This window comes from Pseudopipra pipra, chromosome 2 (genome assembly GCF_036250125.1).
Source record: "Pseudopipra pipra isolate bDixPip1 chromosome 2, bDixPip1.hap1, whole genome shotgun sequence".
In the NCBI taxonomy this organism is placed as follows: domain Eukaryota; kingdom Metazoa; phylum Chordata; class Aves; order Passeriformes; family Pipridae; genus Pseudopipra; species Pseudopipra pipra.
Window position 1 is genome coordinate 79,162,015 of NC_087550.1, and position 60,948 is coordinate 79,222,962.

Consider the following 60,948-nt stretch of genomic DNA (forward strand, 5'->3'; position numbering starts at 1 on the left):
CTTCAGGCATTTATATACATTGATGAGCTGCCCCTGAGCCTTCTCTAGGCTGAAGAATCACAGCTCTCTCAATCTTTCTTCTCAGGAGACATGCTCCTGTCCTTTCATCATCTTCAGGTTTCTTTGCTGGACTCTATTCAGTATGTAAAGAGGAGCCCAGAACTGAATGCAGGAGTTGACCAGGGAGTAAAGATCATCTCCCCCAGCCTGATGGCAGTACTTTGACTAATGCACCCCAAGACACCATAGGCCTTCTTTGCTACAAGGGCACATTGGTGGTTCACGTTCAACTTGGTGTCCACCAGGACCCCCAGGTCCTTTTCCGCAGAGCTGCTTCCCAGCTGGCTGGCCCCCAGCCCCTAGTGCCTGGAGTTGTTCTTCTCTATGTGCAGGATTTTGAACTTCCCCTCGCTCAGCTTGATGAGATTCCTATTGGCCCATTTCTCCAGCCTATCAAGGTCCCTCTGGAAGGCAGCACAACCCTCTGGTTCATCAGCCACTCCTCCCAGTTTGGTGTCATCAGCAACCACGCTAGGGGTGCCCTCTGCTCCATGGTCCAGCTCATTAATGAAGATGTTGAACAGGATTGGACCCAGTACTGACCCCTGGGGTACACAACTAGTTACTGGCCTGACCCGACTGACAACCTGTCACTAGTGGGGTTCCACAGGGCTCCATCTTAGGCCCTGGACTCTTCAACATCTTCATAAATGACTTGGATGCAGGACTGGAAGGTATAATTAGCAAGTTTGCAGATGACACAAACCTGGGAGGAGCTGTTGACTCCCTTGAAGGCAGGGAGGCCCTGCGGAGAGACTTCAACAAATTAGAGGACTGGGCAATCACCAACCATATGAAGTTCAACAAGGGAAAGTGCAGGATTCTGCACCTGGGATGGGGCAACCTTGGATGTTTGTACAGACTGGGGAATGAGATGTTGGAAAGCAGTGCCATGGAAGGGAACCTGGGGGTCCTGGTTGATGGTAAGTTGAATATGAGTCAGCAGTGCCCTGGCAGCCAGGAGGGCCAACCGTGTCCTGGGGGGCATCAGGCAAAGCATCACCAGCCAGTTGAAGGAGGGGATTGTCCCACTCTGCTCTGCACTGGTGCAGCCTCACCTTGAATATTGTGTGCAGTTTTGGGTACCACAATATAAGAAAGGTATTAAGGTTAGAGAGCATCCAAAGGAGGGCAACAAAGAAGGTGAAGGGCCTTGAGAGGAAGCCTTATGAGAAGTGTCTGAAGTTACTTGGTCTGTTCAGCCTGGAGAAAGAGAGAGTGAGGGGAGACCTCATTGCAATCTACAAGCTCCTTGTAAGGGGAAGAGGAGGAGCAGGCACTGATCTCTTCTCTGTAGTGACCAGTGACAGGACCTGAGGGAATGGCCTGAAGTGGTATCAGAGGAGGTTTAGGTTGGATATTAGAAAGAGGGTTTTCACCCAGAGGGTGGTTGGGCACTGGAACAGGCTCTCCAGGGAAGTGGTCACAGTACCAAGCCTGACAGAGTTCAAGAAGCGTTTGGATGGTACTCTCAAGCACACGGTGTGACTCTTGAGGATAGTCCTGTGCAAGTCTAAGAGCTGGACTGGATAATCCTGTGCATCCCTTCCAACTCGGTATATTCTGTGATTCTGTGATTCTGTGGCCTCCAACTAGAATCTGTGCTGCTGATCATCACCCTCTGGGCCCGGCTATGCAGGCAGTTTTCAAGCACCTCTGTGCTTCAGCAACCTTTGCTGATTTGTCTCCCCCAGTACTTGCATGCAAGCAAGTAGGGTGCTCTTTGCTTTATTGTGGGAAAGGAAACCTCAGAAAAGTCACAGTGAGCAGTGAATAGCTGGAGACCTTAGCATCTGATTTTTTCTCAGAGCAGCTTGTTCTTGCTTGCTCAAAGGGTGGCTGTAAATGGCTGCAGCACCAGCCCCATGCACTCAGCACCTCTGTGCTTTTCCATAGCCTCAACCCCTAATCCTACAGAATCCGATGGCTTTTGGGAGAGGATAGGACCAGCTCACTGTGGAACAAAAACTTTCCTTAACAAAAGCCTCCCTTGTCAGTGGTGGTCAGGGTGAACTCTAGCTTTTGTGGTTATTGTTGCCTAGACTCAGTGTGGGCAGAGCAAAGAGACAAATCCGTTTGCACCACAACAATGACTTACCCACAGAACGTGGCCCACGTGGCTCCGAGCACGGCACAGTCCTGGGGAGAAAGCCGTCAGCAATCACCCAGCGAAAGGCTGAAACACACCTCTGCACGTGGTGTGTGTGTGCACGGGACGTGAGCTGAGTCGGTACAGACTGTCCTAATGCAGGCAGATCTTAATTTATAGGACCAGGAATGCAATTTTTATGTGGCTTTTTGGTGTTGCTCCCCTCTTCTTTTTATCCTGCTTAGGAGAGCAGGCAGGAGAAGGAAGAGCTGGCACCTCAGAGACACATGATGCTTAGTGGCACCTGCCCCCAGCACAGCCACAGCACAGACCTCTGTGCCCTGCTGTGACACTTGCCATCTCTCTCAGATGAGGAGCACCACAGGCTGGTTGCTTCACAGCTGCTCCCTACACAGCAAGGGAGAGCAGAGGTGTGGGTGCAGACCAGTCGCTGCCAGGACACATGTTTGACTGATTGCTGGCTGCCCTCCTGGAGCTGCCAGCATCTCGCTCCCTGTGAGGGTTTGGCCAGTGCCAGGTCCTCCTAGGGACCCCTCCAGCCCTGCTGCAAGCATTGTGCAGCAGCACATGGATGAGACCTTCAAGGAATTGCGAGCAAACAGTAACATTTCTACTAAGCTGATATTTTGGGAGTACCTGCAGCTTGGCCAGAGAATGTAGGAATTTCATGAAGCAAGTAAAAAGCCCATGGCCACATCCTTGCAAGCACATCCCTCTGTAATGGTTAGCTCTCTTGGGAGGCAAGCACCAATCTGCCAAACCACAGCACTATTTGTTCACATACGAATGGCAATGTCTCTCTTGAATTCTACTTTCAGAAATCATTAAGCCATTTTTTAGGTGGAATTTTCCATCAACACTCACCCCAAAACACTCTTTTGGCAAAAACAGCCCCAATCCAAAACATGCCTGTCTGGCCAAAGCCATACAGACCTGAAAGACTTTGCACAACAGAAAGTGTTGGGGCCATGTAACCACAGTGAGTGCTGTCAGCGCAGCCTTTGTTCTGCTCCCACCCTGCAGACAGCCCATACTGAGCCTCTGCTTGCAGCACGTGGGGACTCTCCCTGCGATCCACTGGGGAACCCCATAGGATGGATGTCTGACATCCACGCGTATTGAATTTGCCATTTAAAAACAGAATTGAGAGCTTAGGACGCAAATGCACGAGCATGTCTAAACATATCTCCACGTACCAGAGGATTTTATCAGAACTTGGGAAACTATGAATGGAGACCACGTGCTTCTGGGGCTAAATAATAAGTAAATAAGGGTAAATCCTCCATATTGCTGTGCAGTTTCCCCATGAAGGACCATGTTCATGCAAGAAAGATGTTGTTGAATGCTGCAAGAAAAGTTGGTTGTTAGATAAAAATACCCTTGAAAAGTTGGGAAGTCATTGGGAGCAGGGAAGGGAGATGTTCTTTCACTATTCAGTTGCATGGTGCAATTCTGGTGAGGGTCTGGGCACCCTTCCCCAGCAAAATGGTACCAAACCCCTGTGCAGGAATTGCATAGGCCCTGGATCCATGTTTGTCTGCAGCTCCCTTCCCTGGCAGATCTTTTCCACTGAAATCCACTTGCAGTGGATAATAGACTTCTCTGAACCCTCCACAACTTCTGCTCATTTTCTCTTCACTGTGTTGCAGCTCTTTGCATCTACATAAGAAAATGTACTGCTTAAACCAGATTGGCTTAAACCCGAAACATTTAAGTAGATTGAATTTTGGTGATGCTTCAAAGGTCTGGATTATATGGAAGAATTTACTTGCAGTCATCAAATTTTAACTTTTAGGGCTTACTTGTAAAACCAGACAGATCCTTTCCACCCTAAATGTCTGTAGTTTTAAAGGTTTGTTGGCTAAATATTGTTTTAATGTGTTTATTACATGCTTTTGCTTCTCTGCTTCACTCCTGAGACCAAGTTGAGGTTGGTCTCCTCCCTTACTTGCATTGGAATATATTTTCCAAATTATTTCTTCATAGAGGAAATTTTGCTTCCTGGGGTTTCACTCACTTTTAACATATTCATGGAGACTGCAGCATTTTAGCTGCTAATGCTTATTGAAAACACTTGAGTCTCTGGGCTCTACTGTAGATGCTTAATGCTTGAAATTGTGATCATGAAAAGTTTCGACTGTCGGAATAAATTGCAAGTGGAGAGACTTCTGAGCACTCCATAAAAACTGGAAAAACAATGTTACAGGCTATTGCATCTTCAGGGGAGTTTCCTATGCACATGGTAGATAGAGAAAATTGGCCTCAAAATAAAACTTTTTTTGAAAAAAGCAGAATCAGAACTTAGTGTAAGGGTAGATCCCCCCGAGAAACAAAAAATACATATCCTTACACATAAAAGTAGAGCGTGCTCAGCATCGCATTCAGCTACCCCACAAAGCCATGAGCCACAGCTCAACCAGGCCAAAAGATGTCCTTGGCTGGCTTCAGCACAGGGGAGAAAAAGTTGGCTTTTAACACCCCATGGCTTTAAGTCCCATCCTACTGGGAAGGTTTGGCACATGTTGGAAGCCCCGGCACTTCCAACAGAGTGACTCACAGAGGCAGGGATAATTCCCTTCCACCAGTTGCTGAGCATCCCCACTGTTTGCCACCGTAGCATTTGCACAGATTTTACCTCTGCCATGATACTCGGAGGAATGGTTTGCATCTCACAGACAAGGATCGGAGACAGGAAATGAGGTTTTCTAGATTACTTCCTTTACAAATTGCAGTTATACGGTTTAGCATCCTGGAGCCAGAAATCCTGTTTGGTTCTTCACCAGCATTAATTTTGTGCAACAACCCAGGCATTTTGGAGCTGTAAAAACGTGTAATCTCGAGATGTGCAGTCAGAGAGAAGCATTTCATTCTTCACACCCACAATCAAAGTCTGAGCTCGAGGATGTCTAAAACCCTGCTACTTAGAAATTGTTTTTGAATGCAGGAACAGGTCTCCTTCCTTACACAGCTATTACAGCATGCTGCTGGTTCTTTAGTACCATCACATATAGCACACAGGGGTATCGCATCATCTACCGCTGACTACCCTCAAGAGAGCAGGAATTTAGCTCTCTTCCTAAATGTGTACCAGCTCCCTATAATCATGTGAATGTCCCTGCTTAGGAGGGGATGTGACCACTGTGGTTGCAAATGGTCAATGTCAGAACGAGTCATAACTTGGCTGATGAAAAATGGGAATAAAGAAGATTTCTAAAAGGGCAAGAAACAAAGGGGTTTTTTGTTCAAGGGCTGGGGGGAATTTGAGGGAGAGCAGTAATTTCCCGTTTCTCCAGCATTGTAGTCATCTGATGACTTCAGTTGACCTTGATCATCATTTACTAAACACACAATTTACATGAACAAATACAGGAACAAACACAGCAAAGGCACCTGTTTGCTGCGGTCTTATTAGTGGATTGAGTTTTCGTTTGTTTTTCTTTAATGCATTCAAGTATTCTGGGACAATAGAGTCATCATTCTGATTTGATTTAAATACCAGCTCCTAGGAGGGGTAAAATTAGTATTTACTAGAAATGGAGACAGTGTAGTTTCACTAGCTTGACTTTGACACTCCTCAGAAGGTGTAGATAAGGATACTCACAGTCTCCCCACCCACACTTGGTTCACAAATTAATAGCTTGGCTCTGGCTGGCGTGCCAAATGCCTCGAAGTGAAAAAGTCTGCTTTCAGCTCTTTCTTGTAATAGGAAACAAAAGGTCTGGTCACAGCCATGCCACCCAAAGGCTGTAGTGATGGGGCTCCTGCTGCTTCCCACCACTCAGGTCCTCGCCACATGTCTCCGCTCAAAGCTGTGCTTCACTTGCAGGCTCTGTGCACACGGATGACCCAGCAGATCTGAAGCTGGACCCACCAACACAGGTGGGTGTTCACCCACTGCCTTCATGCTGCTGGGTCAAGCCCCTGCACCCAAATGATTCTCAGTTTCACTGCCTGAATGGTTTTTATTTTGTGGACAGTTGTTCCAAATATCTGTTTTCCATGGCTGATCTGTGACTTAAAAACCACAGATGCCTTTTCTGGTGTGATGTGTATTGATGATGGGATTAATGTTTGTAATGTTTGTAACTGCAGACTGGGGTGAGGATGTGGGGGAAGGTTGCTTTATGCTTAGAAGCACATTTTCTTCCTGAGATGTGAACATCTTCATTTTATTCTTTGAGGTGAAGCATATCTGTGGGTGGATTCCCTATGCTGGCTGGATCCAAGGGCTTGTGTAACCTCACATGGGTTCTTGTGAAAGACGAAGGTCTTGTAAAATGTACTGAGCTTGACAGGGAAAAGGTACTTACTACTTGGATGACCCAGATTTTCACCAGAAACCAGCCTGAGGTAAAAGAAAGGTACCACACTGGGGCCTTTGAGTAAGGTCCACTGAGCAAATGCTAACTAGATGCAAATTCATGCGTGGGGTGTGGGCTTCTGTGAAAGAAATAACCCTGAGCAGAGAGATCATGCCCTTTGCAGGGCAACTGAACACCAAGTCTGCAGGGCAGGTTAAATGAACGTCTCCTGAGCTGCCCAGCTCTAGAGGTGGCAAACCATGTCCTTAGACCAATCTAAAAGTTTACTTAAGGATTGTTTCCTCCAAGGAAACCTTTCCTAACATGCCTCTATGCTGCTGGGTGAGATGAGTTGTCCACTGGGTGTCATGGGACAATGCCACAGCCCTACTGGAGGAAGGGAGCTTGCCAGGGTGCAAATCCCCCTTTTTCAGGTGGTGCTGAACTTTCTCTCCCCTCCTGAGGCTGCGGGGTGTCTGCAAGGCCTTGGCACTCAGCCCTGAGCAGGGTGATACCGGGGTTGAGCCCTGGCAAAGCAGAGTGATGTGTTAACAACTCCAGGGCTTTCAGGAGGCACAGGAATGAACCACAACCTTCCAAAGCCACAGTGATGTGGCTCCCATTATAAGATGCTCCAGAGACTATATGGGGAAAGTCGCTTTGGTGTCACTCCTGTGTGTGCATGGTGCAGCAGGGGAGAAGTGTTAGGTGACTTTTGAGTTTCTTATGGTGGGAATTTCTCTAGGCTTGAGCCAAGGAGAGTGGTTCAAAGCTGAAAAAGGTCCTGGTGCAGATTCACAGAGATGGTGGAAAGAGGAAGTGGTTGCTCACATCTTTGCATGATTGCTGCTGCAAAAGCCTTGTAGGAGGCCCACGACAGAGCTTGCCCTGCATCAGCAAGGAAGGATGGGGAGCTGGTGAAAAAGAAAACATTTAAGGGAAGAAAAGTGACTTTTGTAAGCAGAGAAAAAACATCATCCCACACTTGTGGGTTTGAGACAAGCTGGCGCAGCCCTGCTTGGGGTAGATTAAGCATGGCAAAGGACAGCTCAGGCACTTCTCCACAGAGCAGCTGTTAGTCCTGGGACCAGAGGGGCTGCTGAGGTGATGGAGAGTTGGCCTGGGCAGTGGGAAGCCTCCTTGCCCTGTGGGGAAGATGTCGATGGGACAGGGGCACATGGGGCTGGAGCACATGGGAGTGCCTTCTCACCCAAGGATGCCCAGATAGGAGATGGGCTGATGAGGCTGAGTACCTCAGCCCATTTTGCCTGAGGGACTTGGTTTTGCCTAGGGGTTTGGTCTTGTGTGAGAGGGCCAGCGGGGTGCAGGAAGGAAGTGAGTAGAAGCGCAGGAGGCCTTCTCTTTCTGGGCCTATCCAGAGCAGGGAGAACACATGGAGGGGCACAGGTGTGCTGAGCTCCAACTCACATCCTCTCCATAGTCGAGGATGCCAAAGAAATGCTGATTTACGGCAAGAAATTAGGAAAAGGGAAAGTTAGCAAAAATAGATTTTTACCCTCAGATGCTGTTTTCAGGATAACTAGAGGTGAAATTTGCTGCTGCCCACTGTTGTGGGGAAGGAGGCTTACTTCACATGCACATGAGACGTGTTGGTTGGGATTGTGATTAAGTGCTGCATAATTGCCACTTACTAAAAGAGTCAGATGTTTTCACAGGAAAGATAGGGGAAAATAGACATACTAAACACCTACCACAAATTACAGGGAACGGGTGTCTGTGCACCTAGATGGGGAAAGTCAAGACCCAGAGTCCGTCTTGCTTAAATCCTCGTTTCCTAACCGGCAGAGGTGAATGGAAGTCGGGAGTCGATTTGGGCGTCGATGTCTGGAAGAGGAGCAGCCCGGAGGGGAGAGGCGGCTCCCTGGTGCCGCTAGAGGTCACCGTCACAACGAGGGACCGGCCCCGAGGCACCGGCGGCGGGGACACCGGACCGTGCCGGGACTGGGGAAAAAGGGCCATCCCTCCCTTACGAACATGGGGTTTTCACTGTTTTAAGGGGCAGGCACCTATGTCCTGCCTTTGCAAACCCTCCGGGAAAGATTCGTTGAAGGGGTTGGAGTTAAAATGGCTGATTAACGTAAAGGAGAGAGGGAGAAATCAAAGGTTTGTGCTTCGAGAGCAAGGGCTTCTTGAATCACTTTGCTATACCTCTACTAGTCATTAGTATAAGAATTAAATATTTTAACGAGATCTAATTCTACTTATTAATTTAGAGAATTTAAAAGCATTTAGATGGGAAAAAAGTTTTGTTGTTTTTTTGGGGGGGGGATTGGGGTTTTTTGGTTTTTGTTTTGGTTTGTTTTATTTTTAGTTTCTGGAACTCCAGGCAGCTTTTGAAGCATACAGTGTCCTATGCAAAACCTTCCCTACCACAGCCCTTGGAAGCTGACTTTTTCTGAAAACTTCAGTGTCAAGTGTCTCCCACACTGCCACCTCCATCAAACACATATTCACATTTCCTTACCTCCACCTGATGGCAAGTATGTGGGCAGAAATCAGGTCCCGGCCATGGTCAGGCTTTATAGGAGCTGATGCACCAAAATCTTTGGCTTAAAACCTTTGCTTCTTACTGTGTATGAATTAAAGACATTTAAGGAAATGAGGTGTTAAACTTGCCTGAGGGAAATACCTATGATTCCCCCAGAGCTACCCCAAACTCCTTTCTTGGATGTTTTCACTCCTGCCTGAAGTTCAGGCCTCAGCCTCTTTGAGCATGGAGGGCTCTCATTTACATGCCTCAAGCGTTCCTGGGTAGGTTAACGCTTACCCTCACGGTTTTAGCCAGGTTTCACTTTGAAATGCTGGCTTACCTCAAAGCAAAACTGAGAAAAAGCTCTGGGCTAACTCAAGTTCTCAGACCTCGGACTGTCGCACATCTTTACTTAATGGGAAATTCTTCAGAACCGATGCCGGCAGCTGTTGCTCCCATTAGAAACCAGACAAAACCCCCTCAATTTCAGCGGTTTCAGGATTTGGTTTTAGTGGCTACCCCCATATTTAGCTGGAGGAAATGCTGGTAGCAATCACCACTGACATCAAGCAAACTCACTCTCACTTTCTACATTCGCACCCTATGCCAAGTCACTGCTCTTGTGGCACTGCTTTTTGGGGAGGACCTGGACCTAAAGCCCTGCATTAGACTGGAAAATGGCACATGGCAAGGAGGACTGAGGGATTTGGGGCCGGTGAAAGGTGATGGGTGTACGGTGCCAGAGAGCAAAACCTGGTCAGTGTGGTGTGGCTACCTATAATATCTTTCTTCATGAAAGCTGACCTCCTGCAGGGCTGTGAGGGGGGAGCCCTCAGGAGCTCTTCCCATTGAATTTCCCATAGAAAAATGTTTTTTCCTTGTGCTGCAAATGTTTGACAGAACTGTTTTGCCTCAATGCTGCCACTGTATGCAGATACCATAATGCTGGTGGGCAGCTTTGGGAAAGGCAAATTCTTCTCCTTTGCAGCTTGTAAAACAGGCACTGCTTCTTTTATAACACCTCAAAGGCCCCAACTTGTTTTGTTTTATAGATAAGACTCATTTTCACTAGGGAAAATTTACTGCACCTGCAGGACCAGGTAGTCATAGAATTGGAGAATGGTTTGGGATGAAAGGAATCTTAAACATCATCTCATTTCAACCCTCCTGCCATAGGCAGGGGAACCTTCTCCTACACCAGGTTGCTCAAAGCCCCACCAAACCTGCCCTTGAACACTTCCAGGGATGGGGCATCCACAACTTCTCTTGGCAATCTGTCCCAGTGTCTCACCACCCTCACAGTGAAGAATTTCTTCCTAATATTTAATCTAAACCTGCCCTCTTTCAGTTTAAAATCGTTGTCCTATCACTACATGCCCTTGTAAAAAGGTCACCAAGTTCCTGGTTACCAGACACTTTCTCAGCTGCCAGGGCTTGCAGAAGAGGGAGGAAGAGGTTCAGGGCCCTGCAGTGTGGAAGGCTCATCTGGGAGGATGCCATTGTAGAGTACTTATGGATCCTTCTGTCCCCCTGCTCTTCCAGTCTGAACCCCAGGGGCCAGCAGGTGTTTCCATGTTCCCAAAGTGTTATCTGCATGTTCATGAGTTTTGCAGGCACATTGTAACAACCTGTGTTTGTACAGGCAGTCCATGGGCTTCTGCTGCCATCCAGCTGCTCGGCACCTCCTTGGTCATGGCATGAGACAGGGGAGTGAATATTGCTTCCTGCTGAACACAAGGGTGCTGGTGTACGTGCTCTGGTTTAATTTGTTCTGTGAGATGGTCCTCATTATACAAGGCCGGGTGTGGAGGGGAGGGAGGAAAGAAGCCAACGGAAGAGGGCATGCTACCCTGAGAGCAGAGGGACTCTGGTTTCTGGAGGACACCTAAGGGTATCACAGTGTTTTTAAAGGTCTCATCTGGCATTAGAGCCCATGTGGCGTGGGAGAGCCCCACATTTCACATCCAGAGTCAATGCTTATGTCTTTCCTAAGGCGTGGAGGAGATCTTCTTGGTAGACAGGGCACATAAAGCCAAGGGAGGTGAAGTTTCCCACCAGTCTCAGCTGGAGCAGGTGCCACCTCAAGCGCGGGACACTGTTTCCCTCACCTTGTAAGGAATAAGAAAACCTCAGTAATAAATAAAAACCTTCAATAAGAAAACCTCAGTAATAAATCCTGTGGTTCATTGGACTGAAATTACCAAAAGCCAGTGCAGCTTTACTGAGGTTTATGTCCATCTAATAAAATCTGCTTTCCATCTCCCCCTGGAAGCACGTGACCCCAGTGATTGAAAGCAGGCCAGGAGAAGTTGGAATGAAAACTCTGCCACAGGTATGGGACAAACTCCAGGCAAGTTAGGTGCTGATTGAAGAACATAAACACTTGAACAGAAATCACAGGGTGAGCCAATGTGCTGGTAAAGCTGTTGCTCGTAGGAATCATAAGAGAAGGTGAACTTCAAACTGATAGAAGGCTCAGTCCAGCACCAGATGTCCATGGAAGGCTCCTTCTCATACTATTTGAGTAGAGGGGGGTCTGGGGACTAGTTCTTTAACCAATATTTAGGCAGAGCATGGATCTCAGTGTATTTCAGCCTTCTGTCATTTCTGGCTGCTCTGTTGACAACTGGCATGGTGAGGTCAAAGCACGGCAGAGACAAAGACAGCTCAGATACTCTTTTTGTTATTCAGGCATTAAGTGAAAATCTGGAAGACGTATGTGTACCCAGAAAGCAGGTACTACGGAAAAACTTTTAACTCACAAGCTAGTTAGAAAAAATGTATAGTAAAATGATTTTGGACATCCAAGAAAAAAATGGTTTCCACAAGTGCTGTCTTTATATGTCAGATAACAAACTCAAGAAATAAAAGCAATGGAACCATGTTATTTTTTAATTTGGTGATCAAATAGTTAATCTTTACTGATATTATCAATGGCATGTTGGAAAAGGCTGCTGTTAAGACTTATTGCAGGCTTGCCTAACTTCTGATAAGAGTTCACAAACAATGTTGATTGACAGAATTCGATTAATTAGAGGCATGTTTTAAAGATCACAGACTTGCTTTCAACAAGGAAGTTAATCTTAGCAAGTTCCTTAACTGCAAAACTAAACAGAAAAAAATCAAAAGCTCCTCTTAGAAATCCCCAAAACACTTTAAATTCTTCTTATTGCAGCAATGTAAATGGCCTCAGTATTTAGGGCTTTTGAATCTACCCAGGAAAATTAAATTTATGGCATTTTGGCAGACTGTAGAATTTTGAAATATTTGATATTTTTGCGGTCTACAACTTCCTCATGAGGGGAAGAGGAGGGGCAGGCACCGATCTCTTCTCTCTGGTGCAGTGATATGACCCAAGGGAATGGCCTGAAGTTGTGTCAGGGGACAACTAGGTTGGATATTAGGAAAAGTTTCTTCACTCAGAGGACGGTTGGACTCACCAGGGAAGTGCTCACAGCTCCAAGCCTGATGGAGTTCAAGAAGTGTTTGGACAATGCTCTCAGGCACATGGTGTGATTCTTGGTGCTGTTGTGTGCAGAGCCGGGAGTTGGACTTTTTAATGATCCTTGTAGGTCCCTTCCAGCCCAGGATATTCTATGATTCTATGAAAAGCATGACACAAATATTTCTTGAATGAAATCACTGGGTTTGTGTGGGTGACATACAGGATCTCTGGACTCACCCACTTTCACTGAGATGTCTGCAAAGCAAGTGTCTTCATGTGAGAAAAAAATTCAACTCTAATATTCAGACTCAGACCCTGGAGCTGAGAAAAGGTAAATCTTCTGGAGCTTCCAGTGGATAAAAAAGTAGTGAAAAGTTACAGTCTGGCAGCCTGGGCAGCGAATTAGAAAACAGTACATCTCTGTTTGCTGTTATTTCTTAGATTTAGGACATAATCCTGCTCTGATTTAAGAGTTTTGCGATTGAATTCAGAGGGACCAGAATCAAGCACTTTGTCTGCTCCAGAGCTGACCGCTTTATTTGGAAATATAACTTTTTAAAGTACACACTTTTCTCTTAAAATGCTACAAAGTAAAGCAAGTAATTACATTAGGCTCTACCTGAAGCTCCAGAGAATTAATACAAAGGCTGCTTGGCTCTTGCCAACTTTCACTATTACATTTTTACTAGCACCATATGCAGCACTACCGTACCTGCTTGTTTCACTTAGTAAAATCATTGGGTTCTGTTTTGGGGTTTTTTTCTGTTTCTAAGGAACATGCAATATCCACAAACAAATGCTCCAGGGAGTGGGGACCAGCTCGGAGGCCCATATGGTCTTAGTATCAAAGTAATCAGAGATGGAGCAAGTCTGTTTGCTCAGCAACCCCGTCCTTTTTGCAAACACAGGAGAGTTGGCTCAGGAAAAGGTGCTCTTTTGGGTGGTTTCTGTTGTTTGCTGTCATGCAAGAAACTGTGAAGTGAGATTTCCAGTGTTATTTTCATCACCCCTGTAACCCAAAAGGAAAGGATCTGTGAGGTAGGGACCTTGCAACTGACTGCATCAGCTTTGAGACAGTGGAAGAGTTGGGGACAATTTTCTAAGCACAGCCAGGAAAGGGTTTCTCTGCAGAGGAAAGTTTTAACCAGAAAAAGCCAATCCTGTGATTCTCATGTGACTAATTCCAATGCAGGAGAAGAACTGAATGCAAATTATACATACAAGGCTTCACATAAAGGGTAAAGTATCTGAGAAGGCAGAGAAAAGTTGATGAGGGATTTTTCATCACTGGACTTGAAAATACAGTGACATCTTGCTGAAACGTGGGTTTTGAAGACCAAAGATTCTGCCAGTATGCCACTTTGTCATGCACAAGTACACTGAGATGTGACTACTACAAGGCACAACTGAGTGGAAGTCAGACATTGGTGACTTTAAGACACCTGCTAGCTAAGGCTGACAGGTTTGTTCGCAAACTTGGGTCTAAGCCCCGGCATAGCCTAATGCACACTTGGAAGTGGTAGGCTGAGACCAGTCCTCATGAGACAGGATCTGGCAGAGGTGTCTTCTCTCTCTCTGAGCAGGTGAACTGTCTGATGCTTTGGGACATGCTTCCCCATTGCTCTGGGAAAAAGAACCACAGAATCACAGAAATGTTGGTTTCATGGGACTACTGGAGGTCACCTAGCCTTATCTCCTCTTGGAGCAGGACTACCACCACCATCATACCATTAAATCAGCCTTTATCCAGCCAAGTCATAAAAAGCCTCCAAGGAAGGAGCCACCATCACTTCTCTGGAGCATCTGACGGAAAAGGCTTTCCTAATGGCCAAACGGTACATCCCCGTCTGACATATGTGGGTTTTTCCTTTGTTAAGTCCTCTGGCACCACCAAGAAGAGTTTGACTCTGTCATCTTTGATCTTCAGGCAGACACAGGCTGCTGTTCTATCACCCTTTGGGCTCCTCTTCACTGGGCAAAACAGACCCAGCTCCCTCCACCTCTCTCACACTGCATCTGCACTCCAGACACTGGGCCATGGTGGCAGCCCTTAGCTGCACCTGTCCAGTTTTCCACAACCCTCTGGAGGCAGGAGTCCCAAAAATGAATGTTGTACTTCAGCTGTGGATGCACCAGTGCTGGTAAGGGGAAGTGCATGGTGCCAGCTCTTTCAGCCACAGCCTCATTTTGTGGGCCAATGCACGGTGCAGACACCACCACACCTCCACTCATGTTCCCACTGCTGACTGTCAAAGGGATCTCAACACTGATATAAACTAGGAGAAACAGAACAATTTTGGTTACAGCTACAGATTCAGCTCACTATCTGCATATAATTTGTCATGCTTGCTCAGCAAATCAGAGCAGCACCCAACTTACATCCTCTTATTCCTTGAGCTCGTCTTTCAGTCTAAGACTTACCAAAACATAGTTTTATATGCTAATTTCCTTATAGTAAACCCCTTGCTGTATGTCATTCATTGATACCAAGCAGTGTACATGTAAGAGTAGGCTAATATTCTGTATATATTACCAACTTTATGAGTTAAAGAATTACAATGTGCTTGCTTTATTTAGGTGGTAAACTTTTTTAATGAGTCTGGAGGGTCCTTTACATAAAAGTAGTGACTCTAGCTTGGAACCTCTTTCCATGTTTATTAGAAATGTGTTTTACTTTACCATGAAAAAAGCCAAGGAAACACACAGCCTTAAAGTCTAATGAAGTAGTTACTCCTGCAGTCAGAGTTCATAAATTTTAAACACATTTAATTTATAAATTGAAAACATAGCTTGCACTGGCTTTTTCAAGATTATTGCTTGCCACAGGGGTTTTAGGATAGTGGCTGGGCCATGCTTCTTACCTCTTTCCTTTCAAGGACAAGAGGATCTTCAGGATTTGCTCACATTCATGGTTTTTTTTGTTTGGTTTGATTTGCTTTTTTAAGTCTTTTCAGAAAGAGAGCTTTTTCAAATATTAAAAATCATAACCCAGCCAGCAGTCTCTTTGTTCTCAACTGAGGTAAAAGTTGGTTTTGAGCTGACACTTTAGTAGAGAGCTCTTTCTTGTGGCAAGAAGCCCTTTCTCCTCCTGGAGACTTCTCTTCTGAGCTAATTGTGAAGAGCAGTCCCTGCAGTGGCAGTCAGAGCTGGATTCCAGTCTCACACCAATAAAACCTCAGTGCCAGTCTGGGTGAGGAGCTCAGCTCCCAGGAAAAGAGAATTTAGGGAAGTGGGGAAAGGAAGATGCCAGCTCCCCACTTTTGCCCTCTGCAGTCCACAGACTGCTCATCCATCTCTCATGAGCAACTCTGGCTGCACAAGCTTTACCATGATTTGTCCTACTTGCAAAGCAGTCATGGGTACAAAAGATGCCATAGGGATGTCTGGCACATGGTGGTGCTCTGCCTATTTCAGGAGGAGCTGAGAGGAGGGTTCCAGCCTTATGCCAGCTGGAATTTCCACCAGACATTCTCAATGGGCACACTGCCTCGTGCTGGTGCCTCCATGAAGTGAGCCAGCAGATAGCTGATGACTGCAGGATTGCTGTTTGTTTACTTGGAGTCACAAGAGGTCAGTTCTGGAGCTTCAGATCACTTCATGTGGATGTCCTTGAAATAGTAATGTGCCTATGATAAGGGAAAACATTGAGCCCACAATACCTAGAATAGTGGTGTTGATATTTAACTATTGTATATTTAGATTTATATGGACAATCCCCCTAAGTTTCTTTTAGCAATATAGCAATGCAGCTAAAGAAAAAAGAGTAGCAGGGCTCACTCTCTCTCTGTTTCCACGCCCCCAAACCAGTCACTTATACCCAAGTCATTTCAGAAAGATATTTGTCTCATTTGGTCTCAATGTCTACATGCCTTGCCCAGGGAACTTCCTGAGTCCCTGTCCTAACACTTGCAAGGGCCACTTCTGCATGGCTCATCCAGATGGCTCCATCTTTAGCCAAACAGGCACTTCCAAGGATTTCTGCAAAAGGTAGCAGTGAGATGATGCCCTCCCAGCAACTGATGCAAGTCCCTGCTCTGCCTCACTGTTTCTTTTGTCTCCTCCCACCTTAAGCCCCACAGTCCCACATCACTGCCAAGCAGGCAGCACACACCAGGCCCAGCCAGCGCTGGGAGCAGGGCCAGTAATTGGAAAGGGGAATTGCAAAGCACCAAAGCTTATCAACAGGCAGAGAGGGAGAGTTCAGCAGCCACCTCAGGGGCCAGCCCAAGGTCTGGAGTAGGTCGGCAGCCTTTTGTTTGGTGGCACAGGGTGGACATGCACGGCTGCTCTGCTCAGAGTGGGCACCGGCTAAAGCAGGGTGATGGCTCGCTGTCTGGTGCAGCCTTCCCTTTCTGGGAAGGGCTGCCAAGGCTGCGAAGGAGAGCACTATGGGAGGAGGGAATAGGCATGGCACAGTGCTCAGGGAGCTTGCACTCACCAGGTGTTTTCAGGGTAGCCTCAGGCATGGTTTCCTGGCCCCCAAAGTGCCACCAAGCACCATCACTGTGCACAGAAGTAACAGCTATGTGCTCATATATCTTTTAGTCATTAACCAAAGCTTCTATATATAGCCTTGACTAGCACTAGTAAGAGATGGTGGGTGCCCTCTGTGGTTGGGTCTTTGCTGCCTGCCTACCTGCAGCACTCACACCTGATCCTTCACTTTGCCAGTGCCAGGTCAGGTGCCCTATGCTCTCAGCCTGGGGCACATCGATAATTTACATTACAGGTTTCTTGATACCACGAACATAGGAAAAGCATGCAGCCCCAGAAATGGAGCCAGCTCTTCCCATGCTCCTGCCAGCCCTCCATGTCTCGTGCAGTCCTCCCCTTCATTCCTATGCTGACTCCTGACCAAAAAATATTGCTCCTGTCTGGGAGAAACCAGGCTCCTGGTACAGCCAACATGGGTAAAACTCCGGCATCCAAAGCCTGACTCCTTTTGCAGGAGCTGGTCTCACTCATTACCTTGGATGGATCCATCAGGAGCTCTCCATTCTCTATGGAGAAGGATATAATCTTATCAGGGAGGTAAAATGGAAATTATTGTCTTTGCCAGGAAACTTTCAGGACATATCTAATATGCTTGTTATGACTATGTTCCATAAGAATTGAAAAAGACAGTCAAGGGACAAAAATTAAAGGACCATTTGCACTTTGTCTGACAAAGAAAAAGGTTATGGATTTTTAAAGGTCTGTTGCTATATTCTAGGTAAAGGAATATGATTATGATATCTTGCTTTTTGAAATATGAAGTCACTTGTCAGCTTAATGTTAATGTAATTCTTTGTCCATTTCTAACAAAATAAGCTTTCCAATGCAGTAAAAAATCTAGGTAGTCTCCAAAACTCCTCCTCAGAGCAGCCTACCATGAAACTTCGTAATCTCTCTCTGTGAATTCCTCAGCTCATCTGTCTCAACACCATTTTCTTGGAATAAATGGATGACCACACTTCTCTAAGCCTGGAATTTGCAGCAGGACAGCATTTTACATAGAGGAAAAAAAGCTTGTAATTGGCATAATAGCCTCATCAGAAGTAATCTGCCTTTTAGTGAATGGCTCCTCATCCATCCTCCCTTAACAACAGATAATTTTTTTTGGTAGCTGGAAATCTAACTATCCATTTCTTCTCTCGGGAAAACAGTATGAGAAAAAAAATATGTCAGTGAACAAATACTTGGTGGCAAAGCCAAAGAAATCATGTCCTTTTGAGACAAAACTCTCTTTACTTACAGCTGAGTAGACAGAGATTAAGTTATAAGGAATCCGGGCTCCTTTCCAATTCAGCCCCATCTGCTTGTCAGGAACAAATGCTTTGTTATTTGGCTCGGTGAGGGAGCAAAGAGCAGGGGAGAGGGCAGTGGGCCATGGCCATGACCTCCTGCAGGTGCTTCCCCACCCACAGGAGCTGCTCTTGCCTGGGGCCTCCGGCACTTACGCTCTATGCTGACAGAGTGACAGAGGGGTCCAGGGCTAGCTAGCCAGCAGAAGAGGGCACCATTCAGAAAAAAAAACATCTGGATAGGAGAGAAACAAATCAAGATGAATGTGTGAGGCTTAAGAAAAACAAAGGTGGGTATGAGAAATCAAGAAAGAAGAGAGATTTGCAGTGCCCCTGTGAGATCAAGGCGCACTGTACCACAAATAGTGGCTGAGAGACTTCTGGGGGCTGTGTACAACTGAAAGAGCTTGGTAGTGCCTGGAGCTGTTAGTGTCACCAGTATACTCTAAAAATGTGAAAAATCATAACAGCAAGACCAAGAACCATGTACCTTTACCACTGCAGTGATTTCAGCAATCCCACGAAGTTCAACAAGGAGACATTGAAAGTTTAGCATGTGGGACTGAATAACTCCAAGATGTGAAGTAACAGCTCTGCTGAAAAGGGTCTATGAGGGGTGCTGGGAGGAGAGTGGCCAGCAGATTAAACTGAACATCTGCATGGCACGGGAAAGTCTGCAGGTGGTTGGGACTCCTGCCTCCAGAGGGTTGTGGAAAACTGGACAGGTGCAGCTAAGGGCTGCCACCATGGCCCAGTGTCTGGAGTGCAGATGCAGTGTGAGAGAGGTGGAGGGAGCTGGGTCTGTTTTGCCCAGTGAAGAGGAGCCCAAAGGGTGATAGAACAGCAGCCTGTGTCTGCCTGAAGATCAAAGATGACAGAGTCAAACTCTTTTTGGTGTGCCAGAGGACATAACAAAGGGCGACAGGCACACATGGCAGATCAGGAAGTTCAGGCTTGCCACTAGGAAAGCCTTCTGTACCAGGTGCTCCAGAGAAGTGGTGGCAGTTCCTGCCTTGGAAGGTTTTCACGACTTAGCTGGATAAAGGCAGAGCTAACTTAACAGTGGTAGCACTACACTGGCAGTAGACCTGCTTTGTGGGGGGTGATCTCCAACATTTCTGTGACTCTATGATCTTATTTCTTCATGTAAAAATTATCAGTGTAGGTACTGCCTACTTCACTGGATGGATGGAATTTCAGAGAAGCTGCAAACAACCAATGCAACTCTACGTAGAGAACTTGCTGCAATCCAAACATGTCATCCAAGTCAGGTCAATGAATGCACAGTTTGCATATTCAACTGCATGTATTTTCCATTCAGCTAGATCACACAAATACAATTGTGTGCTTTATGAAGCTTTTCCCACTGCACCCAAGGTGCTGAGTTACTAGCAGACTCAGATGTTGATTTTCTGTAATTGCTTCCAGATTCATGATTTTTGGCAGGCCAAGTCACCACAGATTGCTCTTTTTTTTTTTTTTTCTTGGCTTGCAAAACTCCTGAAGCAACGTACTTCAAACACAAATACAGTACTAAGAGATCCTACAGTCTATATGAATTCATAGATTGCTCTGTCAGATGCACTGCCAGCCTACCAGCCTACCACTGCACTTACTCATTTTTATGAAGGAGGAACAGTATAGAAACTGATCCTTGCTAAAACAGAGTTGTCAAACATTCAAAATACAATATAGTAGCCAGTGCACCCAGTCTGAGTATCTGTGAACAGAGCTGCAGCATTATGTAACATCAGAATAGTAATTGCCCTTTCCACACTTAGATTTTTTATTTTTAATTTAGGATTATAATTGTTCTGCACATTGCAAAGTCATGCTACTTAGGAGACCATCTAAACTGAAAAGAAAAATAAAAAATCTGACTTGCAAAAATCTTGGTATTGATAGATTTTGGATTGTGTTACATTTCCATTTTCTCAGTGGCACTACACTGTATTCCTGCTCGTCCAAAGCCAAGAATGGCAAACAAACACCTTTTTCTGAGCAGTGCCAAGTAACCTTTTCAGACCTACCCACCACGTAGGAGTGTTTATAGATAATTTTCATTATATGTATACTGAGATTTGCATTGTTAGCGAACTCACACGTCAGGTGAGATTCTTTTCACTACAGCCTCTATTTTCTCCTCTGCCTATTTGCACAGTGATCAATACATAGCATGGCAAGTAAACCTCCCAGGGAACATACTGTACTTTCCAGAGAGAAAAGGTCACTGAGAGAGCCATCATCTTTTCACCGGAACTTCCCAAGCATTTCTGTCTCTTTCTTGTGTAAATGACATGCATGGATTTTTTCACATCTGATCAACCTTCCTCCCACCAATCATAAATTAAAGAGGCAGTTTTGCATTTATCTGTAGTCTATGTGACATATGGAAGATATAAATCAGAATGTAATTCAAAATTTCCCCTAGTTTCCAATGAATTGATAATACAGAATAACAGAGATAATTCTTCTACCTGATGTTTTACATCAACTTTTGACATCCTAATCCCATTTATTGCTAATTTAATTAAGCTTTAGACTAACCTCCATCCTGTTACAGAGTGGGACATATTAAGAAAAAAATGTAAAAGAATGTAGTGCTTTAAAAATTATCTCAGCAGAGATCTTATACAAAAATCAGTAGGAGGACCTCCTGCTCCTGGTGCACTCTTCTGCCTGAATTATCCAAGCACTTCTAACATGTCACTTTGGAAGGGGCAACAGGGGCACCTAAGAAAGAAGTTTATTTGCAAATGGGGACAAATAGACAAATAACCTTATTAAACCAGCTTGTGGGTGGCATCTGGCAAACCCACCTCTTGCAATCTATCCAGTAGAAAAATGTACCTCTTGGTTTGTTTAATCATTCAAATTTGGGTACTTAGAAACCCCACCCTTTAGAATATAAAAGAGAATTCATTATGGGGGGAGTTGCAGTAGGTTGGCTTGCTTTTCTTCCTCATTTGAGAAAACAAAAAGCTTCATGCAAAGGATCTTAATATTTTTCTCAGCATAGGGCAGGTTTGTATTTACTGATCCGGCAAATCCGGTTCTGTTTACAGTCACACACCGTTGCTAAGAAGGCAAAGGCATTTGCATGAAACTACAACACTAGATGTGTAATATTGTGTTCAGGTTTTAGTTTGAATGCTTTTTTTTATTCTAGAGGAAAAAATGTTACCCCATTTTGTGCCACCTTCTCTCTCCACACCTAATTCTTCCTCTTCTGTCTTCCACATGCTTGCCTGATCCCTTGCCTCCTTTCTACCCCACACTGCAGCAGTTTAATGAAGACCACATATCCCTAGTTCACCCATGAGAGTGTTATATGGGACAGCATCGGAACGTTTCCTTGTACTTCCTGCCTGCAAGCCACCTTTTATACCATCTTTTTGACTGTCAGGTCATCTTCCTAGGTGGTCACACTGGCCTCTCCCCACATCTTGCTGAGATGTGGTTTTTCATTGCATCTTTGATGCCTCTTTGAGGAGCTGAGAGTTCTCCAGGGCTCCCTTTCCCATTAAAATTCCTTTCCACAAGACTGCATTTACCAATTCTTTGAGCGAGTTGAAGTCTTCTGGTTTAAGTTCATTAGTCCACTGCTTTTGCTCCCTCCTCTCCTGAAATTCGAGAGCTCTGCTGATTTGTGATCTTTTCCACTCAGATTTCCTTCCTCCAGCAACAGCCTTTCAACCAGTTTTCCCACATTAACCAGCAGCAAACTGCAAGCCACCAGATACAGCTGCACAAGCCTCATGTCACTGGAATAAAAAGCTGCTCTTTATCCACAAAACTTCAGGGATGGGCTACACAGTGTGATTGCCTCCCAAACCCATATCTAGGACAGAGTTTCTGGTGCTGTGAGGTGTATCCTACAGGAGGTATAGGAATCACTTCCCCTTGTCCCCTGCTGCAGGCAGGTATCAGCTGGTTCAAGGTATCAGCTCACTGCGGCTAAAGCAGGATGTTTGCAGTTCTACAATCAGCCTCCTAGTCTCCATGCAAACAATTCCCCTAGGAGCTGGGAACCAGCTCAAATGCTTTGGCTCTGTGCTGCCCCACACTCCCTATAAGCCCCAGGATGTGACTAAGTGGAAAGAGATGGGTCTGGGAGCTTCAAAGCTGTGTCGACATCCCCGTCTCTGAATCAATGCACTTCTTTCCCTAGTAACAGGCAGTCAGACGTTCAGATGCAGATACTGGTTTTGCATGGTTCTCATCTCGGATGCTGAATTTCTCTCAAGGGAAGTGGCATCAAGCACCCAGGAACACTAAAAGTCTTAAGCAGGTTGTCTTAAAGAGGGCAACAAAAAACCCCAACAAAACCCACAAAAACTCAAGGCATATAAATCTGAAATGCAGAATTTAGAAAAACAGGGAAAAAGAATTTTTATCTGGATTTCTCGCAGAAACAACTACTAAAATTCTCTATTAGGCTGAAGATGAAGAAAATTATCTTTTAGCTGTACCCACATCATCTTACATAGTATTTTCAACATAATATTATTCATCATAATTTTTCCCTTCTAATTGTGAAGTCCTTTCACTTCTTTTACTTCCAAGTGCACAGCTTGAAATAGGTAAGCAAAACCTTTTCAGTGTCAAATTCCCCCCAGTTTAGAGGGCTGGCTGCACTGAACTACCATTACCATTTAACATACATCCTGCTTTTCGTGGCTCTCTGTCTTGCTTTTGCTTTTCTCCATTTATTACCTTCTTTCCTTTCTCCACTTTCTATTTCAGGCTGCCAAGGAGAAAGCTGAGTCCAACTCCCGCAATGAAATGCTTCACCTGCGGAGCCTGCTGAGAGTGAAATTGATAAAGGACAGCACCAGCCCAGGCAATTTCACTCACAGCGGGCACTTGCAGGTGAAGCACTACCATAAAATGGAGCAAGGTTACTTGCCCGCTGCCTCCCAGCACAAGTCACCTGCTGATAGCTGCTTCTTTCGTGATCTTTTCACTCATCTCCTGCCAGGCACCTCTTGCTCCGACCCCGGTGCAAGAGGCAGGAATTGGCCACGTAGACCAGCGTTTTTGCTAGTGGGGGTTGAGCCCAAGTAAGTGCTCCAAATGTTGAACATTGGGCTGAAGCGTGGCCTGGCCACAGGATTCCTGAAGGCCTTCTTCAGGCCATCTTCCCACCAGTGGCATCCCAGGGAGGATGCCTGAAGTCCCACCCACCTCACTGGGTAGGACAACTGCAGGGTTGTCACCACTGCAACCAACGGCAACTTGTAGATGTTTCTGTAACATCTGTATAGGTTACCAATCTGATGCTTGATGCAATTTAGGACAATCCATATATCATTTTAGCTGGTGGCTCCCATCGATTTATTTCAGCACAGGTTTGATCACAAAGGGCAGGGACACTATCAGTCCAGCATCACTTTGCCCCAGTCCTACTCTCTCCACTATTTGAAAAACTCATGTATTAGAGGACACTTTTTGTCCCACATCAGGACTTTTTATTTTGATAGGAATATTCCCCAGAGCCTGACTGACACCAGAGCTGAAGTTTTTCCCTAAGATGGGTTAGTATAAGGAGTAGTCCTAAGGGAAATGTGGTGATGCAAGGTAGGGAAACTGGGTTCTGTCATTCACCCCTTTTTTCAATACTAGGAGTAGAGGATGAAGCTTAAAAGCTCCAGATATGAAACAAATTTTAAAAAAAAGTACGTAATTCATCAAGTATTTATTAAGGTAATTACACTATTTCATACCCACGACAAAAATATTTTGAAATCTAAAAGGGCTTAAGCCTTTAAGGGGAACAGTCATAGCTGCAGTTAGATCACATGGATAAAGCAGACTTAAAAGTTATGACAAATAACCTTTCTCATACTTCAGGGCATAAAATTCCAGGAACTGAAGGGATTATTGAGAAACTCTCTTTCTAAACAGTCCTTCTTATGGAGTGCTCTATAGTCCTTCTTAGACACCTAAATACCCGGCAGTGACAGACGTGGTAAAGCAATTTCTGCAGCACTGGATAGGGAAAACATTATACAAATACTCTTTCTACGAGTCAAAAAATACTCAGCATACCATTTATAAAATTCAAGGACTAAAACTAGGACCTAAGGAGCATGGTGCAAACTCAATGTACATGAATATCCAACTCCTAATTTGGCACATAATTCTCAATTGAAATTAGTAGGAAAATAAGTCTCAGAAGAATTTAACTGCCTCGATACTGTCATGTCTAGATTTCCAGCAGACACATCCCAAATGAGCTCTTCAGCCTTTACTGTGTTGTTCCAGCAGGCTTCCCTAAATCTGAATTTCATAAGTGTGTTTTGCTTTACAAACGTGCAAGATTCACCACCAGTAACCGGTCTTGGGTAAAGAACTTTATCAATGTGGCTGATTGCATGTGTTAATATATCATGCCACAGAAGGATACAGGTCTAGGGAAGAACAGTTGAGAAATGTGACCACAGATTAACTGCTAATAACCAAATGTGTCTGTGTGTATGTGTTTCTCTGTGTGTTCACAAGTATGGGCTAGAAGCAGATGATCACACTTGTTTTTTAAATTATTTTTTCCCCAAAAAATCTAGTTTAACTCTTGTCAAAGATCCCGATCAGTCTCTTCTTGAAGGAAAAAAACCCACAACATATTCTTCTTTTCCCAGTTGATAGAAACAGTGACCACTGGGAGTTGTATTTAAGCTTGAAAACTTCAACAAGCTTGGATATTTAAGCTTGCAGTGGAATCATTAATCACCATGCACATTGCTGAACAGATAACCAGCTCAACTGATTTGGGGCTCATATAGCTATAAAAAGAAGCATTCCTCTTTGTTTTATCCACAAACATATTTCTATGTAAAGGTTTGTTTCTTTGCAATCCCTATAACTGGTACCGATGTTAAAAACATTTATATTCTTACACTCTGAGGGCTGAACACTCTAATTGGTGCAGCCTGAACCAGACCCAAACATGGGAGACATGGGCCAGGGAGGCAGCAATCTTCCCACACTTTCTTTTGTGCTGGTTTAAAACCCATCAGGGACCTCACAGAAACCTTACCTATAGCAACTGCTGGAGAGACTCATAAATGTAGCTGCTCCCAAAGCCCTTGGCACTCAGACCTCACTAGCTGGTGCCACGTGTCCCTTCTCCCTCATGGAGGAGTCTGGTTAGTGTTTGCTGCAAGGCATAGCCATGTCCCTCTCAGCACGCTCATTTCTCCAAAGGCTCTGCCCCATCACTCGGGCAAAAGAGTCAGCTGAGCTTAATTTAGCCTTTATACAGTGATAGTCTCAATATTTTCCTTTAAGATGTAGTTCATTAGCTGCTTTTACCTGACAGAGCTCTTTTTTGCCTATTTTATTCAGTAAGTTCCTCTTTTTAATTTGGTGAGTCAGGTATTGGACAGCTGCATATTTCTAGTGCCCTAGGAAACAGAGGGAGAAAAGGGCATAGGCCTCTATAGCATATCAAAAGCCTGAAGGAAGTTATGTTAAACATTAATTTGAAGTTGGTCATAAAGTCACAGGAAGTGCTGGATCTAATGCCTGAACAAAGATTAAAAAAAAAAAAAGGCACAAAACCAGACTTGCAAGTCACAAAAGCCAAACAAAGTCAGCAATGGTACAACCAGATGAATTTCTACACACTCTGTGACTACTCTGAACGCTGCACTGTTTATTTAGGTAGTGAATTGGCTGCTGCACTAAAATATATGCTTTTCCTGAAACACTATAGTTCTACTCTGACCTGAAGGAGAAGCACACCTCACATGCCACCAAGCCCTGCAGAATATTCACAGGTTGCAGTCCTGAGCTGCCAGAGGCCAACAACTACCCACTGGAGGACTGTGCCTTCAGAAAGAGGTAAACCAGCAGGACCTCTGCTCTGGTACCTCACAGATGATGCTGCCATTCATCTTCGTGGGCTGATGATATGATGCCTTCACTCCCCCACGTAACCTGGTCAATCACAAGTTTCTATTGCCATGAAAGCTTTGGATCCACAAAGGACTAGGGCACTCAGTGTGCTCAACTTTAACTTTAGACACAGAACCACAGAACTCCTGTAACTGTGCTCTGCTGTCATCCCACCAAGGAGGAACGCAGACCCCTCTGTTTTCAGGCTCAAAGCTCCCTAAAGGTTGTTGTTCAATCACTTGCAGAAGTACCTTATGCAGGACGTTTTTGTTCAAATGTCCTCAGGCCAAAGCAGAATGAGCCTTCACAAACCATAATCCTTCACCTGTTTAATCTGTGAGAAGTTCTTTGACACACTTGATACTCCTGCTGCGGGAGGAACAGAAATTATTATGAGCAATGATTGTTAGCACTGCCATCAGGGACTTTAATTCAGCTTCCACCTCCAGCTGATGAAGTCTTCATCCTTACTTCTCATTTTATAGAAAAATGGCCAGTCTACCAGTGTAGGGGCTACTTAACAGCAGGGGATTTCCACACAAATATGAAAGACAAATATGAAATTTGTCATTATTATTGCCAGTTGTCTCAGGAGAGAAAAAGACAAAACTTTTTTACAAAACTCTGAATTTTAGTTGGTAGGGGACATTCCGGTTCAAGGCTGCAAATAAATAGTTTATAATAAAAGAAAAAAAACTTGACAATTAGCAGCAACGTGGATGTTAGTTGTATCCAGTTAGCACCCTAAACATTACGCAGCAGACTATTATTTTGCTCTTCTGGTACTAAAATTGTAACTGAATTGTAACCTGTGCCTGTAAAACCTGTAGTGGAGGAAACAACTGTGTGCTTGCAGCTGCCACACCAAGGATTATTGATCTGTTCCACAGCAAGTGGAACAGCCCCACAGCTTGCCTGCTAAGGCGCTATAGTGAGAAAAGCGGGTTACAGCGCCTTCAGGCAGAGGAGGGAATATGCTAGGAGAAGGCATTAGCCCCTGAGCTGTAGGATACAAGGGACTTTTAAGACTTTGAAATGAAGAACCGAACCGTGGGAGCTGTGAATCCTCAAACGAAGGTGGCACCCCTTGGAGACCAGATATGAGCAGCAAAAGGTGGAACCACCGCAAGAACAGCAAAAGTTGTTCACAACAGCTTCTGATAAAAAGAAGGGTAAAACTTTTCAAGGAGTGACACTTACTTTCCCAGCAGTTTCTGGCCACTATATTCTTATCTTTATATTTTCTTATCACAAGAATTTATCAGGAAAAAACCCAGGCTATTCTTTTGCTTTGGCTTCCGTTGGTTCATTAGTGTCTGAAAAAATATTTTTTTGCGTGTTTTATTTCACAGTCTCACATAACCTTGGAATTTCTGATGATAAAAACCTGTGACACTTGTTTTTCTGGTACTAAAACCACACCCCCTTATCTGTAACCTATGGCTATAAAACCCGTAGCAGGGGAATTTAAGAAGAGAAATTACCAAGCAAAGTACCATTGAAGTTCTCATTAAATTAGAGGAGGTTGGTTTTGCCCAGCCTCAAGTTAGATCTCAAGGACCATGGCCATTCCTGGGATTATAACCCACTGTTATAGTTGCTCCAGAATAACACAGCCTACAAATGGTTTTTCCACATCACCTTTGCAGAGTAGAGAGGAGGGAGCATCACAGCATATGGCACCACATCCACTGAAATGCTGTTTGGACCAAGTGGCAGAGCATCCCTTAAAATGGATGTGAGTCAGCAGGTTTGGCAGTCACAAAGGCATAGTAAAAGGAGAGATTTAAGCGGATCACAAAATACACCACAACTCCTACCCATTGTGCAGGTTTTGGAGCGTTCTCAAGGAAGAAGAGGATTAAATGGGCAAATGCTTTTAAATATTCTCTCATGTGAAGGAATGGAATTAGGCCCACAAAAGTAATTTGCTTGGAATATTAACCTGGGAAATGGGAGATATGTTTGAACTCCCTTGTGGCAGAAAAGAAACTGAACCTGGGTCATTTACAACCTGATTATCCTAACCATGAGTAATTTTAAATAAAAAGAGGGAACTGGGATTTCTTCTCCAGCTGTGCTTGTCATAAGGCTTGATCTTATAATTGTGCTCTTAGGATATCTACAGGATGAGACAAGTAGGAATTGGAATGAGAAAGGTAGATGAACAACTTAAATTTTAAATATATGGAGAGTTCAAAAATATCTAATGTATATGCTATAAATTAACATGCATTCATCTCAAACTTGAAGAATGGCTTGTGTAATGTAGAAACTATATGAAAATTTATTACAATTATCTCACCTAAAGACTACATTATGTGGCCTAGGTATTTAAATGCTCAACCCTTTATCTAGTCAGATGCTGTGTGAATTGACCCACCTGAAGCTTCACCCTGCCCTAGACAGGTTGGCCACTGTAGCCTGGTATCTCTCTTCGTGCTTTCTCAGGCACTGGAATATTGTGTTGCAGGACACAGACCTTAGGCAACACCTTAGCTGCCTGAAGACTTTGGCTATGTATAGGACCGTGTGAGCAACAGGTGTGTTCCCCCAACCCTGTAGTAAATAGAAGAAAGGAAATAAAACATGTTCTGAGAATCAAGGAAATTAGTGGAAACGCTGCAACATTTATAAATATAGTTTTTCGTGAGAGGGTGTTTCTGAAGCTGCACAAACTCACACTGATGGAAAATATTAGGAAGCAGGGAAAGGTGAAATGAGAATCTGAGCAATGTCCTTTTCTACCTTATCAAAACAGACTTTTTATGTCTGCCCCTTCTACAGGTTTGTTTCTTTTTTTGGTTGGGATTTTTTTCAGTAGATTGTGCCACAGGACGGCAGCCATTGGTGAAATGGAGGTAACATGGACTCGGATTGTTCTGAACATTCGGTTGACATGGGAGTCAACCACAGCCAACACCTACCTGTCTGTCTGTTTTCTCCCCGGTTCCACTCAGCCAGCTGGTACATCTCACCTGAGAGCTCAGTCTGAAAACAGTGAAGAGTTGTCCATAGCAGAACCCTTGCGAATTAAAAAAAAAGACAGGGATGTTGTTTGCTCCAAGTCTGTTGTGGGCAATAACGTGCCATGGCCACGCACCGCCTGGGTTTGGAGACCATCCTGCCTCCTTGACTACCCAGCCTTCAGGGGCGATTGCTCCCTGCCTAGCTGTGTCAGTCATCATTTTCCCCCAAGGGCCTATGGGAAGAGGAGTGAATAATAGAGACTGGATTATCTATTTGAAAGAGATTGGTTTACATTTTGCATGAAAGTTTTCATATTTTTGTAAAAAATAAGCCTCCTTACCCCTCCCCTTTTCAGACTCCAATCATATTCCGCTGAGGAAGTTTGTGTTTTATTTCAGTGCTGTGAAATTAACTTTATATTCAAATAACCCCTTTCACACTTAGAAACTCTTGGATTGCAAACCGTAGGGAACTCAAGGGTGTTGGCATGAGTGGCTGGGTGCGGCAGATTCCTCCTCCCGGTGAAACCCTTGAGAACTGAAAAAAAAAAAAAACCAAAAAAAAACCAAACCAAAAACAAAAAAACTCCAGACAAAATTTATTTAAAAAAAGACAAAATTTATTTTAGAAAGAGCAAGGACCGCTGGACAGGCACAAAGCCAGTGCAGCCTAACCAGGATCAGTGGGCTCAGGCCTTTCTGGGATCACCCAGGCGAGGAGTCCCAAACAGCTGCTGGATGCTGCTCTTGTCACCTGTGGACATTCACAGAAACAGTGGACAGGTCAGGCTGGAAAGGACCTCAGTGGGTCACCTGGGCCAACCTTCCTGCTCAAGCAGGGTCACCCCAGAACACATGGCACAGGATTGCATCCAGAGGGTTCCTGAGTATCTCCAGTGGGGGAGACTGCACAACCTCTCTGGGCATCTGTTCCAGTGTTCGGTCACCCACACAGTAAAGATGTTCTTCCTCATATTCAGGTAGAACTTCCTGTGTATCAGTTTCTGCCCATTGCCTCTTGTGCTATTGCTTGACACCACTGAGAAGAGCCTGGATCCATCCTCTTGGCATCCTTCAGACACTTATAGTCAGTGTGAGGTCCCCTCTCAGTCGTCTCTTCTCAAGGCTGAACAGGCCCTGGTCTCTCAGCCTATCCCTGTAAAAGAGATGCTCCAGTCTCCTCATCATCTTTGTTGCCCTCCACTGGACCCACTCCAGGGGCTCCACGTCTCTCTTGCACTGAGGAGACCAGAGCTGGACACAGCACTCCAGATGTGGCCTCACCAGGGCTGAGCAGAGGGGGCAAGATCAGCTCCCTCGGCCTGCTGGCAAGCTGTTGCTAACACATTCCCGGTACCCCTGCCTCCAGGGCGCTCCCGGCGGGACGGCGCCGCGCTGCCATGGCAACAGGGGCCGCCACACCCCGGAAGAGACGGCGCGCGCCGGCCCCGCCCCCCCCGCCGCTCCGTCGGGCGGCCCCGCGCGCTGAGGGTGACGACGTGTCTCGCGCGCGCGCGAGGGGGAAGCCGGAAGCGGCGCGGCCGCGTCAGGGCGGGCGCGCGCGGGGGGAGAGACGGAGGCGCGGCCCCGCTGCCGCCCAGCACCGCCGGGCCCGGGCCGCCATGGCCCTGCCGCCGCTCCTCCTCACGGCCGCCGTGCTGGCGGCCGCCGCCGCGCCCGCCGCCGCCTTCTACCTGCCAGGCCTGGCGCCCGTCAACTTCTGCGAGGCCGGCAAGGAGAAGCCCGAGTGCAAGGTGAGCCCGGGAGGCGCCGAGCGGAGGCCCCTGGGGCCGCCCGGGGTGCGGCTCGGCCCCGGTGTTGTTCCCCTGCGCGGGGGCTGCGGGGTGGGTTTTGCCCGGAGCGTTCGCAGCCGCTCCGCGATGCCGCACCGGGGCTCCTGACGGCGCCGGGGCTGCGGGGGCTCGGAGGGTGGTCCAGTTCAGGATAGTTCGGGTTGGGAGAGATCTCTGGAGATCACCCAACCCCTCCGCCAAGGCAGGCTCACCTAGAGCAGGTGACATAGGAACATGTCCAGATGGGCTTGGAATGTCTCCAGAGAGGGCGACTTCACGACCCCCCTGGGCAGTCTGTTCCACTGCTCTGCCACCGTCAATGTAAAGCAGTTCTTCCTCATGTTAAGATGGAACTTCTTGTGTTTTAGTTTATGGCCATTGCTCATTGAAAATGAAACTCATGAGACAGAGGACCCAGGGGAGTGGTAGAGCTGCTGTCCTGACTCCTGGCTCAGCTCCGGCCCTGCTGGAAAGTGCCTGCGGTCCCTCCGAGGGAAGGAGAGAGCTGTCGGCTCACCCCGGGAGTTACGGCCACGTTGGGGAAGTAGGAAGCCCCGGCCGTTCATCTCTCGGGCCCTTTCAAATCCTTATAGGAAAGCTGCAGCGAGTAAGGAAGGTCGTGTCGGGGGGTGTGTGATTCTTGGCAGGAGCGAGCAGCTGGTGGCTGCGAGCAGCTGGCAAACTAGAGTAAGCATCCAGTGACGCTTTCCTTTGCTCTGTCTTCCGGGCAGGCGGAACCTGAACTGTAGGGGCTTCTAGGCCCCAGAGTCTCAAGTGAAGCTTAAACTTGGTTTTATGCTTTCAGAAGTAAGAAGCAAAGTTCACATAACCCGATTACTTGTTTGGTGGATGTCGGTGGGTCAGGGGTCTGTACTTAAAATAGTCTTTGCTGCTTTGGGGCATGTTTTGAAGTTTTTTGCTGCTGCTGTGATGGAGATTACACCAGACTGTTCTTTAATACTTGAACGAGAAAGTTCAAGACCAATCAATTTAATGATCCATGGTCTTACTGCTGTGGAAAGTGACTGTCTTGCACTTTCCGAGCTCTCAGCTCCTGCAGTACATGAAACACTGGTCTGTGATTCTCCAGAATATGAGCCTGTTTAAACTGTATGCTTTTGGTAAATGTGCTTACTTTATCCATTTGCTGTCCTGAATCAACAGATTAGGTAATAAGCCAAACATGTAATGAAGGTGCTTTGGTTGTAGTAGTAAAGCATTCTGTGGACATTCTTTTATAGGACCACAGAAATGGTGAGACCTGAGGAGGTCACATGTTGCAGCCTCATGCTTGAAGCACAACTGTTGTAAACACTAGGTCTGCTCAGCTCTACGTTTGTTTAAGCCAGCCTTGGAAACATCCAAGCATGGAGCATCCATCTCCTCCCTGGGTGACCTATTATGGTGCTGCAGTACCCTCTTAAAGAATGTTTTTTCTTCAAATACAGGCTAAGACTTTCAAGCTGCAGTTTGTATTTTTTCCCAACATCCTCAAAAAAACATTGCTATGTTTGGATTATTCCTGTTTTAAGCTTGTAGAAGAAAGATTTATTTTTTTAAGTCAGGTGAACCAGGGTGCCTACTGTCTTTTGTAACCAACCTGAGTCACATATGGGGTGACCTTTCTCAGATGTCTCTGCATTTTTATTCCTCATATAATATGTACAAATGTTTGTCTCCTCCTGAGAATTTATCATTTAATAAATGTGACGTGAAGTACTTGGGTAATGTAAATGTGCCATCAGTGGGCAACTGAGCACCCCAACAGGTGTAATATTGCAAATATTGGCCACCTCTTATCAGTTTACGTACTAAGTGAAACACAGGCATATGGAGAAGTTTAAATCACTCCTCACATATGGTTCCCTCCATGTAGTCTGCAACAGAATGTAGTCTGGTGAGGAGAAACAATAGATAGTCTCATAATTGCTATATCATAATATTTATATAAGTGAATAAAACTGAGCTTTCCTGGACAGCCATCTTTTTTCACATGTTCTCACGGAGTTCTTGCAGTTGTCACTGTTGATTGCAATGCCAGTAATAGCAGTGAATTTTTCTCTGCCTTGAGGACTTAAATCCACATACCAGATCTCTAAATGATACTCTAGCTATCATGATCCCTGTGGATGTCCTGTCCTGTGTTGGTGAGAAGGGATGGGGTGCTGTTAATGGAGCTTGTAGGTAGCAGCACAAGAGTGATGAGACTCATGACTTTTCTCCCTTCTTTCAAGTTGCCTGCTAATCTGCTTGGGCAAACTCAATTTGGCTACTTTCCGTGGTTTTGGTTGGAATATCATCAGAAATGGAATGTGATCTGTGCAGGCTGAAATAGTAATTCTTGCCTGAAGATTAAGAATCCTTACTTAGTTGAAAAAAATACTGATGACTTCAAAGGATACTTGCTGTTGTATGGGAAATTATCAAATATGCTGATCTGCAGGAATGCATATACTTCTTATGAAAAATTGGAGCATTCAGGTAAATCCTCTCCAATGAAAAACAGCTAATCTGAGGCCATGGTTCTGTGACCAGCTGAGGCAGTCTAATTCCCTGCTGCTGGGAGTGAGAGATTTCATTCCTGTCTTCCCCTGGGCAATGTGTTCCTGCCCTCTGTGCTGACCCAGCTGTGTTACTTGTTATATCCTTTTTTGAGCTTATTAACATGGCAGGAAACTATCCAACTTTTTGCCAGTCCAGCTTTTTGCAGTGTTAGGAAGTTGACGTGGCTCACAGAATTACGCCAAGCGTGCATTACCCAGAGGTGAGCAGCAGGTCTACATGGCTGGGGGGGGAAAGAGGAGCCCTAAGGTGTGTCCTCACTTAGTCAACCTAGGAGCTCACAGCTGCCTGCCTCTCACAGAGCTGCATCCTGACTTGTACAAGAACAGCTAGGGTATATTGGTAAAATACAGTACCTGACTGAAGTATCTGAGCTACACACAGAGGTGAACAATTCCATCTTTTTTTTTTTTTTTCTTGCTTTCCTCCAGAATTTCTTGGTTTGTCTAAACTTGAGTGAATTTTCATAGGGACGAAAAGCTCTTCTGTTGGTGAGAAAATAGATGACTTCTTATTGAAAGGGAGAGGTCTTGTTCTTGAGGGCAGTCATCTTTCTTTTGCTCTTCAGCTCTTGATTACACAGTAAGACAGCTCAACTTCTGTTGTGGTTTAACTCCAGCTGGCAACTAAGAACTTTGCAGCTGCTGTCTCACTCCCCGCTGCCCCTGGTGGGATGAGGAGAATCGGGGGAAAAAAAGTAAACACTTATGGGTTGAAATAAGTAAAGTTTAATAATTGAAACAAAATAAAATATACTGATAATACTAATTATAATAATATCCATAATAATAACAATAATTACTTTAATGAAAAAGTGAAAGGCAGAGGGAGAGGAATAAAACCCAAGAGAAATAAGTGATGCACAGTACAGTTGCTGACCACCCACTGACCGATGCCCAACCTGTCCCTGAGCGGGGAGCAGTGGCTCCTGGTCAACTCCCCCCAGTTTATATACTGAGCATGATGTTCTATGATATGGAAGAGCCCTTTAGCTAGTGCAGGTCAGCTTTTCCTGGCTTCTTGTGCGTTTCCTCGCTGGCAAAGTATGGGAAACTGAAACATCCTTGACTAGGGTAAGCACTACTTAGTCAAAACTAAAACATCAGTGTGTTATCAACATTATGCTCATACTTAATGAAAAACATAGCACTGTAGCAGCTACTAGGAAGAAAATTAACTATCCCAGCTGAAATGAGGACAACTTGCTGTGCTACTAAGAACTGCTCTTTAAAATTTTTTGGGGTAAGTCTTTTGCTTTTTTTGCCAGTTGAACTGGTTTACCGTGCACGCAGATAAGTGCCAAACCCAGTGTAAGATAAACACTTGAAATACATTGGGGCTGTGGGGCTAGAATAAGGGAAGGGATTTTGAGACTAAGAGGGAAGAGTAAAAGACCTCTCCCTTTCCATAGCAGCAGGCTTCCCTGTCTGTAATTAATGTGTATAGACCAAAGTAGTCAGAAACCAGAGCAGACTGAATTTCAGGTTCTTACTCAAGAGTTGGTAGAGTTACTGAAGAACTTTTATAAGAAGTTAAATCTTTGTCTTCTCTTTGGAAAGAGCTTCTGTTGAAATTTAAAGTAGTGTATCAATCTGAAAAAATTGTTTAAATTCTCATAGGTCAGTTTTCAGTTGGAAAACATAGATAAAATTATCTACTACATAGATAAAATTGCAGAGTACCTTAATTATAGGAAGAAGTACTCATCTTATCTGTACTTTTATTCGTGTTCTTTTAAGACTTTTATTACACAAAAGTTATGGTGATGACTAATACAGCTCTAACATGGTACATAAAACTAAAACACTGGCAACTGTGCTAACTGTATTATCTTTGTGCATGATTCCTTGCTGTCTTGTAGTTTGAGTGATTGTTAGCCCTAAAGCGAGTTTGTCATGTGGTCACTGCTTTTGTGATGGTTTTACTTATGTTCTCAGCAGATATAGTTCATTACACTTCCAAGATGTACAATTACATGTCTTACATTTCCAACTTTCCTTTTATCTTATTCAAACAAACCTATTTTTATATATCCGTGAGAATTGAAGGAGTGCTTTAGTATAACTGCTGATTATCTCTACTCTTTCAGTCTGGAATCGAGCTGTTTGTGAACAGGCTTGACTCTGTAGAGTCTGTCCTTCCCTACGAATATACCGCGTAAGTATATTAGTCTGTTTGTGTTGTTTTAGTTGTAAGTTATTGCAAAAAGACGGATTTAATTTATCTAAAAGTCTTATCTGTATCTTGCTACAGTCATTTGCCTCTGAGGAATGCCTATTTATTTTGTTACCATAAGTTTGCAAAAATAGAACTATCAGTGAATAGATAGGTGTTAATAAGATAAACGGAAATTAGAGTTTTTGAAAAAAGTATGATACTGAATTATTAACATCAGTACATTACTTCCTTCTCAGTTGTCTTTGCTCTTAGTTTAGAAGTAGTGCATGGATTCATAGGCCCCTCATGTAGGTTGAATCACTGCTTGAGTGTAATTTAAGATTAAAATGTGTGTGTGTATATATATATTTTTATATATAGTATTCACTTTTCTGCATTAGTTGTCATTTTGTAGATCAAAGTATTACTGCTGTCTTTAGTAGCCTATAGCCAGATGAGTTAAAGTGGTAATGAGGTGTGAACATCCCATCAATTATCTTAATGAGGTGTTAAATGTTTTCTTGGTACACATCATAGGAGCAAACAAAATGTATCAGTGCCTGGTACAACTGTGTAAAGTTTTTGCTTCAAAGAATATTTTGACTGTTAATATTGAAGAGATTAAACACGGATTATATCTATACTTTAGTGAACACAAATGTGATATACTTAAAAATAGACTGGAAAAACTTGGAGGATGTGCTATGAAATGTGTTGGTGAATAAAACTGCAATAACCTGTTTAATAGTGCTTGTTGTAAGGGAGCTGTCTGTGTGTAGGTTTTTTTGGGGTTTTTTTGCTATTATCACGTCCCCTGCCTGCCCCAAGAATCTGGCCTGCATGCTTTTTTCTCACAGTCATCATGACACTCTATGTAAAGGTTTAAATCTTGGCTAAAATTCCTATTGAAATGGGAAACTTGTAATTACTCAAGGAAACTTTTATGCTACACTTTTCTGAAATAGCTGATTATGAGATTTGATTGTTGGTTCTGTTTTGTTTGGTTTATTTTCAAACCGTGCAATTTTCACACTTTGCTTTTACAGTTTAAAGGAGGAAACTGTTGTCTACAAGGAAGGCTGTATAGTTCCTTTACTTGTGATGTAGGTGCTGATTAGGGAACGTTATTTGCAGCTGAGAATATTTTATTAATTTTTGTATCTTTTCTCTAATTCAGGTTTGATTTTTGTCAAGCAGAAGGAAAGAAACGGCCTTCTGAAAACCTTGGCCAAGTATTGTTTGGAGAGAGGATAGAACCGTCTCCTTACAGGGTTTGTTCTCTTGTCAGGGGGTGTTTGGTAATGTGTATGTTCAAACTTAACCAGAGGAGATAAGAATCTTGGAGAACATTTTCAGGAGGGCTTTATCTGAAAGACCTTCAAAATCTGATATTCCACATAATAGAAATCTCTCAGTTTAATCTAATTGTAACTATGTGCTTTGCACCATGGAGTTGTAGGCTGAAATGGTGCAGCGGTTGTCTTTGGAACTGGACAAAACCTTATTATTGCTCCTCAGCACTGCTGTTTCTTGGAACCATATCTGAAAATACTGGATCCATAAAATGGAAGAATTAGAAATGGTGTTAGCCAGCTTGTCTTATCTGGTGACTGAAGCTCTCAGGTTCAGTCGTACGGGTAGTAGGAGAGAAAGTTATCAATTGAAGCTGCCTGTGACAGCATTGCTGCTGTGAGGTCAAATGACTTGTCTGGTAAATCATGGCAGAAAACATGTTTTAGTCGGTAACAAGGAGCTCTTGGTGCAGGGCTCCTACAATGAGCACAGGAGGGGTTTATATACATCAATATAAAAACCTCCTATGCAGGGTTAATATACCTAGTCTTGGTAGTTTGTTAGGTGATTTTATTATAATAGTACAGACAATTAAATGCATATGGGAAATTGTTAAATACTGAAATAAGACAAAATTTGTTACAACCTTATTGCTTATATGTGTTTCATTCTTCTTAGTTCACATTCAACAAGAAGGAGACATGTAAATCTGTTTGTACAAAAACATATGATACCACAAAGCCAGAAGATAAACAGAAATTAGACTTCTTGAAAAAAAGTATGCTACTGAATTATCAACATCATTGGTAAGTTGGTATCAAAATTCATAGATTGGTTAGTCTAGTATGTTGGTGATAAATTTTTTTAGTTTATAATTTTTTATTTGCAAGTTAATACAGATTTAACACTAGGTATTTGCACTGAATATATTTCCCCTTCTGATTTTGCAGATTTTGTTTGTTGCCTTCATAAAAATACTTCCTTTACCTGGAGGATAAACACCAGGCATAATGGAAATTAATCTGTTTCCGAACACAAAGCTTTGTGCTTACTGTAAAATACTATTTCTTTGCACCTGTAAATGTAGAAGTTAGTCCTGCTTTAGCTTGAGAAAAGTCTTAAGGGACTTCTATTCTGTTGCTATGTTGTCTTTGGTTTCCTTGAGAACCATTGCACTCCCCTTCAAATATTGTGTCCAGGAAACAGGATCAGTGGTTCTGAAAGAGTTTTATGCAATGTTTGTTTGTCTTCTAGGATATGAAAGGGAAAGGTGGACAATGAAAATTTAATTAATGAAATCATCTTGAGGAACACATAAACACTTGGTCCTTTCCTATTCTCTGAGTCCCTCTGTAACCATCTGAGTCACCTTGGAGCCTCTTGGGGCTCTGTTTCTGTTTGGACGTGGAGGTCCTCTTCCCATGGTCATTAAGGGTGGGGCAAGGCTGAATGTGTGTGCTGAATCTCATGGAGATTTTCAGTTGGGATGTAGCCATGTGCTCTGCACCCACATCCAAGAGCTGCAAAATGTTTACCAGCAGGCTTGGTCCTGATGTTGGAAATACCCAACCACGCTATCAGTGTTTGTTTAGTGAGTTGCATGTTGGTTTGCTCTGCTAACAGCAGCCTTCAGGTGCAAGGATAAAAGGAATAACCTGGGCATAAGTTCCTGTGGCATGTTTTTGCAAGGAATACATAAGCATCATTAACCAGTGTTGACCATAGGTATGCCCCAATTCCAAATATGTGCTTCCTGCCTCTCTGGAACAAACATTTCACTCTTCATCTAATTAGATTAAAACTGTCTGAATATATTAGTAAAAATGCAGGTGAAATGTTGAATATTGCCACTGTCATTAACTGTTTTTCTGTAATGTCACATTCTATTTCTTCAATTTTGTAACAGCCACCCGTGCTGGAAAGGCAGCAAGTGCATTTTCTACTGCTCTTGGGAACTGATATGGGATATCCCTTTGTGGGGATAAACTGTGGCTCACCAATGTAAATATTTCTGGGAATCTCTTGAAATTAGTCCTGTAGGAAATTGATAGATTAGGTCAGAAGGGTTCACAGGCAATAGCAATATGTTTAGGTAGGTGAGCGAAGAAGTAATAAAAGAAACTCTGAAAGGTACAGCTGCTGTTGCAGGGATTTGAAGTGTAAATGGCTAATGCTAAAATAAATAGAGCTTCAGACATGCTGGGCTTGGTTTTATATTCCTGTTAAATACTGCATATATTTATAATATTTACACCACTTTGAATTTTAGTGATGCATTTGGGGCTTAAAGCTTCAACTTTAAAAGTTTGTGTATGTCTTGGTTTATAAATTAAAAATAATTTCCCAAAGCTATGATACTTGAAATAAATTAATTTTTTTAGGAAAACCCATAGCTTAAGCTGATGGAAACTAAAATAGAACTTTGTAAAACTAATCACACAGAAAATTCTTCAGACTGTTTGGGGTTTTTTCCCCCATAGATTAAATTGTTTTACAGATATATTTAGTGTATTTTAGTAATATTTTTAGCCAGTATAGGTAACTTGATATGACTGTTGAGATTTAAGTAAGATATAGTTCTATTTTTCAGTGTGAAACCTTCCCTTGAAATTTAGGGTATTTCTGGTATTCTTAGTCCTTTTAATGGCATTTCTACTATTTTTTTTTTTTGCTAGGCCCACTGCCCTAAAATTTTAGAACCAGTGGCATGAAAAATCCCTGTTTATGGCTGTTAGTCCTCCTTAGCCTTAGCTTCACAAAGTGGCAGTGGCTGGATTTTGTGAATAATGATGCATGCTCCAGGAGTATGGTACAGAGGTATGTTGAACAGGGATCAACAAGGTAGCATAAGCAAGGATTTAATAGAGGTTTATTATCCAGCTTCAATTTATCATGAAATTCCCAGGGAACACAGATGGTGCAAAGTACTTTTAAGGTTTAAAAGCCACTTAATAAGATTAGGAATTGACAGACTGAATTGGACTCAACAGCTATGCTGATATCTTGGCTGACAATGTTCATCACCAGATGTTCTTGAGAGACATATAAGAGCACTGTTGAATAGCATATTTGCTCCACATGTATAATCTCTTCAAGTCATTTTAAATTTGAAGATTAACTGTGAAAAATGATTTGGTGCTTAAACTATCAATTTGTTCCAGCATTGCTGCTTGAAGGCAGCTCAGTATGTCTTTGCTGCAGAAGATGCAAGGGAAAGCCTTTACCCCAGCCAAACTTACTTGCAATATGTTAATGTTTTACCTGGGTTTGGTTGTGAAATTAAAATACTAACAAAAGCAAAAGTTCTCTCTAGCATATATTATGGAAGTAAAATTTCAAATATATAATCATAGAGTTGTTTAGATTGGAAAAGACCTTTAAGGTCATTGAGTCCTGCTGTGCAGTGGGTTGACCCTTGCAGTTCTTTTTCCCCCTTCTTAAATCTGTTTCCCAGAGGTGCTGCCCTAGTCGCTTAAGGGTAACCCAGAGGTGCTGCCACTCGGCCTTGGCCAGTGGTGAGTCTGCCTTGGAGCTGGCTGGCACTGATTCTATCAGACATAGGGAAAGCTTCTGGCAGCTTCCTACTGAAACCTACCTCTGTACCCCCCTGCGAACTAAAATCTTGCCACACAAACCCAATACAAACATTAACCTAACACTGCCAAGTACACCACTAAACCACGTCCCAAAGTGCCACATCTAGATGTCTTTTAAATACTTCCAGGGTTGATGACTCCAGCACTTCACTGGGCAGCCTGTTCCAATGCCTGACTACCCTTTCAGTGAAAAAATTTTTCCTAATATCCAATCTGACCTCCCCTGGCACAAATCAAGGCAATTTCCTCTCGTCCTGTCGCTTGTTACCTGGGAGAAGAGACCAACCCCACCTTGAATATCCTTTCAGGTAGTTGTATAGAGGTATTAAGGTCTCCCCTGAGTCTTCTTTTCTCCAGATTAAACACCCCCAGCTTTCTCAGCTGCTCCTCCTAAGCCTCTGCTTCAGAACCTTCATGAGCTACATTGCCCTTCTCTGGACATGCTCCAGCACCTCAATATCTTTCTTGTAGTGAGGGGCCCGGGACTGGATGCGGGGTTCAAAGGTGTGGCCTCACAAGTGCTGAGTGCAGGGGAAGAATTAATGCCTTAGTCCTGCTGGCCACACTATTTCTGATACAGGGCTAGGATGCCATTGGCCTTTGTGGCCACCTGGGCACACTGCTGTGTTATGTTCGGCCACTGTCAACCAGCACCCCAGGTCCTTTTTCATCAGGCTGCTTTCCAGCCACTCCGCCCCCAGCCTGGAGGACTGCCTGGGGTTGTTGCGACTGTGGTGGTTTGAAACTCCCAAGAATCCAATTTCTAAGTTCAAGCCCCCTCCCACAATTTGCCCCTGTGAGAGGGTTTAGTGATGGCATGGACTTGATATCTTCCTCACCTCATGTGGAGAGTTTTCAGACAAAACACAACTATTCGATATTGGGGAAAGGGGAAAATATTTACAATGGTTTATTTACATACATATATATATTTACATTAAATTAAATTCCTCTTTTCCTTCAATAAAAGTCTAAGAAGAAAAGAGAAAAGTCTTTCTGTCACTCCTCAGGCCACAGTTCCTTCATTTCAGTTTTTTGTGGCACTGGTTAGTGTCTTTCATTTTTCTAAGGCAGCAGATTTAAGTATGGCAGTCAGGATTTTTGTTCTTACTTTGTGGAAATTCCAACCCCGAGCCTTCGGGGGATTTTCCTTGGAGACCTTCACTTCTCTTGGGCTAGAGCATTTAAGGCAGCTTTCAGTTCAGTCTTACCAGAGCTCCTTTGCTCTGTCTCAGCTCGCCAGCATGGTAGCAGCAGCAGCGGGGTCAAGGCCACCTCCTCCGCATTCCGTCCTGGTTCAGCTCTCAGGACGACTCCGACTTTTTCAGCTCCTTTCTCTCTCTCTAGCTGCTGCTGCATTTTGCGACTCCCTAAGGGTTTGGAAGTCCACCCCTCCTCTTCAGGAGGTCTCTGGGTTTTGGGAAAGTGATACAGTCTTACCCCAAAACAGCCCTGTTGAGTTTTCCTGTTTGTTGCCAGCTCTCCCTCCTGCAGGAACATCTCTGCGTCTTTCAGCCGGCTTCATGTTATCTCGTTGCTACTGGCTATCTTTTTGGCTTTCAGCCATCGCTGTCTCAGTTCAGGACTGCTCCGCTGCCGCTTTCAGTGTCTTCTGCTGCTGCTGACAGTAAGGAAACTCTTCCAGCTCTTGATTATGGAACCCGGTCCAGCTTTGACACTATACCGGTCTCCCGTAGCCTCGGCTGGGGGCTGGGGGCCCTTGGCCCCCAGAGGGGCTCACTGGCCCCCTGCTTCCTCCTGGCTCAGATCATGGCTACCCACCTTCTAAACTATCTTCACCACCTTCTCTTCCGTTTCTGTGGGTATGTAATTTCCGTAGGGCACACGTGGACTATTGATTGGTCCAGTATTATCAGTGGGACAAACCATTACTACCTCAGAGAGAAGGTTTTTCAAACCACCACATGCGACCCAGGTGCAGGACCCAGCACTTGGCCTTGTTGAACCTCATACCGTTGGCCTCATACAGTATGGTCCAAATGTAATCAATCTGCATCTGGAATGGCTCCTAACTGGCACCTTAATTGTACCCTGTAGTAGCATGGTGAAGTTAGGAACTGGTTGGTGCTGTGGCTGCTTGCAGCTGTGATAGTCTTTGGAATCTCCTGAGAATCTGGAAACTCCGTTTTTGTAGGGTGTCTTCACCTTTTCTGTTGTGTCAGTATAAGCCAAGAACAGTGCTACTTATTTCTGCTGCGTACCTAATGGTAGGGATGATGCAGATCTCTCTCTGTTGTGTGAACAAAGGCAGCATGTACCACTCTTAACCCGCATCTGTTGGGGTGCTTTAAAAAGTAGTGCTACTTTAGAGACTGTTCCAATATGCAACAGACTAGATAGTTCTTTGGTTTTGTTGCCTAAAGTCATAATTCCTGTGTTTAATTAGATATTTGGAAGTATCTAATGAGGTATTATCAGGTAGCTGTTAACATTAATAGCCTAGTGGTTATAATGATGAGTGCCATGAAAAATGTATTTTGCAATGGAAGAGCAATGAGGAAGCTGGACAATGAATAATATGTGATGTACACTTTTTTATTATTTTGTGCTTTGTCTTAAACTTGAAATAAATTTTAGCTGGTTTAGTAATGATTTTGGCCATTTTTTAATGACAAAATAATGAAATGTTAGACTGTTGTGACTTTGGAGTGGGGGATTTTTCTGCCTGGGCTATTTCTGTAAGGGGACTTCAGAAAAGAGTCCAGTGAATAGAATAGATTCAGTTGAAGAGCTACATGCTCGTAACTCATTTGGAAACTGGATTGGCAATCAGTGGAATTCCGTGGGTTAAAATGTGAAAGAAGTATTATTCTTTTGGTTAATTTACCAATAATGAATGTTAGCAGAGTTAGATTAATGTCAATCTGGTGTTTTTTCCGTTACACCGTGTAGTTTAGGAAGAAATTCTTTACAGAGAGGGTAATCAGGCATTGGAATGGGCTGCCCAGGGAAGTGGTGGATTCTCCGTCCCTGGAGGTTTTTAAGATGAGACTGGATGTGGCACTTGGTGCCATGGTCTAGTAACCACGGCGGTAGTGGATCAAGGGTTGGACTTGATGATCTCAGAGGTCCTTTCCAACTCAGCTGATTCTATGATTTTGAAAAATTGTCAAATGTCACTGCCATTTACAGGATTGTGGACAACATGCCTGTGACCTGGTGTTATGATGTGGAAGATGGCCAGAGGTTCTGCAATCCTGGTTTTCCTATTGGCTGTTACATTACAGAAGATGGCCGTCCAAAAGATGCCTGTGTTATTAACGTATGTTTATGCAATTATATATATTTTTAATATCCCATTTTTACTAATTTAAAGACTGGCATTTCTCCTATGTATGTTTCTATGGAAAGTCCTTGCTGTCTTGAGAACCCGTGTGGCCCAAAAACAACTAAGTGTTTTGATATCTCTGCAAGTACCATGATTTGAAATCCTGATCTAAGCCTAAGAACCTTGTCTCTTATGCTGCAGAATACAGAAGGGCTCTGAAAGATCAAGGGATGAACATGCATAGCATATCATTTAGTACATGTGAAGGGTAAAGGTGAAGGAAAGCACGTTATCTTCATTACCAAAAAAGCTGAAATATTTGAGCGCTTGGACTTTACATTTCTGTGGGATAGAAGTGCTTTCATGGTATCAGATTTGCATAGGTACGTTTGTAACTGTGCAGAAATTAATACTTTTTGAAGGATTCCTTCCCTAAAACTGGGAACTAATGGAAGAAGGCATAATGTAAGATTTCTGCATTAACAAAATTCTCCTCTGGTAGATCTATTGGATTAGGTGGTGGAGGTCCGGATAAATGCACTGAAAGCAGGGGATAAGAATGCAGTAGAAAGCCCAAGAGGTCTTTAGATTATCTGAGACCTCCTCCATGGAGAGGTCACTAAGAACTTGGAATAGCGTTTGGTTTTTTCAGAATGGCTGGTTTTACTTAATAGATCTTACCAAAGACAACAGTTTCCGCAATTTCCAGTTTTGTTTCCTTGCCTCCATAATAAATTGGTTTCAGAGGCTCTATATGAATGGATGCATTTATGATCAAATATGTAATCTGTCAGTATTCTTTTAATCTTATTTAAATAGTTGCTTTTAATAAAGAGAAAATAAGCCTTGAAGGGGTAACTGAAGGAGATTTATAAAACTATTCTTATAATTAGGGTGGAAAGGTTGGGGATAGAACGCTTAAGAGGTACTAATTGAGCTTCAGTAGACACAGCTGTTAAATCTCAGCTGGTGATTTAAGAACCTCTTTTACTGACTAAATTCCAAAGCAATGTTTCCCTTCACCTGAGGTTTGTATTTAGCATTCCTGGCTGCTGCATGCAGTTCATCCCTGTGCATCTTTGGTTTCAAATGTCAGGGTGGTTCTGTCACAGAGAGCATTTATTTGCATTGTTTGTCTTGGAAGGTTCTGTTGTCACAGTTATCTATTCAGTTTGCTACTTAAATAAAATAGGACATCTTCAGTTACAGAAATATATTTTATAAATACTTTAAATTCATTTTTCTACTTTTCAGGTATAGTAGACTGTTCTTAGCATTAACTCTTCTAGCTTGTCTTTTTAATGCAGGGATGCACTTTACTGTCTTTGTATTCACAGAATCTCACATTCATACTGTAGGAGACCTTGACAGAAAATGGTATGCAGTCTGTGTTATGTAAGCTTCTGCCTAAGGCTTTTAGATGTCTATATCTTTTTGATTGTTTAATGTCGTCTTTTATCATTGCAGTCAGAATTCCACGATAAAGATACCTTTTATATTTTCAACCATGTTGACATAAAAATATATTACCATGTTGTGGAAAATGAAGCTCTAGGAGCAAGACTAGTTGCTGCTAAACTTGAACCAAAAAGGTTAGTATTCAGAAGTAATTTTTCATCAAAAAGTGATCCATCCCAAGATATTAGCTTTGATCTGGGGACCTCCTGGTAGTCAGAAGTTTTTCAGATATGTGACCTGTAGATTAGATGTAGTGTAGTGTAGGACACTCTAATGTGATTTTGTTCTGAATTCAGTGGATCTTGGTGAACTGTTTCCTGTTTGGGCCAAGAAAAGATAAAATAAAACCTGTAAGTATTGGTGGGGTGTGGGGTGTGTGTAGTGCATGTAGAACCCTCATTTCCCAACTGGGGGACATTTGTCTTGTATCGGATGTTCCACCAGTACCTGATGGAAGCGTAATTGAAGTGCAACATTTCATGTCTTCAGCAATCAGGATTTGAATAGAATGATTTCACAGATACACTTGTCAGTTGTTCAGGTGTTTTATGTGGCTTTTGCAAAACTGATATCTGTTGTATTATTTCTTAGCATGTTGTTTTTCTTTTCGTCGTATAACTGAACTTGTGGCATCGTTGGTTCAGTTGAAAGTATTCTTTTATTACAGAAGCTAGTAATTCTGGTGTTGTAACTTTTTGAGTGTTTTGGAGTTCTTAGCAGTACTCAGACCTGTTTCATTTTTGGCATGCTGCTTTAGAGACTGTGCTCTCTATATTTTTCATTTTAGAAGAGATAACTCTTGTTTAAAAAGTTCAAGTTTCAAAAAGTCCTGAGCTTATGATACCTTCCTTATGAGTTCTGAAATTTTTGAGACATTAAGAACAATTTCTATATTTAAGGGAAGAATGCTTGATATGCTTTTGTAAGATGAATGAATTCTTTCTTAAGAGTGTTGTCAGTGAAGCAGCTTTCATTTTGTGTGTTTTCTTCCTGCAGTTACAAGCACACTAATCCAGACAACCCCGACTGCTCAGGAGTACCTATGGATATAAATAATAAGGCTAGTGGAGAAGTAAAAATTGCTTATACATACTCAGTTTCTTTTCAAGTGAGTACTAAGATTTCTCTGGTAGTTACCTCTTAAAATCATGCATTAATACTCTGAATTTTAAAGATGGACAACTAAAATTAGCTCAAAATAGTAAATTTGTAGTTTTAAACTTTATTTGAACTGGAATATCAGCGGTGACTTGGAATTTAACCACATGGTTTACAATTCTGCATACCACCACACACAGATTGAGTGAGAAATGTGGTTTTTAAAAGAATCCCATTTGCATGTTTACCTAGGTTTTCTGGTAGATTATTTTTCAATCCAGACTCTTAAGTCTGAGAAACTGTGTTTCATCAAATTACTCTTGTACGTAGGTTGAAGCTGATCATTTTCTGCTCTCCTGATGCAAAAGCTGCCTTCTTTCTAGGGTCTTACTCCCATGAAAAATGACAAAAGAGTAGGAAGCTGGTATTTTTTGTTCTGCTACTCTTTATTGAAAAGCAGAGGAGCAGTATGTCAAGCAACTGCAGGGGAGCAGTGATACTTGAATATGTCTTCTTCTGGTGACAAATAAGATAGGGGTTCTTTGTTGATTTTCCTTTTTTTTAAATGAGTTTTGCTGAACAAACTGTTTCCCAAAATTTTGTACTCTTAATCTAAGACTAAGTTCAAAATACAATAAATGGTATAAGAAATATACTCTAAAGGGATTATACTATGTATGATGTAATAATTGTATTTTGAGAAATTATATCAGTTATGATGCTGAAATGAATTTGTATACTGAAAAGGAAGTATTTCTGAAAACCTGTGAGAAGTTAGTAATTAAGAATGACCTTATCTTCATGCTATTATATTGTTCTTCCTTAAAAAATGATATGCCCAGCTTATTTGTATGTGTTGCTGTACTGTGCACAATGTTACATCAATTGGAGGTAGTCTTCTGAAATTCTGTTGTGTTGGCAGATCAGGTCATCTCAGTAAGACAGAAAAAAGACAGTCTACATATGATGAAAAATACAGTTCTATCTTAGAATCATTTATACTGTTTTAGAAACTTGTTGCTTGCTTTGAGACTTAGTTTTATTACCTCAGTGAACCAGATATTTGACCTTGGCTAAATTTTTTAACCCATTGTTTTTTATATTTTCAAAAACTGACTTTTCTGGAAAGCACTCTTGCTCTTGCATAAATTACTGAAATAACATCCCATCAGAAAGACACCTAGCCAATCCTATTACTTGATAGTAGTGTTTGTGGTTTGTTTAATAGCAATCTTCAGGTTAATCAGCACTGTCTATTCCTTTTTTTCATATTTACTGTACAAAATAAAACAAAGAAGTGCTCTTCTTGAAGTGTTTCTGATTGATGGTTGAAATGCCTGAAGGAATAATTTGTTTCCCTCTACTAATAGTATAAATTCTGTAGTATTGTCTCCTCATCTGTCTTGGAGTAAAAGCTGTTTGTAACTGGATTGATAGTTGGTACTGAAATGAGGTTGTATGAAAGCAAAGGATAATTTGGACAGACCACTATCTAGAGAGAGAAGTTTTGTGCTGGAGACTGCATAGCATAGCTTAGTTTCTTTGTGTGGACTTACGTATGCTAAAAAATGCATGTTCTTTTATTATTCTGCTGGTCATTTGAATTCCAGGTGAACTCCTATAATTCTTGAAGGGAGGAAGCAGAATTAATTTGATAGGCCTTTATATCTTAAGAAGACAGGTGCTCAAATTCAGAAAATATTTTTGGTTTCAATTCTGTGGTCAAATCTTATGTTTTTTATAGGTAGTCATTACTAAACTATTTTAGGCATGGAGCACTAAATTCACTTAGTCACAAGATTTAAGACTGCTTTGCATGAACATCAGCTTGTAAATGTGCAAGTTGGATACTAACTGTATCTGAAGCTCATGTGTTTACTCTTTCAGGAAGAAAAAAGTATCAGGTGGGCATCAAGATGGGATTATATTTTGGAATCCATGCCTCACACTCACATCCAATGGTTTAGGTGAGAAGAAAATTTGCCTTCAAGTGTACTGTACTGAAGTGTTTACTGAAGTGTTTACATTGCAGTTTGAATGATGATTTTCTTTTTTTTAATTCAGTATTATGAATTCCTTGGTGATTGTACTCTTTCTGTCTGGAATGGTAGCTATGATTATGCTGAGGACACTGCATAAAGACATTGCAAGATACAATCAGATGGATTCCACTGTAAGTCTAAAATGTACCTCCTAAAATTTATTTGGAACGTAATTTTTTCAGATAAATGTACAGCTGTAACAGGCTATTTAAATGGCAATCTACCATGTTAAAATCGGTGTATTTCTTTTACAGGAAGATGCACAAGAAGAATTTGGCTGGAAACTGGTTCATGGTGATATTTTCAGGCCCCCCAGAAAAGGAATGCTGTTGTCTGTTTTTCTAGGCTCTGGCACACAGATCTTAATAATGACTTTTGTTACCCTGTGTAAGTAATTAATCAGTGTAATCAGTTGAATACAGATGATTTTTCACTGCTAGTTGCGTGGTACTAGTAAAAATAGCAGTATAGTTTTTTCTAGAAATTTCTTAAAAGTCATTAAAAACACCTGAGCTGATATAGTAGACATGCAACTTAGTATACACAGATTTTAAGATAACTGATGTACTAGTTTTAAGTTACAGACACTTTATACAGGTGTGCATCTCTACTTCACAGTTTTTGCCTGCCTGGGATTTTTGTCACCTGCTAACAGGGGAGCTCTAATGACCTGTGCTGTAGTTTTGTGGGTACTGCTTGGAACTCCAGCTGGTTATGTTGCTGCCAGATTCTACAAATGTGAGTAAAAGTTATTGAAAATGACAAGGCTTAAGTTCATTAAAGTAAATTATCATCACAGAACTGATTTTTATTTTGCAGCACTGTTTGTAGTTTCCCTTAGGGCAAATTGGAGAAGTGTACTTACCGTAAGAACAGAAAATACATATAGAACACTAACATGGTTACACTCGTTTGGATGTAAGCATGACTAAAGACCTTGAATTGCTCTTGCTACTATGTATTTGTGAAATTGGGAAGCAAATTTCATGTTACTGGTACTGAGCTCATTATGTCAGACAGTTTTGTACTTCTCTTTCCTATAGTTGGGGGGATGATGCAAACCTGCATTTAGTTTTAGCCATCAGTGTTGCTTGGTAACACTCACCCTCACCCCCAAGTCATGAACCTCAGTTCTTGCATGCCTGTGACTGTCACCTCCTTTTAGCTAGTTCCTAGGTCTGTAGGAGAGTAGTGCTTATCAGACTGTGGCAGGAAGAAGGATTATTAGGTGTTCTTTAAGTGTAGAAGTCAACCTAACAGCGTTTAGGCCCCTGACAGAAAGATACTGCTTTCCTTCACTGGTCCCAGCTATGGTTTCAAGAACTGTCTACCAGCCTCAAAAGGTTGACTCCTCTACCCTCTGGTTTGTTTCAAGGTGAAGCATGGCATTCTACATACAGCTTGTTTAATTACCTTGCTCAAGATAAAAGACTCTTTTGACTGAGAGGGGTGAATCTTTTAGACTACTTTAGTTCTGAATATACACGAATAGAGAAGGAGTTTATTTCTGAACTTCAGCCTGGCAGTAGACATTGGAGTTGTTTCTTCTAACTATTTTGTAATTTTCATGTGGGGAGAACCAGTGGGAAAAGTGGGTTTATATCTTGTAGGGAGTTTTACCGCAGTGGTGGTGATAACAAACTATTCCTCTTCCTAATCTCCAAGCCAGTTAGACTTAAACAGAAGGAGATTTTAGTATGAAGAGCATAATTGAGGACAGAATTATTCTTTACATCGTGCTGTATGTTATGTGTTTTGAAGGATATTTTGAAGTGTATTGATGATAAATTGAATCCTGTTTCTTTGGTGGAGATCTGGCTATTAATGATTGTATTTCATATTATACTTACTGGGAATCACTTAGCTGATCTTTGAATGTTGTGTTTAGCTTCTAAGATAGTGAGTGACTGATCCGGTGATGTTTTTGTTATAACGTGAGGTGGTTCATACCCTGGATAGACCATGCAAGCATGAATATTTTTCCTTATAGTATACAAATAAAGTAATGTGAGACAAACCAAAATGCAACTGAAATGGATATCCAGTTTTAAAAGTTGTTTTTTTTTTTTTCAACATTGCATTTAAAAAATGAAACCTGACTTGAAATTAAATGGTTAATCTTAATAACCGCTGCCATGTTCTACCAAGTTTTTATGAAGAAATAGAAACTTAATTAAAATCACTCTAACCATAATCACTTCTGACTCTTGAAATAAAGAAGCATGTCATTATGGCAGTGCTCATATGAAATTATCAGCTTCACTGAATTCCAGCAGGATATTTTCATTTGAAAGTATACTGACTAGAATTTTTATCAGCACAGTGCAAATTCATAGAGATTTTCTTAATAAAGCTATCTTTGGTCTTTTGGTATCACCACTGCTTAATGCTGTTAAGACTCAAGAGAACATCACTGGTTCTGTAAGCATGTTAGTCCTGAGTCTCTTGTAATATTCACAGGCAAGAATTATTTCAAGAAAACTGTTAAGCTTGCTTTTCACATATTTATGAATCTTTTCCTACTGAAACCTGCAGTCAAATGCTAGAAAGCTTAAACTTCTTAATCACTCCAGGTTTAAGATGTTTTTTAAAGACTTAAAAGAACTCCAAATCTATGTCCTTCTTTTAGCAGATGAACTGGTCAGAGACACAGTTTTAGTTGGATACATTTCCTGACCTTGGTCTGAGACTTTTCTTTGCTTTGAAGCTCTGGGGCTAAGCAATATGATAAGGAAATTTAGTTTTATTACTGAAGGTTTAGTTTACTGTTTTAAATTTGGGCATGATAGCACGTTATTTGAGTATTTGCAAGCTAAGTATAACAGGTAAATGGACTGGAAAATTAATAGTTGTGAGCCTAATGCATGTTTTGATATCTGTCAAATGTTTTAATACAGCATTTGGAGGTGAGAAATGGAAAACAAATGTCCTGCTGACATCATTTCTTTGTCCTGGGTAAGTTGAGAAATACCACCATGATTAACAGAATTAAATTGCGTCTCTGACATGCATAGCTAATTTTTTAAGTTTCAGCTATACAAGTAAATCTTATTACATCGTCCCTTTATTTTGGAAGTTACAAGAGTATCATCACAGTGCTTTTGATAAAGATGAATAATTTAGTGATATTTATTTTTGTAAGCATTTGTTTACTCTCACCATATGAAAATATTGATTAAGAAAAAGCATTTTGATAGTAGAAAGTTTTAGACAGACCAATTTTTCATTGCTTTCTTCTGTTATCTGGGCTCTTTCTCTCACCACACTGTAGTTGGTCTCATATAGTGTCATATACTGTATAACCACTGATATATTTTTCTACTTAATCACAGCAAGCAGTCGTACCTTTAAGTCTGGTTAAGACAAGCATATATTTGAAATAGCTTAATTGGAACGTCAGCTCCTGCTGGAGTTCAGTCCCACTGGATTAACAAAGAATTTCTTGTTTGACCTCTTTGTTTTGATATTTCGTGTGTCATTTGGTTTTAACAGAGATTTACACTGCAATCTTAGTACAGTGCTATTCTTTTGTTAACATTATAAAATGTTAAGGAGTATTTCTGTGCTCTGTGTATTTTTCAGAATTGTATTTGCGGATTTTTTTATCATGAACCTCATTCTCTGGGGAGAAGGCTCTTCAGCAGCTATTCCATTTGGTACTTTGGTTGCTATTTTGGCACTCTGGTTTTGCATATCTGTACCGCTGACATTTATTGGTGCCTACTTCGGTTTTAAGAAAAATGTAAGTGTTTCTGAGAAGTTGTTTTGTAAGTGTATATACATATATACACACATAAATATTTTTCACTGTATAGGCTATTACCCCTAAGCTAGTTGCATTGTTGCTTTCAGTTCTGTTCAGTTACTTTAGAACTTTTAGATATCTGATCTTGGAAGTCTAAGGCTTTGATATTCAGTTGGTTGTTGGGGGTGATACTTCTCTGCAATAGTTGGCGTATTGTATTTTTTTTTGAGTGACTGCTACAGATAAGTCAGTATTTTTAATTTAATTTTTATTTTAATTAGCATCTTTTTCATTACTGAAAAAATTAGTTGACTCAGCAAACATAAGGGAACGTAGGCATTTGTGGTTTTCCTCATGTATTTTTTGTTCCTGTTTGCCCACTACACTGAGGATATTTTCTGATAAAATTGCTAGAGTTTTCCTGTAAATTATCCTCTTTGCATAAGTGTTCTGTAAATGGTTATCACTGCTTGGCAGACATTAATTGGGATTTACTCCTAAACTGATCAATTTTACTTATTTATATGAGGGCTCTTTGTGCCACTGGTGACCAAACATTTCATAATTGGGTGACCAAATCATTAAATAATGAGATTGGTGGTTCTTTTTTTTTTTCCTTAAAAACTGGTTTACTATCCCCCACAAACATAAATATCTCCAAGTTCACATATTTTTGTGACCTTTTTCCTGTATCGGAAGTCAGAGTTCTGTCTTTATAGATCTCGTTTAGTACTTTCACAGAATATTACGCTAAAAGGCACTTTTTAAGTCAACTGTGTAGTTATCCTCATTTTCTTAACCAGAATTCAGTGGTTTTTTTCTGATAACCATGTTGAAATTCCAGCAAGTCCCCCTGCACTGTACAGGGGCACTTCCTTTAAGAAAGGATGATTTGATAAACTAATAAGGCAACATGGTAGGTGCCACAAAAACGTGAAAATCAAATCAGAAAGCAAGTACCTAGCTAGTATCTATTGATGCTTCTGATGTAATCTTTATGAAAGGGGAAAGATGGAAAAGTATGCACTCATCTGCCTTTAAATTTTTTTCTCCCACCATGCATGCATCTTAAAGTAGGATTTAATTGCTAGGCTGAATCCTCTCCATTTATAAGGATTCACGTAAGAATCCTTATGTGATTCTTGAAGTAAATCCTGAAAAACAACATGAAGAGATTTTTAGAAGGGGAAGGCAGGAGTCTGCACCACCACTACTACCAGCTGAAAAGTGATAAATCAGGTCAGGCTCTATAACAGAGGATAGATAAGTAAAAACAAAAAGCAAAGTTCAAAATATCTGTCATGTTTTCAGTAAGAGCTGTCTGCAAATGTAGCTGAAAGCAAATGTAGGGCTGGTAGTGAAAGCAAATGTAGGTAGCTGGGTATGCACATATTCAAAACAAAGTGCAGACTTTTGCCACCACTCATTTTAAAAAGAAAGCAAAAAGGTAGTCATGTAAGTTGACATTTTATTTATTTAGCAATTTTTTATTTTGTTTAAAGGCTATTGAACATCCTGTTCGCACAAATCAAATTCCTCGTCAGATTCCTGAGCAATCGTTCTATACGAAGCCATTACCTGGTATTGTCATGGGAGGGATTCTTCCTTTTGGATGTATCTTTATACAGTTGTTCTTTATTCTCAATAGTATTTGGTAAGTTAACCACAACCTATTTGAGTTTTCTCTATCACAAAAAGTGGTAATTTCTTTCTTTAAGTTTTTCTTCAAGATGCTTTGCCTGATTTTTGGTGATGCAGGGTTACCATAATATTGGTTCAATAAAAATTTGGATGTTAACATCTTTTAATATTTTGTGAGTTTGAAGATACTCAGTGCCTGTTTTGCTTGTTGGTGTGTGTAGAGAGGTGGCTTAGCAATTTACAGCTGACCTGCAATATTCAGATAGTTCATTTTCTCGTGCTACTCCTCTGACTTCATGTGGAAGTGTTTCTGAAGGTGACATAGGGCATATAACTTAAAAGTAGTAAGAATATTAGAATTGACTTGAGGGGGGTTTTCGTAGTTGTTGCTAGGCTAGAAAAGTATTAATACTCTCAGGAGAAAAAAAAACAAATTGAGAACAAATTCTTGTGAAATCATTTTAAAGGAACCAAGAGAGTAATTATTTTAAAAAATAAAGCACCAAAGACTAGTCCAGTATAAGTGAATTTTGATGTGAGCTCATAGCACACTGACAAACTAATCTACTGTGAGCAATTTGTCTTCCTTCTGGCACAATTTAGTTACTGGATCTTGTTAAACTGCTTCTGAACCTTGAATAGGTGCCTCTACCCAACACAGACAGCTACAGCATTTGACATTTCTTGTTGTTTTGCAGCTCTGCCTCTTTGATTGAAATGTGAGGTGAAATCCAAGTTCTGCTGAAGTCAGTGGAAGAGGTCATGCTGACTTCACTGGAACTATAGTTTCACCATTATGTAATTTCTTTCCTAAAATCCCAACAAGGAGCATACTTTGAGATTGCTTTCTTACTGTTGTCAGACTGAGCTGCCAAGGCACCTCTTCTTTAGTTTGAAAATAAATTAGTCAATTGTATGGCCACACAACTGACAGTACTTCAATAGGAAGTGAAGTACTTCATGTGAAGATGATATTACTGCATATGAAGAGATAATATTACCACAGTGGCCATTTTAATTTTTTTTAACTCCTTTTTATAGGTCCCACCAGATGTATTACATGTTTGGTTTCCTGTTTCTGGTATTCATTATTTTGGTTATTACATGTTCTGAGGCTACAATATTGCTCTGCTACTTCCACCTATGTGCAGAGGTAAGAAATGCTCTTCAGTATTCAAACTTGATATTGTTTTAAGAATGCTTAAAAAAGAAGTTAACACTTCTGCGATTGAAAATAAGTATTCCAGTATTCAATGTGAACAACATTACTGGATGAGTTGTACTTTAGCTATATCTTTCAAAAGCGAAGGGGGCAACTTTTGGCAAAACTTGTAACAAATATTAAAAGCGTGCACTAGGTACTGCTAAGTCAGGTATCACATCTTAAGGTTCTAACTCCCTGTTTTCTGAACATGCTAAACTAATCCATTAGCTTTTTTCAGTCAGAGTGCATTTTGGACATCCCTACGCTTGGGAAAAAAAATCTCAGTGGCTGGAAATAAGTACATCTGGCTTATTTGGGGGGTTTAGTATTTTGTTTATTTGATATTGATCCTTAGGTTTCTTATCTTGAATTGTGAATGGTGTAATAAAAGCAGTATTGATTGTATATAGTTCTTTTTCCTGTAGATAGTAAAACCTATAAAACCTCACCTTTGGACAAAGTTATATAGAAAAAGTAGCTCTGCATTGAGTAGTAGAGTCAGTGCATTAGAAGTGCACTATTACTAATACTTCTTTTTTCCTCACTCCTTCTAGGACTATCACTGGCAGTGGCGTTCATTTCTCACTAGTGGTTTCACTGCAGTTTATTTCCTAATATATGCAATACATTATTTCTTTTCTAAACTGCAAATCACAGGAACAGCTAGCACCATTTTGTATTTCGGTTATACCATGATTATGGTTTTGATCTTTTTCCTTTTCACAGGTAAGTATTGAACGTTAACTTTAAATTTTGAGTCTACCTTTAGTTTTGAACAGTAGAATCCTTGGCAAAATTTACCTTGATACAGAATTAAAAATTACGTATGTCTTTGATTTTTTTTTTCCAGGTAGTTATGTGGCATATTGCAACTCTGATCACAAATTTTAGTGAAAGAGATTAAGTGAGGATGAGGCAAAACTACTGCTAATTTGAGGTGTGGCCAATAATTAGGTCTTCAAATATGTGATAAATACTTCTCCAGATTTCATTCTTATGTCATATTTCATATGAAAAACTCATTTTTTAAAATTAGTTGTCTTTGGAGAAGCACACTTCAAATCACACACAATCAAGTATATAAGTTACAGTGTCAAGATAAAAATTGCAGCTTTTGTGGAATAGGAGGAAGGAAAAGAGGAAGAGAAAGGAATAAAAATTGACAGAGAATGCTTTTTTCTTTATTGCATTGAAGTGACATGAAAAGCAGACAGAATTTCTCTGACATTTTTTGTATCAATCTCGTCAGAACCCTGTAATCCTCATTGTGAGCTTCTGGAAAAACACCTGTCAGGTGCTGCCTTTTCATTTCCTCTTCAGTATGTGAGATGAGGCCACAAAATCATCCATTGTCATCTTCAGTACTAAGAAGGAACCTTTAGTCAGACACATATGTCACTTGTTTAGGGTGGAAGAATGGCAGTGAAAATGCAAAAAGTCTCCACTGAAACTGATGCAACCTCCAACTCCTCAAAAAATCTCAAGAATTCTATGTTTTGCTCCAGCAGAATACAATCTGTCTTTGTATACTTTACCCTATAGAGCAATATTTTTGAAACTATTTTGAACCAATGGTTTAAATAATTTCAAGTTTTACAAGTTAATGGTGACATTTAATGATTCTGAATGCTTTGATGCATATTTATGTATGCACGCTATATTTTGAGGCTTCCTAAGAATACAAATGGCTTGCCATCAGAGCTTTTAATACAGATCTCACTGTAACTATTAAATAGAATTTTCATTTCCACTTACCACAGGAGAGCAAAAATGATCTAATGAGAAAAGAACTGATATTTGAGAATGGAGTTCATTTTAAGTATAACTGAATATTATTCAAAGACATTGCCACTTCAGCTAAGGAAATATTGAAGCTGTTTGTGCACCATGACAATGCAGATGATGATGATGAACAGGAGCAATGGCCTGCAAGGATTTTCTTGGGTCATTGCCTGTTAAAAGGAAGGAGTGGGACTTAAGTACATTATATAATCTCGAAATGAAATGAAAACTGATCAAGCTGTGTTCCAGAAGGGGTTAGTTTTATCTTCCATCCTTCATTTTAAGTCAGAGATTCTGCCTGCCTTGCTCACTTTGTTTTCCTTCTCACACTGCTTTTCTCTTTAACCTTTATTTCTGCTCTGGGTTTACTGATAGTGTCATTGAACTAAGGAATCATAGAATGCATGGTTGTTCAACTAGAAATGAATGGGTAGTGCTGTATGTAGATCGATTTTTAAATGCAGTACAAACTTACAAAGTAGCGTGAAAAATAATTAGGCCTTACATAAGTGTAAGGTCAATTAATTTAGTTTCACCAGCTTTTCCCACAGATGATCAGCATATCTGCCTTTCATAGTAGTTTTGCCCAAACCCAGGACTGTGTTTACCCTTTCTCCTTTGTTCACTCCGTTTACTTTGGATGTGTGTAGTAATTCTGGAGTGCACACATTCAGGGGAATTTACAGTAATTTTCTGTGCAGAGATTTGATCGAGTTGCCTTTCTGCAATTCAGGTACCCATATAATTTCCATCTTTTGCCCGTATTATTTCAAGTCAGTCATGTCACATGACATTGTCTAGAGGCATTAAGATGTGCCTGGTGCATCCCCCTTTTCCTTTGCTCATGTGTTCACTTTCTGTTGACCAAGTGGCTGTGCAGTGCCTGCCAGCAGATTTGGGGAGTCATTTTTAGGGTAGGTTCACAAGCATGCAAAGAGGAGGTAATTTATTCTCAGCCCCCTTAGATGCTTTCTGTGGCAGTCACTTCTTTGTAATTGGGACAGTGGAGATGTGAGTTGTGCTGTGCAACTTGAACCATGCTTTCAGAGTTTGTGTACTCTTGGGTTTTTAAATTTTCAGTTTCTATATTGAAATCGGGAGAATACATATGAAGTTAACCAGATGGTTAGAACTGTGAAACATCATACACTTAATGATTTTTTTTGTCTACTTCCCACAAGGTTAAGTGCAAATTATCTTCTAATTTCGGGGAATAATCCTATTCCTTAAATTTAAGAATAATTTTGTTCATTTAGGTTGATAAGAACTCGAGAGCAGGTATGCTCAGTTCTCTGAGATTTACGGAAGTGCCCTGAGATAAGGTTTTATTGAAGAAGTTAAGACATGGGGTAAAGAGACAAGGAATTCTCCAGTTTCTTAAACAAAAAAGCATATTAGTAGTTTAGCAAAAACTGTTCCCAAAGGCAACTGACTTTTCCCATGTCAGGATGATAAAGAAGCTAAAAGGAAAAAATCATAATTGTTGTATCAAAACTATTCTGCTGCTGCTTACTCATCTGTTAAAAATTGTCAGTATCAGGAAGGGTTTTGACAGTGCCCTGCTGCTATGTAACACATGCTTCAGGCACTTGCATCCATACTGCATTCCAGGTCATTGATCAGACTCAGCAGGCAAAATACCGGGAGCTACATGACAAACCTTTGATTCACAGCTGGGACCACAACTACGTATCATAGTAAATGAGTCAGTTAAACATCAGTAGTTTAGGAAGCGTAAAGGGAAAAAGAAAATTACCATGATATCATTCATGGTTTCTTTCAAGGTTTTATAGCAAGTGAGTTACCACACAAATTTTGTTGTGCCTCTTACCAGATCTAAAATAAAGGCATCTTTTTCCTTTAAAGAACTTCCTTGGCTCTTGCGTAAGTTAAGGCTATGATTTTAGAAGAAGTACTCAGGCAAAAATCAGATAATCTTCAGGGCTTTTTTCTTGTCTTAGTTTTTGTGGGAAATTAAGGTTCCTGTAACAGGTGTTCTGAGCTGCTATTTAGTCCAGTATCATCCTGATTGAGGCTGAATTTTGAAGTAATCCAGTTAAATTAACAAAGCCCAACTGCATTAACTATTTCACATCCAGAATAATATTTTTATTAAAAGCTTCTGTTGGTGTTTCACCAAGAGAACGGATAAAGCTATTTTTATTCTGCTAAGTTATCAGGGAAATGGTTTTCATCCTTAAAGTTCAGTTCAGATTTGTGTATACCCTTTGACTGCCTTAAGTATTTCAGAAGTGTTTATTGTTGAGGTACATTACATGTTTTCAGTAGGAACTACAAGTTGTGTAGTAACTACACTATGGTTTAAAATTTCTGTTATCTTGATCTTTGTAGAAATAAAGGTAGTGCTCCAATTTTCCGGGACCTTAAAGTATAACTAAGAAATGAGAACTCCCTTTGATGCTGTCAGTTTAATTGGTTTATTAACTCTAATAATATTCTGACAGCTGAGTGTGTGTGACTAGTCACTGAAGAAGGGTGAAATGGAGCAATGTGAAGGAGCTGGACTGCAGCACTGAAACAACAAAGAACGAATATGTAGTAAGACAAATAACACAGAAACATCTTAAAACAAGAATCTTCCACATGATCTGTGATCGTAAAGTTATTGAGATACTTTATATAGAGTAGTTGATGCTTGTAAAGACCAGGTACTGTCTGTAACTTTCCATTATCTTTTCCATTACCTGATCTGATTAACATGAAGACTATGGATAGCAGATTGCACATACGTATGTCCTGATTCATGAAGTACAAGTAGAAATGGGTGTCTCCTGTGTCAGTGCTCCTAACATGTAACTTTTTTTTTTTTTTTTTTTAGGGACAATTGGATTCTTTGCATGCTTTTGGTTTGTAACCAAAATATACAGCGTAGTGAAAGTTGACTGAAGAAACCAATGTAAAGAATAACACAGAAGAGGTTTAATCTTCATTAACGTAACTTAAAGACCTGGTCTTACTGATGAACTTGAGCTTTATCAGAAGTATTGGCTTCCTGTTCTTTGAGAATGATACTGAATATGCACCTACTTTTAAACTAACATGTTTGTATTGTGACTTAACCTGTTTTCATTCAAATCTTAATGAAGATCAGAGTTACAGTATTTATGCATTTGTAAATACAATTATACTTTAAAAGAAACGTTAAATTCTAATGGCAGGGTAGAAGTGGCTGTATTACACAACTTAATGATACTTCTGATCAAAGTACAACTGTAAATAGGTTTTTCTAGCTTGGTAGGTGGGATGAATTATTTTTCTTTGAGGGAAATGAGAACTTTTTATTATGCTGACTTTGAAGGATGACTCTTAAGAAGTGTTGCTTTTAGGCTGGATGTGATTTTTATTTTTTACTGGTATTACATCCATAAATATTCTGATTTTTGTGACTTAATTAGTTTTGGTGTTCTCGGCCTTTTAAACTATGTGCCTCTTGAGTCCTTGAATTTATAAATTCATAATCTAATAAACATTGTAAAAATGTCTTCAGTGGCTTATTACATAAGTTCATTAAAATATGTAAATACAGTTATATTGAAGATAGATGCTTAAAGATTGCACAGAGTATTTTATGGCATTTTCTATGGTTTAATGTATATTGACACACCCTTAGATCTGCAAGAAATGTTATTTGTGCTACATGGCTATAACACGGAAATATGATTATGGCGCATGAGAACTAAATTATACACACATTTAAAAAAACCACTTTGCACCATTAATCCAGTCCTTAACCTAGAAACGTTTCCAGAGTTGCTATGGAATTGTCAGTATGTTGAGAAGATCTTACAATGCATGAGTCAGCATTCTCTGCTGATCTTGCTTTTAGATCTCGATGATGCATATTCTACAGGGCAACTATTGCTGATTGTACTTACTGTAGGTTAAAAAATAAAAGAAAATTACTATTTTTGCCTTATATTAAGAGACTAATGTCGATTTTGGATGACTGGCATTAAACCTATATTTGCTTTTTTTTGGAAATGGAGTATTTTGTTCAAACCTTGTTCGGTAGTTTTAGATTCATAACACGATTCGGCTTTTGGCGTGTTTTCACAAGACTGGTAAAATTTTATTTAAAATTAAACTTCATGTACCAATTGCCATTCATAAGGTTGGGGGGAGTTATTCTTATCAGTTTACTTTTCTTAAGAACCTTAACCTGGGCACTCGTGCTCTGCCTGTCCCCAGCCACAGCTCTGTTCAGATGTC

General features: G+C 41.6%; 1 protein-coding gene and 1 long non-coding RNA gene across 2 annotated transcripts; one reads left to right on the forward strand and one right to left on the reverse strand.

The window, feature by feature from the left end:
• Nucleotides 1-26,351: 26,351 nt before the first annotated feature.
• Nucleotides 26,352-29,116, reverse strand: LOC135406999 (uncharacterized). The gene is made up of 3 exons (XR_010426627.1): nt 29,017-29,116; nt 28,473-28,648; nt 26,352-26,458 (listed from the first exon to the last, which is right to left on the reverse strand). It is a non-coding gene; the product is annotated as an uncharacterized LOC135406999 (long non-coding RNA).
• Nucleotides 29,117-30,443: 1,327 nt separating this feature from the next.
• Nucleotides 30,444-60,720, forward strand: TM9SF2 (transmembrane 9 superfamily member 2). Its single transcript, XM_064646075.1, has 17 exons — nt 30,444-30,812; nt 35,503-35,570; nt 36,748-36,841; nt 37,542-37,669; nt 43,613-43,742; nt 45,216-45,340; nt 46,203-46,314; nt 48,192-48,271; nt 48,369-48,477; nt 48,601-48,733; nt 48,965-49,084; nt 51,244-51,301; nt 51,929-52,088; nt 53,594-53,745; nt 54,774-54,885; nt 55,491-55,662; nt 59,558-60,720. The coding sequence occupies exons 1-17, from the start codon at nt 30,459-30,461 to the stop codon at nt 59,623-59,625; spliced, it is 2,175 nt and encodes a 724-aa protein (XP_064502145.1). The 5' UTR covers nt 30,444-30,458; the 3' UTR covers nt 59,626-60,720.
• Nucleotides 60,721-60,948: the final 228 nt, after the last annotated feature.

Bases quoted from the DNA above. Each gene is read 5' to 3' on its own strand.
- TM9SF2 (XM_064646075.1), top strand. From the start codon at position 30,459: ATGGCAACAGGGGCCGCCACACCCCGGAAGAGACGGCGCGCGCCGGCC. The intron at 30,813-35,502 runs GTGAGCCCGGGA...CTACTCTTTCAG, and splicing joins AGGAGAAGCCCGAGTGCAAG to TCTGGAATCGAGCTGTTTGT. The intron at 54,886-55,490 runs GTAAGAAATGCT...CACTCCTTCTAG, and splicing joins ACTTCCACCTATGTGCAGAG to GACTATCACTGGCAGTGGCG.